This window comes from Hyperolius riggenbachi, chromosome 3, assembly GCF_040937935.1.
Source record: "Hyperolius riggenbachi isolate aHypRig1 chromosome 3, aHypRig1.pri, whole genome shotgun sequence".
Taxonomy (NCBI): domain Eukaryota; kingdom Metazoa; phylum Chordata; class Amphibia; order Anura; family Hyperoliidae; genus Hyperolius; species Hyperolius riggenbachi.
In genome coordinates, this window is record NC_090648.1 from 246,003,010 (window position 1) to 246,075,098 (window position 72,089).

The 72,089-nt window shown below is 43.5% G+C and overlaps 2 protein-coding genes across 7 annotated transcripts in view; both read left to right on the forward strand.

The window, feature by feature from the left end:
- The first annotated feature begins 1,607 nt into the window (after positions 1–1,607).
- LOC137563522 (oocyte zinc finger protein XlCOF7.1-like) lies at positions 1,608–56,261 on the forward strand. Of its 6 annotated transcripts, none has more exons than XM_068276094.1 (10): positions 6,874–7,085; positions 9,586–9,737; positions 18,984–19,136; positions 22,751–22,985; positions 30,229–30,399; positions 31,136–31,175; positions 32,327–32,466; positions 39,722–39,871; positions 47,221–47,335; positions 52,190–56,261. In XM_068276094.1, exons 4-10 carry the CDS (start codon positions 22,914–22,916, stop codon positions 53,332–53,334), a joined length of 1,833 nt encoding a protein of 610 aa, XP_068132195.1. In that variant the 5' UTR covers positions 6,874–7,085; positions 9,586–9,737; positions 18,984–19,136; positions 22,751–22,913; the 3' UTR covers positions 53,335–56,261. The 6 variants fall into 6 exon arrangements, with proteins under 6 accessions (XP_068132193.1, XP_068132194.1, XP_068132195.1 ...); XM_068276095.1 differs by lacking the exon at positions 22,751–22,985 and adding an exon at positions 29,113–29,212; XM_068276092.1 differs by lacking the exons at positions 6,874–7,085; positions 22,751–22,985 and adding an exon at positions 1,608–1,649 and having other exon boundaries at positions 9,594–9,737.
- A 12,914-nt stretch (positions 56,262–69,175) lies between these two features.
- The window catches only part of PROSER2 (proline and serine rich 2), a 57,703-nt gene continuing 54,789 nt past the window's right edge, over positions 69,176–72,089 (forward strand). The window contains exon 1 of the mRNA XM_068276097.1: positions 69,176–69,272. The gene's annotated coding sequence lies outside the window, so the exon portion shown is untranslated. The remainder of the gene's footprint in view (positions 69,273–72,089) is intronic.

Here is a 72,089-nt window from a genome sequence, read left to right on the forward strand (position 1 = left end):
GCCTAAGGCTCCTTTTCCACTTGCAATCGTAAATGCATTTGCAAGAGCTTTTATTCACTCAATGCGATTGCGATTTGAACTGTCAGGAGCGAAATGCGATCGCTACAATAATCACGCAACACTACAGTTGCGATTAGCAAAAAATCAAAATGCTTTACATGTAAATCACGGTGCACTAACAATCGGCAAAACGCCGGCGATCTGCTTGTTCAAGTGGACGGCGGCTATTGAAAAAGGGCCCTGAGGGTAGGAACACACTAGGCAGAATTGCATATGCATTCTCCATAGCATGTAGTGGAAAACGCATTTGTGATTCTGCCTAGTGTGTTCCTACCCTAATGGATGCTGAAAAGTGAATAATGAGAATGATGTGGAACAGAGAAGTTCACATCAAACTGTGTAAAAGGTGACACATACGGTAATTGAAGAGTTGTGGAAATGAATGATGGCTTGTAATACAGTACTGTAGATTCATGGCAATGTGTATGTGTTTATGCAGTGAAAGACTCTCTGAGAATTGGGTGTGTACATGGAGGTGGTAAAATTGGCCAGCGATTGGCAAATCAAATTTGGATGTGTATGCCAGGCTTAAAGGACTTACGAGCCCAAATAAAAAAAAAAAAGTTAAGTACCTGCCTGAAATTTGAATGCACGGAGGACGCCACCTGCACCGTTCCGCCGGATTCCCGCAGTTAAATTGTCCCCCCGGGCTGCTTCCGACCCCACAGCAAAATGGCAGCCTGAGCTGGCCGCGGCTGTGCAGTCCACACAGACGCGAGTGCGGCTGCACAGCTCTAGGGCCTCCCCCCGATCCACACTACAGGAAACAGGCCGGGGGGATGATTTTACTGCGGGGACCCGGCGGAACTGCACGGAGTGTGCAGATGGCGTCCTCCGTGCATTCAAATTTCAGGCAGGTACTTAACTTTTTTTTTTTTTTTTTATTTGGGCTCGTAAGTCCTTTAACATAGCAGAAGGAAAGGATGCATCTGAGCATGTACCGTATGTGTGAGGCCTCTTTTCCACGGGCAGTTCAACGGTGTAAAAAAAAGCTGCTCCCACTTAATAGTTTTCCTTTGGTGTATATGCAGAGCCTCTGTTTGGGTTTAAGGTGCGTTTGCAGTTTCTGGGGGGGCTCAGCGCATCTCTGAGCTGAGACCATTCAGGGGCGGCCTGGTGATGCGCTGATCCCACTTTTTTTGCGCAATTCTCAATTTTACTGGTAGCGCGCCCAGGCTATGCATATGCATAGGTAGAATTTAGTTAGTGTTAGGTCCCCTCCCATGGAGGAAAGACTTCTTCGACAGTGGGAGGGACAAGTACCTAACAAATTGCAAATTGTTAGTGAAACTAACATCCTCCAAGTGGTAGACAGGTCATGTGTATGCTCATTGTGTATTTGAATCCCATGAGTGGGGTGTGCACTTTTTTTGCAGGTAAGCACTCATCTGTTTTTAAGTAGCGCTGTTCATTTCTTTGCTAAGTTCAACGGTGTGCTCAGCAAGCAGTTACCAGACAGCAGTGAGCAGTTACCAGTCAGCAGCAAGCAGTTGTGAGAGTTTGAGAGGCATTTCACTGTCTATCAACTTCCCGTGAAAAAGAGGCCTGAACGAATTGCAGATCAAACAGTGGGGATAGAGAGAGGCAAGGTAAGGAGATGTGGCCACAATAATTAACAAGCAGGGGGGTGGTGAAGCATACATGGCCACATTAATTAACAAACAAGTGGTAGGGGCAGATAGGAAAAATAATGGCTACTCTAATTACCAAAAGGAATTGGGAGGGGAAACAAGAGGACTAATGGCTGCAAGTGGAGACCTGGAGGAGTTATTGGCTGCACTTGGGGGTCAGGGGGGTTAATGGCTGCAATACTTCAGGCAGTGCAGCCATTAACCGCTCCTGATCCGTAAGTGAAGCCATTAACGCCTTCTGGTCCCCAAGTGCAGCCATTAACTTTGCTGGGTAAAATTATACTTAAAGAGTAACTGTTAGCCCCCAAAGTGAAATTTAAATCTGTACAGCAATGTTTTATTTAGTATTAAACTGATCAAAAAAGCCAATGCAGAACTTAAAAATCTATATAATTTTGCTACTATGTAGCCTTTTTCCCAAGCTAACGACGCAAAGCCGCATATCAGATACTATTGACGAGCATGCAGAGCATGCCTATGTCTGCCCTCTCCCCCCCCCAGGACCAGGTGCCGATCTATTTGCACCACAAACAGCTGACCGCTCTGACAGGGAGACAGAGCGGCAGCACTTCCAGCCGGAGCACCGCAGAGCAGCCAGCGCCGAGTCACATGTGAGAGAATCACATGTGAGAGATGCACGGCGCTGGCTGCTCTGCGGTGCTCCGGCTGGAAGTGCTGCCGCTCTGTCTCCCTGTCAGAGCGGTCAGCTGTTTGTGGTGCAAATAGATCGGCACCTGGTCCTGGGGGGGGGAGAGGGCAGACATAGGCATGCTCTGCATGCTCGTCAATAGTATCTGATATGCGGCTTTGCGTCGTTAGCTTGGGAAAAAGGCTACATAGTAGCAAAATTATATAGATTTTTAAGTTCTGCATTGGCTTTTTTGATCAGTTTAATACTAAATAAAACATTGCTGTACAGATTTAAATTTCACTTTGGGGGCTAACAGTTACTCTTTAAGTAATTAAAAAAATTTCAGCATAAGCAGGTCAAATTTAGGGGTCGAGTTGGACTTATATTCAATGATATACAGTATATCTACTTTTTAAGTTTTTACTGCATTGTCTCTGCTCAATAACAAATTCATTGAAGTATGCCAGAGCTAAAATCTATGAACTGTTGACCCTTTTTATCTCTTTCCTGCTCTCAGAAGCCATTTTCTGTCAGAAAATTGTTTTATGTCTGTATTTCCTTATCAGTGAGGGTTATGTTATAGTCTGACCAGGTCCTGGCTGGACAGAAACTGTCACTTGCATTCCTGAGGTTTAACTCTTTCAGACAGAGAAAGGGAAAAAAAAGGAAAACAGCATTGTTATTTGTGTGCTTGGCACTGTATATACACTTCTATCTCATCATGTCACCTCGGTATTCCTTTCAGTTCAGCTGTCGCTATCCCTGCCCATCCTATGTGACTGTTACACTGCCATTTGCACTGGTACAATAGAAGACTGTAACAGCCCAAACAGCCTGCTGTTCATCTGTAATGGCTTGCATGGTGGGATCACATGGTAAAGAAGGAACTATTAGAGACCCAGAATAAATTGAGCAGTGGAGGTAATCAGTGAGGCCTCGCTCACAGTGGTATGTTGCAGTGTGGCATAACAGTCTCTGTAATGCTACGTTCTGCACAACAATGCACCAACTATAGTGATGTTCACAGTGCGGCAAATGCATTGAGGTACCACGGCATGCAATATGGTAACCCACACAAAACACGCACGTTAACAGTTACAGTGAAGCAAACTTTTAATTGACTGTATGCTTAATGGTAATGTGTTTAGTTGCATTGCATTACCGTTATACAGGGAACACCGCGCCTCATCCCGCTGTGAACATGGCCTTAGGGTACTATCACATGGTAATATAATGCAATTATATTGCAATGGTACATTCACATCTGCGCATTAGTGACACTGTGCAGCAGATACCCTTAGAATGAAGCACAGCATGCTCTGCGTTTACTGGACAATGGGCCTGATTACAGTTACAGTGAAGCATACGTCTATGTAGTGTATGCTTCAATGTATTAATCACAGTGCACTTGTAACGTGCAATCAAAACTTTCAACAACATTGCAATCTTTTTTTTCAGGATACGCAAAGCAATATGCACAATGTGCGCAAATTTCCAGTTTAAACCCTGTTATAGGACATCTTAACTGAGAGGAATATGGAGGCTGCCATATTTATTTCTTATTAAATATCAGTTGTCTGAAACAGGAGCGCGATTGACACAGTGCCGCGTATGCACAGTGGCTACTTACGAAAGGGAATAGTGGGGGAAAGGAGCAGCGCGGAATGATGGCCATAGACCAGGAGGACTTCAGGGGGCTGAAAAAAGCCACATGTAAGTAGCAGGCCACTTTTTCTTTTTTTACTTAACACTCCCTTTAAAAAGACACTGAAGTGAAAAAAAATATGATATTTGTATGTGTAGTACAGCTAAGAAATAAAGCATTAGGGGCAGAGACATAAGCCTAATGTTGTTTCCAGTACAGGAAGAGTTAAGAAACTCCAGTTGTTATCTATGCAAATTGCCATTGAGCTCCACAACTTTCAAAGTCGCAGAGAGCTCTGTGTTCTGAACCTTGTTATCTTAACTGTATTGTTTTTTCTTTTGCAGAGAACAGTTCAGGACAGGTCAAAAGTTCACTGCCTGTTCTGTAAAAAACATTTTGAATGCTGAGTAGTGTGTAAACTGCAAATATTAGAGAATGATGCAATGTTATAAAAAAAAAGCTGTATAACTGAAAATAAAAATGAGAAATTTTTTTTGCTACTTATGTTCTAGTAATTATCTGTACTACACAACCAATTCATTATATCATATTTTTTTTCCGCTTTAGTGTCTCTTTAAAGAGACTCCGTAACAAAAATTGCATCCTGTTTTTTATCATCCTACAAGTTCCAAAAGCTATTCTAATGTGTTCTGGCTTACTGCAGCACTTTCTACTATCACAGTCTCTGTAATAAATCAACTTATCTCTCTCTTGTCAGACTTGTCAGCCTGTGTCTGGAAGGCTGCCAAGTTCTTCAGTGTTGTGGTTCTGCTATGAACTCCCCCTTCCAGGCCCCTCTATGCACACTGCCTGTGTGTTATTTAGATTAGAGCAGCTTCTCTCTTCTCTCTTATCTTTTACAAGCTGGATAAATGTCCTCTGAGCTGGCTGGGCTTTCACATAGTGAGGAATTACAGACAAGGGCAAAGCTGTTTGCAGGAAGAAAAGAGCAGCCTGAAACTTCAGTGCATGAGAGATGCAGGGGGAAAGAAACATACAAATGATCTCTTGAGATTCAAAAGGAAGGCTGTATACAGCCTGCTTGTGTATGGATGTATTTTCTATGTGTGGACATACTGTACATCAACCTACTTCCTGTTTTGGTGGCCATTTTGTTTGTTTATAAACAAACTTTTTAAAACTGTTTTTAACCACTTTTAATGCGGCGGGGAGAGGCGAAATTGTGACAGAGGGTAATAGGAGATGTCCCCTAATGCACTGGTATGTTTACTTTTGTGTGATTTTAACAATACAGATTCTCTTTAAGCTCCTTGCCGGTTATCCCGAACTCAGTTCGGGGTAACCTGCGCAGGAGGAATTCTCAGGTCCCGCTGGGCCGATTTGCATAATTTTTTTTTTCCTACACGCAGCTAGCACTTTGCTAGCTGCGTGTAGTACGCGATCGCCACCGATCCGCCCACCCCCTCCCCTGCGCAGCCTGGCCAATCAGTGCCAGGCAGCGCTAAGGGGCGGATCGGGATTCCCTCTGACGTCACGCCGTCCATGACATCATCCCGCCCGGTCGCCATGGCGACCGGGGAAGCCCTGCAGGAAATCCCGTTCTGAACGGGTTTTCCTGCTTACTCTGATCGCCGAAGGCGATCGGAGTGGGTGGGGGGATGCCGCCGCTCAGCGGCTATCATGTAGCGAGCCCTGGGCTCGCTACATGATTTAAAAAAAAATAAAAATAAAAAGTGCTGCGCTGCCTCCTTGCCGGATTAATTAGACCGGCAAGGAGGTTAAGTGATCAGTATGTATCTACTGATTTTGTGCTTGTAGCTGTCACAGCTAGCTTGTCCACTTTCTTTACTTCAGTTCAGATTTAAAGGACTACTGTAGGGGAAAAAGAGTTGAACTTACCTGGGGCTTCTAATAGTCCCCCACAGACATCCTGTGCCCACGCAGTCACTCACTGATGCTCAAGTCCCACCTCCAGTTCACTTCTGGAATTTCCAACTTTAAAGTTGGAAAACCACTGGCCGCGTCCTCGCTCCCACTGACATACCCAGGAGTGTATTGCACAGGACCAGTACAGTCTGTGCTTGCGCAGTACACTTCTGGTGACATGAGCAGGAGTGAGGACACGGCCGCTCAGGCGCAGTGGTTTTATGACTTTAGGTTGCATTCACAGTGGGACGTTGCGGTTTGATGCAGCATTAAAGTCGCAACGTGTCTGCATTAAGAGGAAATGCACTGCAAGCAGTGAGTTACCACAACGCAACATTTTTAACGTGACTTTAACGTCGCACTGTGAATGGTAGATAGGATTAGCATTGCAGTGCGGTAAGCTGCTTTATAAGACTTTATAACGCGCGACCATAATGTCCCACTGTGAATGCGACCTTAAAGTCGGAAATTCCAGAAGTGAACCGGAGGCGAGGCCGGAGCATCTGTGAGTGGCTGTGTAGGCACAGGGTGTCTTCGGGAGACCATAAGAAGCAGGTAAGTTCAACTCTTTTTTTTTTTTTCCCCCACAGTAGACCTTTAATGCTAAAAATCCCCAGAAACATAACTATAAAATGAAATTGTAGTTCAGAGCTTTCAGTTCAGCTCTAGGAAAGAGGAAACATATTTTTTTTTTCACTTTACCAAATTGTGCTCCGCCATCAGTCATTAACAGACGAGGGAGCGATGTCTTCTGATAGAGCTATACTATTTTCTTACTTTATTACTGTACTTGCTAACCATAAAAATGATTTCACGTCTCCGATCAGTAAAGCTTCCACGAAACACGCCTACCATTACGCCGAGCGTAAAACAACCCCAACCAAAGCGCCTGCTCGTTGGTTGCATGATGCATGATCTCGCATTGCACTATGGGGGAGGAAGTTTGTTTCTTCTATACTCGCTTCATTGATAACATGAAAAAGACTACAACTCCCGTCTCATACGCAAACGTAAAGCGGACTGGCCTGATGACGTATAAATTATACGGCCAGAGGGGAGCTTTGTTAATGCAAATTATGACAAATACACTAGATATCAGATAATAGAAGATATGCCTAATGCCTTCTGTTTGTTTATAGTTATGATTCTAAAAAAAAAAAAAACTCTGACAATGAGCTGAGCCGGTGATCTACCCCAGTACGTTCACAGCAGCCTCTGTGTCTGCAGCGAGGTACAGTATATGGAGAGCTTTCTGCTACAGGGCGCATTCATTTCCCGTATTTGTACAGCTGGTTGCTGATGCAGGATTTACCGACTCGCTTATTCATCCATGGAGACAGCTAAACTTCCATTTACTGCATGCCAAATGTGCTTTTGCAGTTTGTCACCTCACCTTTGTACATTATTTGCTTTTGTGCATTTGGTTAACTATATATAGATAGATAGATAGAGATATAGATATATATTCTCCTTTACGCAGATGGTTTTGTAGAGCTAAAGTGCTGTTTTCCTGTTAACTGCTCCACAGCCAGCTATTTAATTTTCCAGAACTGCCTCCAAATGTTTGGGCTATGTTTAGAGCCCATTTACACTTGCTGATAGCAAAACGCTAGCGATTTTGCTAGCGTTTTGCTCTGGCTCTTTTTGGTGATTAACGGCAAAAAAAATCACCATTTACGCTTGGCGATTTTTTTTTTTCGATTGCGTTTTGTGCTGCTATAGCACTGAAACGCGATTGCCGGGAAATCGCCTGAAGATGGTGCAGGCTACGTGTTTGCGCGTAGTGTTTTTGGGCGATTTGCGGCGATTAGCGCAAATCGTCCAATTGAGAAGGGGCCCATAGACTTTTATTACCCTAGTGCTTTGAAAAGCGCTAGCGTTTGAGCGTTTTGCCGAAATTGCCGGCAAAACGCTCAAGTGTGAATGGGCCCTCATAGTGGTGCACTGCGGTGAGGCATAAGGGTCCTTTTACACTTAATTGGTTACTCTCACGCAATGCATGCCAACGCATTAAGTGTAAAAGGACCCTATCATGGGCACTTGGTAATTCGGCTTGCTGAATTGCCATGCACCACCTATGCGACATTCACAGTGCAGTGGGTGCAGTATAATTGCCTGCAGCATTGTAACATACTTGCATTTTAGCAGTAACAGTGAAGCATACTTTTCATTGACTGTATGCTTCACTGTATGTAATGCAATGCGCGGAAAACATGCAGCCCTGCTTTCCTGTTCCATTGTGTTGCATTCATGCTGTTACAAGGAATGCAACACAATGCTCGCTGTGGTCATAGCCTTTTCTGTGCAATGAAGGCAATGGCAGTTAGATGGCTGTGTCACATCCCACTAGCTCTGTAGGACTGGATTAGGTCAGTCAGTTTCTTTCTGCCATGAGGAAAAAAAACATAGTGCCCACAGAGGCTGTCCATCAAAATTTGCTTTAACAGTAGCATCATTCTGTCTACAGAGCTAAATCACTAAACTGTCTTGATGTGCTTACATTCCTAAACTAGAATATTAGAATTTTAAAATATTTTGATATTCGACTAAGCAATGTATACATTTGTTGATTATTTGCAAAATAAAGTTTGATGTTGACAAAAAATGTAATGCTGTATATGCATGATAGAGCAGCCTAGATATTTGTGCTCTGGGGGAGTTCTGACAAGTGACTGAAAGCCAAAATCGACAGCTCTGGATGTTAGCATTCAAGCAACCTAATCACTTCAAAAATTATGATATAACAAAGTCACCAAAAGATCACATTCAGAAATACATTCTGATTTTCAGCTTGCATGTTGGAGAGCTGCATGCTCTGAATATCCATACTTGTAGTTTTCAAACACCTGAAAAATGACAACCTCACTAGCAGAGTTACTCTAATATAACTGTTGCAGGAACAATCTTTGAGGAAGGAACTGATTCATATAGCAGTTTAGATGTAAAGCACTGCACAATTTGTTGTACATAGTGGTGACATCTTCTGGAGCACTTTACAGAATATGACCAGTCAAGTTACCAGTACTACCTGTCTGACAAAGGAGCACACTATTTAATCCTTACCGTAGTCAAAGTCTAACATCCCTGCCATGGCTCGGATTTTGTTTTGTTTTTTGGGAGGGGGGGGGGGGGGGAATCAATTAATTTACTAGTATGTTTTTGGATATGAGAAGAAAACTGTGTGAACACAGGTAAAGGATTCAAACCTTGAGCACAAGGCTGGACTTAAACTGTGGTAAATCATGACTGCTTTGCACTGTAGGTTAAAAGCAGAGAGCCACATATGAAACGTATTGTTATTGGTTGTTCGCAGTTCTGCTATTTATTTTGCATTTGTTAGCCTTGCGGGAAAGAAAATTGCCTGCATTCAGCTTTTGCTTCGCACTCGGCAAGCATTTTAAAAGCAATGTATTTTTGCACTATGCATTAACAGAACACAGAAACAAAATGTAAAAATCGTATGTGAAAATGTAACCGCTAGGAAACAAGTCCTGCAAAATGTTTGTGATTCGCTCTGCACCAGTATGCACCCAGCATTAACACTCCAAAGCCAGAGCGCCATCCAGTTGGAGTCCTGTATATCAAGGGCTCTGGTGACCTTTCCATTTTACTATGTGTGACTTTGTAGTAGAAAAACACTCTGAGTAAAAGCTGTTGAACATTTTATTGTTGTTGAGCATTATCACTATTACTATTGAGGTAGACCATGACCTTTGTACCTTTTTTTTTAGTTTTTTAGAAATAAAGAAGAAAATGGCATTGCTTGGTTTGCAGAGCAGGACACAGTGGCACTTTAAGGATCAACATGACAACTCCTAATAAGAGATGGTGGATGCAAGCCAGTATATAATATGTTTGTACAAAGCTGTTCCCGTTTTTAATGGTAGTATATTTTTTGCAGTATGTATTTACCAGCATTATTAAGAGTATGATTCAATTCAGAGAGCCTGGTACACACTTTCATTTTTCATTGTCCAATGATTGGCCAGTTTTACCATCGCCGTGTAGTATTAGAGCTTACCTACACTAATCTGTTTACAATATTCAGACTCTGTTGGCCCTCCTACTGCATAGAGGTGGTAAATTTCCAGACATTGGCCAATCAAAATTGCATGCGTGTACCAGGCTTCAAAAACAATAATAATGGCTATCATTCATAAAAGTGTTGTCGGTAACAAAAATCCGTGCGGGAAAATACCGATGTCGGTATTTCAGCCTTCTGGGTGGTCATTCATAAAAATGTTTCTAGTTGCGTTAGGAGTGCGGAGATATACCGCTGTAGGCTGGCGGTAGGCATGCGGAAACAGGAGAAGCTGGCCGAGTCCCTCCATGCGGTGTTCTCTCTGCTGCTGCTTGGGAGGCCTGTCCCATTCACTTACATGTACTCCGCATGCCTATCGCTACATCCAGGGGAGCGGTAATCCCCGTCCGCATACCGCTTGCGTTTAATTTTTATGAATTTACATTTTGTTACATTTCCACATAGAATCACCGCACAATGCGGTCATTTATCGCTCTGCTCGGGAAAGTCCGCTTCGCATGCGGAAATGGCCTTTATGAATACACATTTTGCTCAGTGCTCGGTAAAGTCGGCTGTTTTTAGCATTTCCGCATGCGGGAACGCTTTATGAATGATAGCTAATGTGTTTTATACCTTTCTTTCCTTTACTTGTTTAGAAGAAGATATATATTTGTTTTAATACTGTATATCTCATATACTCCTTGGCAGAAATGGTCAATGAGATGCAAATATTTGTATGCAGCTGGACGAAAGACAAGACATAGAACATTTGTATTGGGCTTTTCTCTTGGCAGAGCTTTCTCAGTAGGCAATAGCAGTGTTAGGGAGTGTTGCCCAAGGTCTCCTTACAGAATAGGTGCTGGCTAAGGCCTCCTTTCCACAAACTGTTGAGCTGTGTGCTGAACAAGCAGTTACTAGGCAGCAGAAAGCAGTTACCAGGCAGCAGTGAGCAGTTGTGAGAGTTTGAGAGGCATTTCACTGCCTATCAACAGTTCATGGAAAGGAGGCCTAACTGAACTTAGCAACTCCAGATCAACAGGAAGTTATTTTAACCACTTCCCGACCGCCTAACACACAGAGGCGGCCGGGAAGTGGACCCCGCAAGGACCAGCTCATGCCCAAAGGCGGCGGTCCTTGTAGGGGCATGGGCGGAGCGATCGCGTCATCCGTGACGCGATCCTCCGCCGGCGCCTGTCACCGCTCATCCGCCACAACATCCCGCCGGCCATACGGAAGCACCGGCGGAATGTTAACCCCGCGATCGCCGCATACAAAGTGTATAATACACTTTGTAATGTTTACAAAGTGTATTATACAGGCTGCCTCCTGCCCTGGTGGTCCCAATGTCCGAGGGACCACCAGGGCAGGCTGCAGCCACCCTATGTCGCACCCAAGCACACTGATTTCTCCCCCCCTGCCCCAGATCGCCCACAGCACCCCTCAGACCCCCCTGCCCACCCCCCAGACCCCTGTTTGCACCCAATCACCCCCCTAATCACCCATCAATCACTCCCTGTCACTATCTGTAAACGCTATTTTTTTTTATCCCCCCCCTGCCCCCTTCTGATCACCCCCCCCACCCCTCAGATTCTCCCCAGACCCCTCCCTCCCTGTGTACTGTATGCATCTATCCCCCTGATCACCTGTCAATCACCCGTCAATCACCCCCTGTCACTGCCACCCATCAATCAGCCCCTAACCTGCCCCTTGCGGGCAAACTGATCACCCACCCACACCAATAGATCGCCCGCAGATCCGACGTCAGATCACCTCCCAAGTGCAGTGTTTACATCTGTTATCTACCCTAAACACCCACTAATCACCCATCAATCACTCCCTATCACCACCTGTCACTGTTACCCATCAGATCAGACCCTAATCTGCCTCTTGCGGGCACCCAATCACCCGCCTACATGCTCAGATTGCCCTCAGACCCCCCCCCCCATATCAATTCGCCAATGCATTAGTTACATCTGTTCTTCCCTGTAATAACCCACTGATCACCTGTCAATCACCTGTCAATCACCCATCAATCACCCCCTGGCACTGCCACCCATCAATCACCCCCTGTCACTGCCACTCATCAATCAGCCCCTAACCTGCCCCTTGCGGGCAATCTGATCACCCACCCACACCAATAGTTTGCCCGCAGATCCGACGTCAGATCACCTCCCAAGTGCAGTGTTTATATCTGTTCTCTACCCTAAACACCCACTAATTACCCATCAATCACCCCCTGTCACTGCTACCTATCAGATTAGACCCCTATCTGCCCCTAGGGCACTCAATCACCCGCCCACACCCTCAGAATGCCCTCAGGCCCCAGCCCTGATCACCTCGCCAGTGCATTGCTTGCATCTATTCCCCCCTCTAATCACACCTTGAGACACCCATCAATCACCTCCTGTCACCCCCTAGCACATCTACCCATCAGATCAGGCCCTAATTTGCCCCGTGTGGGCTCCTGATCACTCGGCCAAACCCTCAGATCCCCCTCAGACCCCCTTCCGATCACCTCCCCAGTGCATTGATTGCATCTATTTTCCCCTCTAACCACCCCCTGAGACACCCATCAATCACCTCCTGTCACCCCCCCTAGCACTCCTATCCATCAGATCAGGCCCAATACAACCTGTCATCTAAAAGGCCACCCTGCATATGACCGGTTCCACAAAAGTCGCCCCCTCATAGACCACCTGTCATCAAAATTTGCAGATGCTTATACACCTGATCAGTCATTTTTAGACATTTGGTTTCCAGACTACTCACGGTTTTGGGCCCGTAAAATGCCAGGGCGGTATAGGAACCCCAGAAACGGACCCCATTTTAGAAAAAGACACCCCAATGTATTCTGTTAGGTGTATGACGAGTTCATAGAAGATTTTATTTTTTGTCAAAAGTTAGCGGAAATTGATTTTTGTTTTTTTTTCACAAAGTGTCATTTTTCACTAACTTGTGACAAAAAATAAAATCTTCTATGAACTCGCCATACACCTAATGGAATACCTTGGGGTGTCTTCTTTCTAAAATGGGGTCACTTGTGGGGTTCCTATACTGCCCTGGCATTTTAGGGGCCCTAAACCGTGAGGAGTAGTCTAGAAAACAAATGCCTCAAAATGACCTGTGATTAGGACGTTGGGCCCCTTAGCGCACCTAGGCTGCAAAAAAGTGTCACACATGTGGTATCGCCGTACTCAGGAGAAGTAGTATAATGTGTTTTGGGGTGTATTTTTACACATACCCATGCTGGGTGGGAGAAATCTCTCTGTAAATGGACAATTGTGTGTAAAAAAAATCAAAAGATTGTCATTTACAGAGATATTTCTCCCACCCAGCATGGGTATGTGTAAAAATACACCCCAAAACACATTATACTACTTCTCCTGAGTACGGCGGTACCACATATGTGGCACTTTTTTACACCCTAAGTACGCTAAGGGGCCCAAAGTCCAATGAGTACCTTTAGGATTTCACAGGTCATTTTGCGACATTTGGTTTCAAGACGGTTTAGGGCCCCTAAAATGCCAGGGCAGTATAGGAACCCCACAAATGACCCCATTCTAGAAAGAAGACACCCAAACGTATTCCGTTAGGAGTATGGTGAGTTCATAGAAGATTTTATTTTTTGTCACAAGTTAGCGGAAAATGACACTTTGTGAAAAAAAACAATTAAAATCAATTTCCGCTAACTTATGACAAAAAAATAAAAACTTCTATGAACTCACCATACTCCTAACGGAATACCTTGGGGTGTCTTCTTTCTAAAATGGGGTAATTAGTGGGGTTCCTATACTGCCCTGGCATTTTAGGGGCCCTAAACCATGAGGAGTAGTCTTGAAACAAAAATGACCTGTGAAATCCTAAAGGTACTCATTGGACTTTGGGCCCCTTAGCGCAGTTAGGCTGCAAAAAAGTGCCAATCATGTGGTATCGCCGTACTCAGGAGAAGTAGTATAATGTGTTTTGGGGTGTATTTTTACACATACCCATGCTGGGTGGGAGAAAAACCTCTGTAAATGACAATCTTTTGATTTTTTTTTTTACACACAATTTTCCATTTACAGAGTTATTTCTCCCACCCAGCATGGGTATGTGTAAAAATACACCCCAAAACACATTGTACTACTTCTCCCGAGTACGGCGATACCACATGTGTGGCACTTTTTTGCAGCCTAACTGCGCTAAGGGGCCCAAAGTCCAATGAGCACCTTTAGGCTTTACAGGGGTGCTTACAAATTAGCACCCCCCAAAATGCGAGGACAGTAAACACACCCCACAAATGACCCCATTTTGGAAAGTAGACACTTCAAGGTATTCAGAGAGGGGCATGGTGAGTCCGTGGCAGATTTCATTTTTTTTTTTTGTCGCAAGTTAGAAGAAATGGAAACTTTTTTTTTTTTTTTTTTTGGTCACAAAGTGTCATTTTCCGCTTACTTGTGACAAAAATTAATATCTTCTATGAACTCACTATGCCTCTCAGTGAATACTTTGGGATGTCTTCTTTCCAAAATGGGGTCATTTGGGGGGTATTTATACTATCCTGGAATTCTAGCCCCTCATGAAACATGTCAGGTGGTCAGAAAAGTCATAGATGCTTGAAAATGGGAAAATTCACTTTTTGCACCATAGTTTGTAAACGCTATAACTTTTACCCAAACCAATAAATATACACTGAATGGGTTTTTTTTAATCAAAAACATGTTTGTCCACATTTTTCGCACTGCATGTATACAGAAATTTTACTTTATTTGAAAAATGTCAGCACAGAAAGTTAAAAAAATCATTTTTTTGCCAAAATTCGTGTCTTTTTTGATGAATGTAATAAAAAGTAAAATTTGCAGGAGCAATCAAATAGCACCAAAAGAAAGCTTTATTAATGACAAGAAAAGGAGCCAAAATTCATTTAGGTGGTAGGTTGTATGAGCGAGCAATAAACCGTGAAAGCTGCAGTGGTCTGAATGGAAAAAAGTGGCCGGTCCTTAAGGGGGGTAAAGCCCACGGTCCTCAAGTGGTTAATTAGTGTCATTTCAAGCTGCATATATTTGCATGAAAGCTGGAATTATTTGCATCTCATTGACCATCGTTAGTACTAAGCAGTATGACTTGTAAAACACATTGGCGTCAATTCACCAGAGGTTACCAACCTATTTATCTCTTAGGAGGTAATTTACCTCCTGTGATATCTCCAAATAGCAATTCTCCAGAAGTATAGGGGAAAATATTGACAGAGAGAAATGCAAGAGATAAATGTGAGATAAGTATGAGATAAATAAGTGATAGTTAGTAGTTAGTTTTTCTCCAAATCACAATTTACCAGGGAAGAATGGGGGTGTGGCCATTCGTTATTTTTTCATCTCTTTATCCCCTGAATGAACCTGGAGATATCGTGGTTTTCACACAGCAGCTGCTGCTGTGGAAGATGGAACCTTTTGAGCTTACTCTGTTAGGCCTGGTGCACACCAAAAACCGCTAGCAGATCCGCAAAATGCTAGCAGATTTTGAACCGCTTTTTCTTATTTTTCTGTAGCGTTTCAGCTAGCATTTTGCGGTTTTGTGGAGCGTTTTTGGTGTAGTAGATTTCATGTATTGTTACAGTAAAGCTGTTACTGAACAGCCACTGTAACAAAAACCGCCTGGCAAACCGCTCTGAAGTGCCGTTTTTCAGAGCGGTTTGCGTTTTTCCTATACTTAACATTGAGGCAGAAACGCCTCCGCAATCCAAATTCTGCAGCAGCCCGGGAGTATGCGTTTCTGCAAAACGCCTCCCGCTCTGGTGTGCACCAGCCCATTGAAATACATTACCCAAGCGTATCCGCAGCCGCAAGCGGATCGCAAAACGCAGCCGAACCGCTCTGGTGTGCACTAGGCCTTAGAGCTTGCTTCTATTATGAGGAGACGAAGGCGCAGGAGGAGGGTCTGTTTAATCGCCCCTCGTATTTTTCGTGAGAGAACAGTTCTTGATAATTTTACTGAGACAGAGGTGGTGAAGAAGTTCAGACTCACTCGTGATATAATTTATGATATGATCCGGCAGTAAAAGGCGGGAATACTCTGGTCAGGTAGTGGTAAAACTCCGCCTCCTACCCACAATGCTTCACTTTCAAGCTTACAGAGAGGAAAAGTATCCCATGTAAATCATTAATACCGATTACCTAACTCTCTGCTTTCTCACACTTTCCTCATGCATATCTCTCCATTATCCCCTGCTATCGAACACTTTTCTCTCTGTCCTCTCACACTGCTGAATTGACTCCAGAGTGTTAAAATACCTCATGAGATAAACTACCTACCTTTTTTCTCTTAGCAAATCCTCTCTGGTGAATTGACGCCATTGGCATTTAGTTGATAAAAAAAAAAAAGTTTGTGTGTCTTGTGGGGTTGTATTAGAGGTCAACTGCTCCTACGCACGCACGCACGCACGCACGCACACACCTCCTTTAGGCCTCCTTTCCACAGACTGTTGATCGGCAGTGAAATGTCTCTCAAACTCTCTCTGCTGCCCAGTGACTGCTTGTTGCTGCCTTGTAACTGCTCACTGCTGCCTTATAACTGCTTGCTGAGCTCACAGCTCAACAGTCCATGGAAAGGAGGCCTTTCAAAGACACTTTTACCAAATCATAGCCATCAGCCATACTGTGGAGAGGTTCATCCCAATGTAAGTATTGATATTTTCAAAGCTTGCTAGCAGCTCAATAGACTTTTCTTCCTATCCAGGAGCGTGTGCCTGTTCTTATCACTGTACTTGCTTCACACTTCTTCATGCACGAATAACTACGGTATACTGTATATACCATAAATAGGGCCACTTGTGACTGTAATGAATCACAGTCCCTAATATGAAATATAGCCCTATTATGGCATATTCAGCAGTGATGCATTGTGGGACATCTCATATGTTCACTCCTGAATGATTGCAAATAACTTCTGTTTTTAGAAGGCAAAATTCTGTTTTACATAGCATTTTTAGTTATAGGGCCTTTTGATTCTTTTTAGCTCCTTACACACTCCTAGGAGTTCTGGCTCACCATGAGCTTGCTGGGCAATCTGTAACTCTGGGTGTTTTAAGTGCTACCCCATATAGCCATATTAATCCATGCCATGCACTGATAAGGACCAACCAATCTGTGTGGCTCTGTAATATTAAAGGTCTGACATGTTGCATTCCAGCAATTCTGGAGATGTTTAGCTTGGCTGGATAGTGTATAGTGGCTGGATAGTATGATGGTTAAGGGCTCTGCCTCTGACACAGGAGACCTGGGTTTAAATCTTGGCTCATCCTGTTTAATAAGCCAGCGCCTATTCAGTATGGCTCAGTACTTTGGCTAGACTCCCTAACACTGCTACTGCCTACTGAGCGCACCCTAGTGGTTGCAGCTCAAGCACTTTCAGTCCCCCAGGAGAAAAGCACAATATAAATGTTGTCTTTACTTTTAGGGACAACAAAGGGATGATTTGCATATTCAGCAGTGGTGCACCTCATGTGCTCACTCCAACCTGAATAACCACAAATACCTTCTGTATTAAAAAGGCAAAATAATCTGATCCATACATCCACCTTTTCCTGGTGTAAGTTCAAGGACTACTTAAAAAAAAGTTTTGCTTTCCAGGGGCATTGCTCCACTGTCACATTTATATCGCGTGTGAGACTCATCCATGTGAGGCCACAGATTTGTGGTTAAAACTCATTAGAAAGGCCCAAGAACATACAAAGGCAGTGGATCTTTGCAGCAGTCCTGGATCCCTTTAGGGGTGGTCAATGAGATATAAATTTAAGTTGATGCAAGATTATGGAAAACAAAAGTTTGCTTTCTTAAAACAAAAAGTATTTGCGAAAAGCTCTGAGAAGTGAGCTTCGAGATGTCTCCCTGAATATATGCAAATTAACCATTGTCGTCCTTAGAAGCTAAACACACCTCCAGATCCACTGGAATGCAATGATGTGTCAGCTTGTAATTAGTGCAAAATTATGCAAACTTACTTAAAAATGGACCTGTCAAATGAAAGCGATCATTTTGGCTGATCATCAGACTTTTAAATATGGAGGACTGAAAAATTGTGTTATTTCCTCAAAATAATTCTATTTTTCTGACAATCAACTGATTGCATTCTTTATAAATTGGCTACATACTGATGCTGTTTAATTTTGTTGATTGCCCCCTTTTACATAAGCCCCGGTTCACATTAGTATAAACATTTCTGCTTAGTGGATGCGAATGGATCCTATGTAAAACAATGGGGTCTGTTCACATCAGTCCGTTCATAACAGATCCATTTGTTCTGTTCTGACGAGTGGAATGCAAGGATGTGTGGTCCGCGATTTTTCCAGATTGAGCTGACAAAGTGAAAGCTGAGGGAATCGGTGGTAGCCTATGAGAATGGACAGTGTCCATTCTCACTAGCCTGGTCACCATGTCACCCTGATTCGAGGGAGGATTCCTGTTGGCCGGTTGCAACCCAGCGAGAAGCCTCAATGCTTTTGCTGGGCCTCCGATCTGTAAACCGATAGTGGCAGCGGAGGAACAGGAATGTGACGACGACAGGTATACAAAGCAAAGCAGGTGACGGACCGGGGACAATGGATGAAAAACGAATGCCAACAAAACAAACTGATCCGTTTGAGATGGAAAACCGATTCTTTCTTACTATAGGGTTAGTTTTTCTTCCTGCATAGTGTGGACCAGTCTCAGTTCACATTCACTAATTTTAGTGTTTTTTTGTTTTTTTTTTTTGAACATTCATGTCATTACGTTTTTTTGATTAGTGGATCATATGCTAACTTCTAGGATTATATTTAGGTTTGTTGTTTTACTTGTCTGCACGCTTTTTTTTTTTTTTTTTTTTTTTTTTGCTATGTTTAGGTACATCTGATGGACTGAAACATGCAGATGTTTTATGAAACTTTGGGATTAAATATCTGTGTGTTCTCCCTGGAATCCTGGCTTCAGCTATATTTACATGGATTGGTGTCTTCTGCCAAGCATCCAATGTGACGTCTGTTGTCCTAGGCAGCTTTGCTTCTGAGTTGATGATTGTATAACTTGCCAATGTTCATAAATAGTATACCTTTTTATGCTAGAAGTGAATGTAACTGTAAGCTTTCTTTTTCAGACAGTAAGGTAACTTTTTATTAGGAACAGATCACATTCTCATTATGTCTGGATGCTAAACTGCTTGGAAAGCAAAATGAATGAAGAGAAACACACAGTCATGGATGAGATTCTGAGGCTCAGTCTCCAGATTATGTGCCTTCTGACTGGAGAGGTAAGGTACAGGAAGTTGTGGTACTGTAAAGGTACATAACATGAAATATTTCAGCTAGGTTTGCACTTTATATTCTTGTGCCCTCAAATGGTTGCTAGAGATCATTGCAGGTGGCAGTTTGTGTATGAGTACTGTACGGACTTGCTGCTCAGCCCTGAGCTCTGTGGTTAAAGGGAACCTGTACTGAGTAAAAATATTTAAAATAAACACATGAGGTAACTTCAAATGATCATTGCATAGTTACCTTGCCATCAGTTCCTCTCAGAAGCTCACCATTTTGTTCTGACAATAATCCCTTCCAGTTCTGACAATATTTTGTCAGATCTGAAATATATCAGTTGCTGTCAGTTATAGCTGAGAGGAAAACTGATGTACCAGGTAATGTCCATGTTTCCCTATGGCTCAAGTGGGCGATGTTACAGTTTAACTGTGTGCTGACCAGAAAGCTGTTATGGGTAATGGCCATTTTCAAAATGGAGGACGGAAAATTCCCTTGATCACAGTGAACAAACAGGACGCGGAACAGGAGAAAGACACTGAGGAGTAGACTACATAGAAGGTAAGTATGACTTGTGTAGGCTTATTTTGACTTTTAATTTTCAGTTCAGGTTTTCTTTAAGGAAGGACAAGTGAAGGGTACCGTGGTGCAGGACATATGAATAGACATCAGGCATGAGCAATACATTGACCAGAATTACCTGCAGCGTGCCACCATCCACTCGCATAAGAATTTAAAGAGCGGTTCCGCTCAAACAGCTGGTCCCCTTTATTGGAATAGTCAAAGGTATTACATGAAATTGGGTTTCCGTTATTAAATATCTCACCGCTGTAGTTTAAAGGATATAGACGGTTTGATTTATGATCATTTTGCATAACTTAGGGCATCCGGCACTGCGGTTAAGTTGCTTTTCACAAGGAGTGCACAGCATGTTTACCATTACTAACACTGGGGGTGCACCATACATTAACCCGTTAAAGCTCCCCTTTGCTGTGGTAATGTCCGGCGTTAGAAACAGTAAAATTGCTGTGCGCTCCCTGCGGCAAGCCCTAAATCCAGTACAAATGTGTTGTTTGCTATCTACCAAGCAACCTATTTATTTATTGTTTTTATAAAGCGCCAACATATTACGCAGCGCTGGACATTAGTTTAGGTTACAGACAATATTTAGGGGTGACATACAGCAATATGACAATACAGGAATACATGAAAAACCACATCACGCAGCACAGTATGAGTACAAGGCCCTAATGGGTGGAGGTAGGGAGTCCCATAGTGTTGGAGCAGCTCTTGAGAAGTCCTGGAGGTGTGCTTGGGACTGGGTGATGCGGGGGGGCGGTCAGGCGAAGTTCATTGGAGGAGCGGAGTGAGCGGCTAGGTGTTTACCGCTGAGTAAGATCGGAAATGTAGCTTGGACAGGTTTTGTGGACAAATTTGTAGGTCAGACACAGTATCTTGAATCTGATTCTGGACTGGATAGGAAGCCAGTGGAGGGATTCACGGAGGGTACTGCCGTGGTGGAGCGATGGGAGGAGTGGATAATTCTGGCTGCCGCATTCATGATGGACTGCAGAGGGCTATTCGAGTTATAGGGAGACCAGACAGAAGGGCATTGCAGTAGTCAAGGCGGGAAATTGAGGGCATGGATGAGGAGTTTGGTGGTGGCAGAGGTCAGAAAAGGGCGGATCTTGCAGATGTTACGAAGGTGGAAGTTACAGGACTTTGTGAGGTTTTGGATGTGAGAAGTGAAGGACAGTGCGGAGTCCAGGGTGACTCCCAGACAGTGGGTTTGAGAGGTAGGGCGAATGGTAGTGTGGTTAACAGTGACATGCACATCTGGGAGGTTCAGGGATGGCCGGGGTGGGAAGATCATAAATTCTGTTTTTGTCTAGATTTAGTTTCAGGAACCTAGCGGACATCCAGGAGGAGATAGCTGATAGACAGGATGAGACCTTGTCCATGGAAGTGGAGGTAGATCTGGGTGTCATTTGCATACAGATGATGGTTTAAAACCCATGGAGGAGATAACCTTGCCAATGGAGGATGTGTATAGGGAGAACAGTAGGGGCCAAGGACAGAGCCTTGGGGGACTCCCACCGAGAGGTGGTTGGGGGTGGATGAGGACTCATTGAAGGAGCGGTTGGAGAGGTAGGATGAACGCCAGATCAGGGTGAGGTTGTGAATGCCCATGGACTGGAGGGACTGGAGGAGAAGGGGATGATCTACTGTGTCAAAAGCTGCTGAAAGGTCAAGGAGGAGAATGGAGGTTTTACCTTCAGCTTTATCTAAGGTCATTGACCACTTTAATTAGAGCAGTTTCAGTTGAGTGGGCAGGCTGAAATCCAGATTGCAGTGTGTCTAACAGTGAGTTGGCACTGTGAGGTACTGGGTCAGGTATTTGTGAGCCGGACGCTCAAGGAGTTTTGAGGCAAAGGGGAGGAAGGAGATACGGCGGTATTTGGAGGGTAGTGAGGGCAGGGCCGGATTTGTACTTTCCAGCGCCCTAGGCCGGCTGTCACCAACCGCCCCCCGCCTATTCTGTCCAACTCTGACTGGTATTCACTGGGTTACATGGGCTCCTGTCTGTTTTGCTGCTTTGCCCCCCCCCCCCTGTTCAAAGAAGCAGTGCATGCACTGTCCACTCCATGTAATTTTGCACTCCAGCCTGGATGCACAGCAGGCAATAGTGTTCAAGGCTTGCATAATTCAGAAATAATGCTCATATATGAGCAGCACTTGTCAAGTACACATACCCATAACACTCCCAGCCTCGGCTGCTGTGCACATGCATACAGGACAGGAGTGCATAATAACAAGAAGCCCGAGAGGACAGAGCATGCACTGCTTCTTTGTCCTTTGTGCGACTTGCTTCAGTCAGAGTCACAAACAGGTGATGGTGCAGCGCAAAGGAGAGAAACCCATCCAAAACAGAACAGGTAAGTAGAAGGATCCAACACTACACACGCTGGCATAGATGTCGTGTAATGCTAGGTACACACGATGCAATTCTGACAGATTTACTGTCAGATCGATTATTTCCAATGTCTGATTTCCGATCAATTTTTCAATCGATTTTCCGTTCATTTCTATGAAAAAAATAATTCAGAAAATTGATTGGAAAGCAGATCGGACATGTTGGAAATAGTCGATCTGACAATAAATCTGTCAGAAAATTGCATCATGTGTACCTAGCATAAGCTTTGGTGTACTTTACACAGTGACAATTTAGCACTTGGGGCAAGTGAAGACAGATCTTAATCAGTCAGCAGGAAGTTTTTAAGTTTTGTAATAGAATGATAATATTTATTGGCTAACCAAAAGAAAATAGTGAGCCTTTGGCTAATGAGCCATCTTCAGACTTTGTTTCTGTATACAAGATGTTAGGACATACAGTTATATATACAGTCAGCAGGAGATGTATACATTGTTTTGTAAATATAAATAAATGTAATACAGTTGTCATTCTGTTTCAAAACATCCTGCTTTCACTGATGGCTAACACAGAACAATGTTTTGCTGCTTGTAAAACATGTCAGGAAAGAGTTAAACTGTACTAGCACAGAGAGAATGTTGCTGTCATTCCTTAGATTTATGGTTTGTTTTTATTTCCTAACAGGTCTCAGGTCTTTAACAGCTCTGACCAAGTAATAAAACATCAGTCTGGGGGAGAGGAGAGCTGATAATTCCTATCCTTAAATGCGTGCATAAAGAAACTAATCTGAACTCAAAAGTTCTACTACTTGAGCCCATATATTTTTTTTTTTCTCACAGCAGCTTGTATGTCCCCACTCATCATACTAAGGACAATATCCTCAGATGACAACAGATGCTGTCATCACACACACTCTGCGGTGAGAGAGATGCAGGGATCTCTGGAATTCAGGCAGAACAGAGCAAAGCAGAAGTGATTTACTTTGACATGTGACCTCTTATCTCTCCAAGTCCTGCGCCCTGCTGAATTTTATCGCCCTAGGCCTTGACCTTTGTGGCCTTTCCAGAAATCCGGCCCTGAGTGAGGGGTCGAGGGAGGGTTTCTTGAGCAGGGGTAGTACAGTGGCCTGCTTGAAGTCTGAGGGGAAGGTGCCTGTGGATAGGAAGAGGTTAAATGGGGTAGTGAGGACTGGGCCCAAATCCGTGAAGTGAGGCTGGAGTAAATCAGAAGGGATGGGATCCAGGGGAGAGGTAGTGGTATGGGAAGTCTGCAGTAGGTGGTTGACTTCCTCAATGGTAGTAAGAGTGAAGGAGGTGAGAGGAGGATAGGGTGGAGGAGGAGCTGGTTGGGAAGGGGTGGGAGGTGAAGATTGAAGATTAGATATTTCCTGATGGATGGAGACAATTTTGTTGGTGAAGTGGGTGGCTAAATCTGTGGCAGAGAGGTAAGAAACGGAGGGTGGGGTGAGTGGGTTTAAGCCGGGAGTTGAAAGTGGCAAATAAGATGCCGGGGGTTGGAAGCTTGTGCTCCAATGAGCTTGGTAAAGTATTCCTGCTTCGCATTAGCAAAGGCAGTGTGGAACTACGGCAGGTTAGCCTTGAACTATGGGAAATCCTGGTTAAGTCGAGTTTTTTTTCCTCCATTTCCATTCAGTGGCACGTGTTACCCTCTGGAGGTTGCGAGTATGGATAATGCGCCAGGGCTGGGGGTTAGGTGGGCGGTTGCGGCGCAATGTTGGGGGAGCAGCTTTCTCTAGGGCTGATGAGAGAGTTTGACTATACTGAGCTGCAGCAAGATTAGGACAGGTTAGGGTGGGGAGAGTGGAGGAGAGGGCATGAAGGGGGTCAGCAAGGACACTAGGGTTGAGCTTGCGTAGGTCTCTCTGCTATCGACCGGGTGGGTGGGTAGTTTGGAGGTGCCTTCTGTGAGGAGGTTGAAGGTGAGAAGGTGATGGTCTGAGGGTGGGAAGGGTGCAATGTCAAGATCTGTAATGGTGGTGGATTTTGTGAATATAAGGTCGAGAGTGTGACCTGCAGTGTGGGTGTGGGTGTTGTACTAGGCCAAGTGAGTTGGCTATGGTGAGTAGCCAAGTGGCAACAGAGTTGTTTAGTTCATCGATGGGAATATTGAAGCCTATTCAGTGTTTGCTTTTTGGAGAGGGGATTGGTTTTGGCCAGTTTGCAGTCATTCAGGGACATCTGTATACACGAAAAAGGTAACCAAAATGAATGATTCCTTTGATTGACCAAAGTTGTGGTTGTATACAAGTCCTTACATTTAGGTGAAGTAGCTATGTGTATTTTACATTATCACACATAATGACATAATGATGTAGATTAGTGGAAAAAAAAATTGTATTTATTTATTTTCTATTTTTTTTTTTTTTTGCTTAGCTTTCCAGAAATCATAATGTCAGATAGGTGGGGTTCACACTAACTGGGGCATCACAGCAGATCTGATGTATGATCTGCTATGTTTCTTCCATTCATTTCCACACAGTGTTGCCATCCATTGTAACAGACTTGTATCTTTGTCATATCTGACTTCTGTCCGGTGTCCAGAAAACTTGTGCAATACAGTACTTTGTATTCCTTCTCCTCTATGGATACAACGGACAGATAGGACTTAACTGCACATGCTTGAATGGATCCTATATTTAACATAGAATCAGTCAATGTGGTCTATTCTAGGAAACAGTACATTTACCCTTGTAGTGTGAACCTAGCCTTATTTGGCTTTCGCTCAGATACAGGAACTTGTGTATAAGTATTCATAGATGTTTATGACCATGTGGACCTGTTATACTTCCCTTTTTTTATGTTTTTCTTCTTCCTCTGCAGTAGCATGAACACACAACCTTCAGATACTGCTGCACTGGCTGCAGTTGCATAAGGCATTGGCATTGTACGTGTCCTCCACTATCTTCTTGCTTACACGTTTAAAATTGTAACTCAATTGCACTACAGGGAGTGTATTCCTGCACTCCCCATAGTCTGTCCACTGGCCCCCCTGGGAACTCTCAGTGCAATCTACAGAAGGAGAAGGACTGTGGGCCAGAGAGCTGCAGACTTTCAGTCTAGGGCAAGGAGGAGGCCCAGGCTACTGATGGGCAGAGATTATTCTTTGCTTGGATGGAGTAAGCTGAATCTTCTAAAGGAATTGCTAGCCATGTCCCATAGGGGCAGACTAATAGAAACACAGGAGCACACCCCCAGAAGTTGAACTGACGATCAGTTTGAAGCAGAGAGGAGTGGTACAAACCTATGGTGCCAATACCATTTTCATCTGTGTGCTGAAACATAAGGTGTACATTTACAAGCTGAAACAGATCCTGTCCTAACTTCTTATGAAGCTAGAGCAAAGGAAATAAGCATGGAAGCATGAAGCTAGCCACACACTAGTAGATTACCAACCAATGTGGCAAAAGACCTCTGATCAGATGAATGATCGATTCCTACCACACACTGCACATACAGTAGATTTTCAATAGATTTTAGTATTAAAGGGATACTGTAGGGGGGTCAAGGGAAAATGAGTTGAACTTACCCAGGGCTTCTAATGGCCCCCCGCAGACATCCTGTACCCACGCAGCCACTCACCGATGCTCCGGCCCCGCCTCCGGTTCACTTCTGGAATTTCAGACTTTAAAGTCTGAAAACCACTGCGCCTGCGCAGCTGCATCCTCGCTCCCGCTGATGTCACCAGGAGTGTATTGCACAAGTCCAGTATGGTCTTTGGTCTGCGCAGTATGCTCCTAGTGCCATCAGCGGGAGCGAGGACACGGCAATGCAGGTGCAGTGGTTTTCTGACTTTAAAGTCTGAAATTCCAGAAGTTAACTGGAGGCGGGGCCGGAGCATCGGTGAGTGGCTGCGCGGGCACAGGATGTCTGTGGGGGCCATTAGAAGCCCCGGGTAACTTCAACTCATTTTCCCCCGACCCAATTCACCACTGCTCCTCCTTGATCAAGAGTTTCCATCTTCCTCATGGATAGTTTCATTAAATTTTTGCTAAAAATCTATTGAAACTTCGATCAAACTGACATGTTACAGCACAGATTTCTGCTAGATTCAATCAGTGATGGAATCTGCCAGAAATCAAACTGCAACATCGATAACTGTGTGGCTACATTTAGGGACATAAACAGGCCTGGACTTTGTTCACATGGTGTAGTCAGTTGCAGCTTTCCCCTCTTTCTCAGCAAGGAGCCAAAAACCTGTATATGGGGCACATTAGCAATCACAAATTTACAGTAGCAAGAAAAAGTATGTGAGCCCTTTAGAATTACATGGATTTCTGCACAAATTGGCCTTGAAATGTGATCTGAACTTCATCTAAATCACAACAATAGACAATTACTGTCTGCTTAACCCCCTCCCGACCGCCTAACGCCCATTAGTGGTGGGAGAGTGGCAGCTACAGGACCGCCTAACGCCGATTGGCATCAGGTCCTATAGGCGGGGATCACGCATCTCCACTGAGTTACGGAACTCTGCTCAGTAAACAGCTTTCCAGCCGCAATCGGAGCTGGCAGGCTGTTAGGGGGCAAAACACTCTTTTTTTTTTTTTTTTTCTAAGCCATTTTCATCAATAAGATTAATAAAAAAAATTTTTTTAAAAACGCAGCAACAATCAGATGCCACCAACAGACAGCTCTGTTGGTGGCAAGAAAAGAGGGCAAGATTAATTTGTGTGCTAAGTTGTATGGCCGTGCAGGCAGCAAACTGTTATAGCGGCAGTGTGCTGAATTGTAAAAATAGCCTGGTCACTAGGGGGGTGTAAGCCTGTGGTCCTCAAGTGGTTAAACTAATACCACACAAATCATTACATGTTTCCATGTTTTTATTGAACATACCATGTAAACATTCACAGTGCACGTGGAAAAAGTATGTGAACTGGTATGTTCTCCCTGTGTCTGGGTGGGTTTCCTCCCACATTCCAAAAACATACAGATAAGTCAGTTGGCTTCCCCCTAAAAATTGGCCCTAGACTATGATACATATACTACACAATACATACATAGACCTATGACTATAGTAGGGACTAGATTGTGAGCCCCTCTGAGGGACAGTTAGTAACAAAACAATATACTTTGTACAGTGCTGCGCTATATAAATACTTAACCTATTTTGGTTCCTGGACGTAGTTTCTACGTCCAGGAACCATGCGCACTACCACGCGCTCCCGTGGCTCATCGTGCGCGTGCACGCGCACTCCCGGCCGCAGATTCGGTAGCCACGTAATCAATGTACCGGGCTATGGTGCCCGATCACTGATTCCTTTCCCCCGCTGAAAAAGCGACAGCTTCTTTCGGAAGCTGTGCTTTTTCTGGCTGTTCCCTCCCCGATGCGTCACTCTAAGCGTGTGCTACGCTTAGAGTGACGTCATGTAAACAAACTCATGGCCGCCATCTTGTGGCCAAAAAGTAATACTACACCTGGAAAAAAAATAATTAACACACATTTACATTATAAATCTATTGTTTACCTCCCACCCTCCCAAAACTACCCAAATAAAATGTTTACTATAAAAAAAAAAAACCATTACAATTAAAAAAAAACAAAAACATGTGAATATTTACCCAAGGGTCTAAACTTTTTAAATATCAATGTAAAGATGAAATATTTCTATTTTTTTTTTTTTTTTTTTTTTTAAACTTGTAAATAGTGATAGATGCAAAATGGAAAAAAATGCACCTTTATTTCCAAATAAAATATTGTTGCCATACATTGTGATAGGGACATAATTTTAACGGTGTAATAACCGGGACATATGGGCAAATACAATACGTGAGTTTTAATTATGGAGGCATGTATTATTTTAAAACTATAATGGCTGAAAACTGAGAAATAATGAATTTTTCCATTTTTTTCTTATTCTTCCTGTTAAAATGCATTTACAGTAAAGTGGCTCTTAGCAAAATGTACCCCCCAAAGAAAGCCTAATTGGTGGCGGAAAAAACAAGATATAGATCAGTGCATTGTGATAAGTAGTGATAAAGTTATAGGCTAATGAATGGGAGGTGAACATTTCTCACGTGAAAACGACGGAACGCGAATGGGTTAAATACATAAATAAAATGTGTCTTACCGTGGACTGATGAACTGCAAGGCTTTTAGAGATACTTTTATAACCATTTCCAACTTCATGCAAGTCAACAATTCTTAATTGTAGGTCTTCTGAGAGCTCTTTTGTGCGGGGCATCATTCACATCATGCAATGCTTCTTGGGAAAAGCAAACCCAAAACTGTTGTTTTTTTTTTATTTATTTATTTTTTTATAGGACAGGGCAGCTGTAACCAACACCTCCAATCTCATCTCATTGAACTCCAGCTGGCAGACACCTTCACTCCACTTAGCTCTTGGGGATGTCATTAGGCTAGGGGTTCACATACTTTTTCCACCTGCACTGTGAGGCCTCATTCACACTTAAAATCGAAAATGCGTTTTTATGTGCTTTTTTCCTTCCTCCTGGTGCTCCACTGCGTGCTGCGTTTCTGGTAAAAGTGCTTTTCTAATCATTTTTCCAGAGCGGTTTTGTAATTCACTCTCTGACGCAAGTCAGGAAATGAACTCTTTGACCCAGAAAAGAATACAATGTATGTATTCTTAAAAACGCAAAAGCAATCGCTGCACAAAGCGATTGTGAGCGTTTGTGTTTTTCCTATACTTTAGATTGAGGCAAAATCGCCCCAAAAATTGTACAGGCACCGCTTTGCTGAACGCACAGTGCACAAACCGCGCTGATATGAACCTTCTCATAGAGATTAATTGCACAAGCATATTGTGGGAGATTTCAAAAATCGCCTGCGCTTGAAAAAAGGCCAAAAACGCCCCTAGTGTGAACGAGCCCTGAATGTTTACATGGTGTGTGCAACAAAAACATGGAAACCTTTAATTATTTGTGTGGAATTAGTTTAAGCAGACTGTGATTGTTAATTGTTGTGATAGATGAAGACCAGATCACATTTTATGACCAATTTGTGCAGAAATCCATATAATTCCAAAGGGTTCACATACTTTTTCTTGCTACTGTATATATTGTTAGATTTCTGGACACCAGTATCAAGTTGCACAGCTGTGGAGGGCTTTTTCCATTTCCATTTTACAAACCGACTTCTATTTCCAGAGAAATACAGGATTGACATGTAAGTGCAAGCAACTAAACCCGTATCTGTGGTTTCACAAATTTAAAGTCTAATTCTGTTTATCGAAGAAACCCTAAAAGCTTTTATTCATTTTTTTTCTTTTTTTTTTTTTCTTTACTGCATAACTAATGATAAATTGCAGTTATGGATATCACACCAACAAACATTGATTCCAGTGATACCTTTAATGACTGACTGTACATGGTTTATTGCAAGCTTTCAAAACGTTGTTTCTTTTTCAGGTATTATACAGAACTACATCAGAACCGTATAATGCCTGAAGTAGAACCTTAATGTTTCGAAAAGATTGCAATAAACCATGTACAGTTAGTCATTAAAAGTATCACTGGAAATAATGTTTGTTGGTTTGAGGTCTGCATTTCTGCTCCTCGACTAACACCGGACCACACTTCCCATGCTTAACCACAGAAGATACCACAACCTACCAAGTATGAATGGAATTGAAGAACAGGACAAATAAATTGGCATGAGTGTACAGTTCTGATACAGTTCTGTATAATGCCTGAAAAATAAACTTAGTTTCGAAAGCTTGTGATAAACCATGTACAGTTAGTCATTAAAGGAATCTCCGGAATCAACATTTGTTGTTTTGATATCTGCAATTATGGATAGTGTTACTATTCTTTATAAAGGAAGAAACAGCTTTGTCTCCTGTGATGATTATATTAACTCTTTTGCTCCCAGAGGGGCTAATTTATCAACACGTGTGAAAAAATAACTGGAGCAAAAGTGGAGTATCTTCCAAGAGCAAACGACTACAATTCATGTTTTATTCAACCTGACCTGATGATACTGACCGGTAATGTTCATTGCCATTTACTTTAATCCACCCAATAGATGAATGTAACCATTCATGGCTTGAGATTACCTGACGCATGCTCGCAGCCGACCACTGGTCCTACCAGCACAGTTTAAGGACCACAAATGTTAATATTTTGATGTAAATGTCAGGTTTTAGTTTTTGAGACGTGTTCTGTTTTTCCCTATTGATTTAGGATTATAAAGTTGTGAAGAAATGTGGGGAGCCTGTCAAAGGAAGTGCCAAGTCCTCTATGATGGAAGATAATTCTACTAGCATGGAAATATCGGACTTAAAACTTGAAAACAGGTTTATGTTGGAGAAGTTGCTGGAGCTAGCTTACAAAATAAGTGATGAGCTTGATGAGGTGAGCATACTGCTATTTCATACAAAGACGGGGCATAACAATAGACCCTGCAAGGGATGCAGCCGCAGGGGGCCCTGTGGGGGGAGAAGTTTCTTGTCCCTGTAATGAGAGACTGACAGCTAAGTACACGGAGAGAGAAAAAGCTCTCTGCACAATTGTTGTAATGACTGCATCTTCTCAGCCACTGATAAGGAACCATACAAAGATTTGTAGACAGTCCCTATTTAGTGTGCAGCAGGCTCTTGTGCACAGCGCCCAACCTCTCCACCCCTCCCTCAAGTGCTCTGTACTATAGTGATGCTGGAGAAGTCTGCAGAGCAGGATGGACAGAGTGAGTGTAATAAGCTGAGGCTGGGAGCACACTCGTCTGTCGGGTTTTCTGTGGTCGTTTTTCTGTATGCGTTTTCTTGTCTGTATGTGTAAAAATGTACGTTTTATCACAGAAGCTAATGTAATTGATAGGGAAAATGTGTGCAGTGCTTCAATGCTGTCAGTTTTTATTTGCATGGGGAAAACGCATTCAAGTGTGCACTAGCCAATTGAATAACATTGGTTCTCAGTTTACCTGTGCAGAAAGTGAGGGAGAGGGGGCCCCATCCAAAGTTTTTTGCAGGAGGGCCTAGTGATTTCTAGCTACACCCCCGTATGCCAACTACCTATTAAACAAAACCTTATTTCACTAGCTTATGTTGTGATGTAAGATAGCCTGTTCATTTTCTGTGTTTCTTCTTAAAAGTTTTCCGAAAAATCTGGTTTCCTGGAAGAATCATGTGAGGGTAAGTCAAGACGGAACTCTAGAATTGTGAGGCCTAAAATCAATAGTATTATTGTTATTCCTATTGCCTGACAGGTGAGGTCTGGTTGCACACTGGGAGGTAGCGTGCTGATTTGCCCCGCTATGATTAAGAGCTGAGGTAGCTCGAAACATGTTAGCTTATTGATGCATGTGTGTATTGCTATACTGGATACGTCCTAAATAAAGACTTTGAATCCTGGACAAGTGTGGACCTTCTTTCTGTGTACTGTGGGCCTTGCTGACCTGGTCGTGCACGGTCCAGCGATTTGGTGGGTCGAGCGGTGTTCACACAGACTTCATCTGATTTGCCCCGCCATGCAGTGCTCACAGGGGTGAAGCAAGGCAGACTTTCCTTTTAGGCAGGGCTCATGCTTGATTCACAAAGCCGTGCCAACGCATCGCACAACCGTGCTATGCGTGTAGCATGCAATGTGACGTGCGTGCAGGTTTATGCGTGTAAAGATTTAAGTGCGTGCGGTAACGCGGCAAAGTGCGCGCATTAACGCGCGAACACCTTCGGTAGCGCACGCACGTAACTGTTTACACACACAAACCTTCATGCGCATCACATTGAGTGCTAAACGCATGGCACGGCTTTGTGAATCAAGCCCTTACAGTGGAATTCAATGAAGATTGGTACTTCTGTTTAAAAAATTGTGACAATGCGTTTGTTTTCGAATGCGCAAAAAAAGCAATACATCTTGCAGCATGAACTTGCAAACCGCATGCTAATTCTAATTGACTTTCTTTAGCTACTCTGAAAGAATGCATGTGAAAAACTCAAACTATCAAGCATGGTGTACGAATCAAATATGGGGAAAAAAACTTTTCATGTGGGCAAGTGTGAACCTCGCCGAAAGGTCCGTCCTGTTATGGCTATTCACGTAGATGTATTCCTTTCTTTAATTTTATAGAGGCATTTACGTTGCAAGTCTATCCTAACCCCCCCCCCCCCTTGTCAGTTGTTCTTCGTAACTTGTGCATGTTGTATGTGCAGACTGATGCTGCAATGCATGTAAATACTAAAGAACTGTGCTTACCAAGCAAGACATTCACTATGAATTGTGACCAGACACTAATTTATTGTACCTTTTCTTTTTTTTTTCTTTTTTCTTTTTTTTTTTGCTGCAGGCAGTACACAGCCAAAGGATATATCTGAGCATTTAACCAACTTATTTAATTTGGTGAAGAAAATGACCAAGGACAAAAACCAAATGATTGGTAATATTGTCACACACACCTTGGAACTCATCTACCTTCTAATTGGAGAGGTGAGCAGATAGTGAAGCATGGTATCTTCTGAAAAATATGCTGATAGCAGGTAAAGACAAATACACACCTTTGGCATTTGAACTGCAAACATGCTTAGATGTTTATGTATGTGTCACCACAGTTTAACAAGCTTAAAGTGAACCCGAGCCGACGCTTGGGTCAAAAAAAAAAAAAGTAAGAAGAGGGAGTCCCCTGGATCCTATATAGAGGCTTTCCGAGCCATGCCACACCTGCATAGTAGCATGGACCCGGTGCGGCTCCAGCTTACTACGCAGGCACGGCTGTACTCATGCAGACATCCTCAGCAATTAATGATTACACGGCATGTACTAACGCCAACTTGTGTTCATTATCTCCTAAGTCCTAAGCTCAATCAGTGACTATTCAGAGAAGCCCCCTCTCATGTTTATTTCCCGGCCCATCCTGATCCTCTCCTGCAGGGATCAGTACTCAGAAGTGAGGCTGAGGTAATTCATGTCTTTCATCTCTTAGCATTCCTGTGTCCCGCACTCTAGTCAGACTTCTCCAGCCTCAATACTGGATCCTGGCCTGATGAGATCATCAAGCTGGGACCTGGTACACACGGAAGAGGAGGCTGGCTAGAGTGCAGCTACAGGAGCACCTGTGCTGAGAAGTTGCCATCTGTATCTTTCACTGGAGTTGAGCATAGTACACACAAGACTATACTCTCTTTCATTGTTTGAAACCGAAGATTGAATTTTAGAAGACAGTTTGGGGCAGAAGCTAGCGATGTGTTCTGCTTGCAATGCAGATAGGTGGAGAGCAGACACCATGGTTCATGATTAAACTGCACAGAGCAGGTGGGGTGAGTGGTAAAAACGACCGCTAGACAGATCAGTTTGTCACTCGGGGGTTGGGGGCAACTGTACATAAGCTAGATTCACAGCAGAGGCGGCACACAGTAGAACGGCACAGAACGGGTGGTGTGAGCGAGGAAAACTATAATCGCCAGACTAATTGCTCGCTGACGCATCAGTGGGGTCCGGGGGCAGCTGTACATGAGCTAGATGTTCGGCACAGGTGGCCTCAACCATTATTACAGTTGAAATATCGATGTAATATGGTTTGGTCATGTCAATATCTGGAAGATATTGATCGTTCACCTGATCTATCAGAAATTGTAGCGTATGGCTAGCAGTAGTCTGCTATCCTTACAGCAAAACAATAACTTCATGGTACATAAATCAACGGTCAGAAAAAATCTTATGGGGCTCTATCACTATCCCAGCATTTTGTTTCTGCTGTACTTTGAAAGGGATTCTCAGAGAATTGGCCACATTTTTGAGCACTTTATTTACAAAAGCAATTTTCTAAGCATATTTTTAAAGGCATTCTGCCTGCATGAGAAATTCATTTCAGAGTTCTACTGGAAACAGTCAGCAGCTTCATAGGTATGGCCCAATGGGAGAAAGATGCAAGACTTGTTGAGCAGGGAGTTGTGCCCCGTTTCATATATGCTCAGGGGTGATGCAGAGGCTCCTGAGTAGTTGTACAGGAAATGTCAGTTACATTCTTTCATCTGTGAAATTCATTCATCTTTTATCTAAAAACCCTTTGTTGGGATGTTGTTATACATTATTGGCATCAATAGTGGTATATGTTTTTCCAGATCTAAGCCGAGCTATGTTTTCCTTTTCAGTTTACTGGCCTCTGTCCAATGATCCTCTCATGGGTTACTGCTAGATATCATGCATATTGATTTCATAATTTATTACAGAATCTTGTTTATAGATATTTGTATTAGAAATGTACATCTGTGGATCTGTCTCATACTATGTATATGATTAATCATTACATCTTCCAGAGAATCTTCTAGTTCTTTAGGTGGGCTCTGAAATGTATTAAATAAGTCCTATTGTTTTAGAAAATAAATCAGAACTTGTACCTGAGATGGGGCAAAAGGAAAAATGTATACACACCTGGGCCACCACCTGGATCCTCAGCAATTGGCCCCGAAAAATCCTCCAGTCAGCGCAGGCGCAGTCCGGCCATGCACGCGCCCCTTTCATGCGCCCATGGCCGGGAGCGTTCTGCGCAAAAGAACTTTCTGGGGCAAATTATGGACGATCCAGGCGGTGTAGAAGGACGGCAAGGAACCAAATCAGGCTGGAGGAAGCCCCAGGTATGTATAAATATTTCCTTTTGCCCCATCTCAGGTCTACTTTAAGTTAAACTTCTCAGTGCATGGAACTAATAAAAATAATGTTCAGCAGACTGAGATTCCTCTGTGCAGTGGTTGTCTCTGAAATACGTGAAATCTTTAACCACTTCCTGCAAAAAAGCATGTCCAAAAACCGTTCTTTTTATGCAACTTTAGTGCAAATAGGACGTTCATAAAAGTCCTGCTATTCTGCTAAAGTGCACATGGCAACCCGACCTGAAATTTTGGGTTAAGAAACACATACTTTTCGAAAAAGAGGGAAGCTTCTGGGTCCTGTTGAGGCTTCCCATCTTCGCTTCTGCTTGCCAGGGCCCTCCTCCTTAATATCGGGGCGGCGATCCTCTTTTGGCACAGGCATGGCCATACTCCTGCAGTTGCCAGAAGAGGAACATGGCCTCAATATTCATTCCGACAAGCTTGCCTGAATTCTTGGGGGGGGGGGGGAATCAGCACAGGACAGAGGATGGCATGGGAATCCTCTATAGAATCCAGAGGCTTCCTTCTTCTTAGGCAAGTATGTGACTTAGGAAAGTATGTGTTTTCGTACGAAAGGTTCGCCATGGGTACACCTTGAAATACAATATGCAACTCATCAGTCTAGTTTCACTTTAGGTTTGCTTCAACTAAATAATGCTATAAATGCAGTGGGATGCGGAAGTTTTGGTAACCTTGTTAATCGTTATAAATTTACTGTATAAATCGTTGGTTGTTATGATAAAATGTCAGTTAAATATATCATTAAATTACAGAGAGTGTGCAATAATTGTTTAAACAAAATTAGGCAGGTGCATAAATTTGGTCGCAAATACAAATTAGAACTGTGCTACACTTGTGACAGTAGTCCTACAGCAACTAAAGACCGCCAAAAGAGTCCATACAGTGCAAGTAGCACTAATAGGCCTTATATAGCTTCAAGCTTCACAGATAATACTTGGCATATGCTTCAGTGTATCTACACCTCCACCACAAACAGACTGGGCACTCACCCTTATCCTATGACCCTCAACCAGATGGGTCACACAGCACTTGTGGGATACTCCCAGGGGATCCCCAGCCTTTAATGATCCACTGCTCACTCAATGCTGTATACTCTTCACAAAGAATGCCTGGCGGGGTCACCAATGAGGAACCAGTACAGCGTGCCGCGTGGAGGCCGAGGCGAGCGGGGATCCAGACACACGGTGCCTGTGGGCGCATAAGCCCAGCCAGATGGCCACCGTATGGGGGAGAGCCCACTAAAACTCTATGCCTTACTATACGCTGAGGAATATGTGAGTGTGTGCATTTTTAACCTTTTAATACATTTCCGGATGGATTTACGCTATGGGAGCCTTGTGCTTTTATTTTGAGGTGCATTCTTTGTGAAGAGTATACAGCATTAAGTGAGCAGTGGATCGTTAAAGGCTGGGGATCCCCTGGGAGTATCCCACAAGTGCTTTGTGACCCATCGGGTTGAGGGTCATAGGATAAGGGTGAGTGCCTAGTCTGTTGGGTGTGGTGTAGGTGTAGATACACTTTGTGTATTGAACGTGCACCACCTGGTTTTATATACGTAGAGTATATTAATTTTACATACCAGTGCAGTGTACTGTATACAAGTTTGCATAAATTTGGGAACCACAAAAAAGAAATGAAATGAAATCAATATTTAGTAGATCCTCCTTTTGCAGAAATTACAGCCTCTAAATGCTTCCTGTAGGTTCCAATGAGAGTCTGGATTCTGCTTGAAGGTATTTTGGACCATTCCTCTTTACAAAACATATCTAGTTCATTCAGGTTTGATGGCTTCCGAGCATAGACAGCTCTCTTTAACTCACACCACAGATTTTCAATTATATTCAGGTTTAGGGACTGAGATGGCCATTCCAGAACGTTGTACTTGTTCCTCTGCATGAATGCCTTAGTGGATTTTGAGCAGTGTTTAGGGTCGTTGATCTGAAAGATCCAGCCCCGGCGCAGCTTCAGCTTTGTCACTGATTCCTGGACATTCATCTCCAGAATCTGCTGATACTGAGTGGGATCCATGCGTCCCTCAACTATGACAAGATTCCCAGTCCCTGCACTGGCCCCACAGCCCCACAACATGATGGAACCACCATATTTTGCTGTAGGTAGCAGGTGTTTTTCTTGGAATGCTATGTTCTTTTTCCTCCATGCATAATGCCCTTTGTTATACCCAAATAACTCAATTTTAGTTTCATCCGTCCACAGCACCTTACTCCAAAATGAAGCTGGCTTGTCCAAATGTGCTTTATCTTACCTCAAGCAGCTCTGTTTGTGCTGTAGGCAGAGAAAAGGCTTCCTCTGCATCACTCTCACATATAGCATCTCCTTGTGTAAAGTGCGCTGAATGGTTGAACGATGCACAGTGACTCCATCTGCAGCAAGATGATGTTGTAGGTCTTTGGTGCTGGTCTGTGGGTTGACTCTGACTGTTCTCACCATTCGTCGCTTCTGTTAATCTGAGATTTTTCTTGGTCTGCCACTTCGAGCCTTAACTTGAACTGAGCCTGTGGTCTTCCATTTCCTTAATATGTTCCTAACTGTGGAAACCGACATTTGAAATCTCTGAGACGGCTTTCTGTATCCTTCCCCCTAAACCATGATGGTGAACAATCTTTGTCTTCAGGATATTTGAGAGTTGTTTTGAGACCCATATCTTGCTTCTCTTCAGAGAAAATTAAGAGGAGGGAAACTTACAACTGACCCCTTGAAATACTTCTTTCTCATAATTGGATTCACCTGTGTATGTAGGTCAGGGGTCACTGAGCTTACCAAGCCAATTTGAGTTCCAATAATTAGTTCTAAAGGTTTTGGAATCCAATAAAATAACTGCCCAAATGTATGCACCTGCCTAATTTTATTTAAACCATTATTGCGCACGTTCTGTAAAGCCAATAAACTTAATTTCACTTCTCAAATATCACTGTGTGTGTGTCTCCTATATGATATATTGACTTTTTTTATCGTAACAACCAACAACTTATACAGTAAGATCATGACGATTAACAAGGTTGCCCAAACTTTCGCATCCCACTGTATATATTGATCTTCCACAATGCTTTTTGTTTTACTTTGTACTTGTTAAAGGATCTTTCTATTTCAGCTTATAGCCAGTTAAAAATTTCCGAAACTGACTGAAGCTGAAATCGCACTTCTTTACAAGCCTGGAATCTGTACTCTATTTATAGTGTACAGACAGCCTGGAAACCTCTCATCTTGCTTTATGAGTAATTAGCAGCGTAGACTAGGAGCTTGTTACTCATTTTAAAATCATGGACTAATCCAGTCACTGGCTGCAGTGGACACTCCCTTTCACAATCTCTGTTAGGAACAATGTAGAACAGTTGTGTTTTGCATTGTTGCTAATCTGAAATAAAACGTGGCATTAATACTTGCAATATAACCAGCCCAACTGCAGAGACTGCTGTTTCCTCAGCAGTAGTGGCATTTCAATACTTTCCATTCCATTTAGAATGGAATTTCCATTTAGAAAAACTCCTTCCCTATCTGTCCCCATCTGGAATAGCTGTGACAAATGCTAACTTCACTTGCTCCAGTACTATCACTAGGGGATATACTGAGATGGTGGGAGGAGGTGCACCAGGGTACATAGAAATCTTATGTACTAGTAAAAAGTAAATGGTCTTACCTCAGATGAAGAATGAATTGTACAAAATAATACATTTTTATTGGACACCAATAACAAAGCGTTTCATTACCAAAAATATATACATATTCTTTTTAAAAATTCATTCTTCATCTGAGGAAAGACAGTTTACTTTTTAGTAGTTTATAAGATGTCTATTTACCCTGGGGTGCCTCCTCCCACCCCTCTCCTAGTATAATGTTCTGTTCCTTACCAAGCTGTCTCCAGACCCAAACATACTCATGTGGAAAGCCTGAGGTATCAGGACTTGCATAATGCCATCAGGAAGATGTCTCTTTACCCTGGGGTGAATTGTCGCTACTGTAGTACACGCCGCACACCTCAGGCCACCCACTCTTCCGTCTCTATGACGGCAGAGCTCTGTGAGCCGGTAAGGAGCCACTTCCATTGGCTCCTGACCGTGTGATCAAGGTAAGCCAATGGGATTTGCTCACATTGATGACAGGGTCAAGAGCCAACAAAATCTGCTCCTGACCGGCTCACAGAGCTCTGCCATCTTAGAGACCACAGGGCAAGTGAGCTGAGGCGGGGGACAGCGACGAGATTGGCCGGATCGGTGAGAACGCGCAGTTGTGAGGTGAAAACTACACCCTGGCAGGAATAACGGCCTTAAAACAGGGTGTAGATTTCAATCACTGTGGTTAATAATGTAACAGCGACAGCTTAGAAACTTTTTTTTCTTCAGTCCTTCAGATTCTGGTGCTGTATACATCAGGCATGAAGCAAGGAGACCTCTCTGCAACTGGAAAAACACCTTTGCTCATAGTTCTATGTAAATATAAAAACAAATGTTATTTAATGGTAGGAATTCCACTTAACGGGACCGTTATTACTAATTAAAAATGAAATAGTGACTTACCTGGGGCTTCCTCAAGCCCACCATAGGCCGCAAGGTCCCCCGGCGTCGTCCTGGCTCCTCTCCCAGTCCCCTCTGGCGGCTCCGCTACGGTACGACTTTGGCCTGAAGTCGTCAGGGCTGCTTTCCACTTTGCCAATATGCGTAATCGCGTCACCTGGCTACACGCCCTTCGCATGTACTGCGCATGCACAGAACTCTCATGCCGGCCGGCGTGATGACGCATAGCCGGCTGACGTGATTACGCATATCGGCCAGGCAGGAAGCAGCCCTAACGACTTCAGGCCGAAGCCGTCAGCCAGGATTGGGAGAGGAGCCAGGAGGATGCCGGGGGAACTTGCGGCCTACGGTGGGCTGGAGGAAGCCCCAGGTAAGTCAATTATTCGTGCTCAGGATCCCTTTTAAAATGGTTAAATAAGTGGCACCAAGAACATAGCACCTTTCTGAATGACAAAAACATAATTATTGCATTTGTTTTTTTGTGGCTGTGTGTTTTTAAATAATTTACAGTCTAATTTAGCTTTGTTGTTGTCCAATCTGTCTCAGGATTATATTATTGTTAAGAAATGTAGCAAGACCACAGTCTGCAACTCTTTTACGCTTGAAGAAGATGCTAGTCCTGTGGTACGTGAACCAACCAAAGTAAACAAGATCTTGGAATTTAATAATAAGATAATCAAACTACTTACTGAAAAGGTGAGCAGCTCTAGTGAAATTACTTCTTAAAGCGGAATATAACCCTGCATTTCAACTTTGCTCTAAAACATTATTTACAGTATATTATATTATACCAGCATTTTTTTTAACTAGACCAGCATTGGAAGGGTTACACAGTGCTTTAAAGTTCCTGGAAAATTCTGCAGACGCATCTGAAGCTGACATAGATACATTTTGTTTATATAAATGTATCTAAGTGTTGAATGTGACTCATCTCTCTGACTGAGAAGGAGTTGGAGGACAGCCAAAGAGTGTGTAACATTTCTCAATAGATACATATAACTAAATAGAATGTAACAATCTGAACTTCTGCATATCTCTCCACGGAACTTTAAACCTCTGTGTTTAAAGAGACTCTGAAGCGAGAATAAATCTCGCTTCAGAGCTCATAGTTAGCAGGGGCATGTGTGCCCCTGCTAAACCGCCACTATAGCGCGGCTTAACGGGGGTCCCTTCACCCCCAAAGCGACCACTGCAACACTTGGTCGCAGATTTGGTCGTGATTTTTGGCTTCCTGGAGGCAGGGCTAACGGCTGCAGCCCTGCCTCCAGTCGCGTCTGTCAGCGGCGCATCGCCGCCTTTTCCCCGCCCCTCTCAGTGAAGGAAGACTGAGAGGGGCGGGGGAGAGGCGGAGATACGCGCTGACAGACGCGCGTGGGGCAGGGCTGCGGCGGTTAGCCCTGCCCCAACCAGGAAGCGCTCCCCCGCTGTACGGAGCGGATTTGGGGGGGTCAGGGACCCCCGTTAAGCCGCGGGATAGCGGCGTTTTAGCAGGGGCACACGTGCCCCTTCTATCTATGAGGTCTGAAGCGAGATTTATTCTCGCTTCAGACTCTTTAACTCTTCCAATGCTGGTCTAGTAAAAAAAAAATGCTTTTTGCATATAATATGCTGTAAATAATGTTTTAGAGCAAAGTTGAAATGCAGGGTTATATTCCGCTTTAAAATGTAGCATTTCTTTTATGCAGTTGGGAAAAGATGAGTTGGCTAATTGGTGCAAATTGTATAGAAATATGCTCCAGTATATGTAAAAATAGGAAATCCTTTTTTTAAATCACTGCTGGTTTTAAAAATTATATTTGCATCACAGGTAAGAGCCACTGGCAATAAGTTATATCATATTGCACCCATCAGTGCCCCTTAGCATTACAATCAGTGGAACCAGGTTTGCCAGTGTTTATCATCTAGAGTTCTATCTAGAGTTCTATGTGATTATTACAAGGAATTAGGCCATAAACAGATTGATTTCCCAGTTTGCACACCCACTAGACCATTTTTGTTCCCCAATTGCTTTTGGTGGCCGAGTACACATTTGGGTTTTTCCTGTAAAACAGACATTTTAAAACCACTTAGTTTGCATGAGACACAATCACAATACACCCGCGGGTGCTGTGGGTGGGTGGGGGTGGTCTTTGGGATGACGCACGTACATATGTGTGTGGCCACTTTCTGCCCCCCATGGATGTTCAGGAATTGGTTAATGTATTATTCCCTAGAAATTGAGTGGTCCAAATTTTTCCTATTTATTGACAGTATCTTCTTAACCTCTGCTAGACTACTGGAGGCCATGATCTCACCATTTAAGGGTGCATACACACATCAGACTATAGTCTTTGGAAACTTAAAGATCACAGACCAATCTTACCACCCTTCATGTAGTATGAGAGCCATACTATCAGGGCCGGATTACCAACCAGGCAACAAAAGCAGTCGCTTGGGGCCCCATTCAGAGTCAAAGGGGCCCCATCAGCACCTAAACCAGCCCTCGCCATCCTGTCAGCGGTGGCTTGATGGTATAATGGTTAAAGGGACTCTGAGCAGTGCAGTAACTATGGAAAGATGCATATCATTTTAAAGCTCTCTTTCTCCTCTTTCCAATGATATATAAACGGTCACCCTATGCCTTTTAGTTTTCACTATTTTCGTGATTGAAATCGCGGCCACAGGACGACTTTTCTCCAAAGTCGGCAGCTCGATTCAGCACAATGCAATGAAATATAATGAACCCAGGGGGATATAATTACAAACATCATGCTGGTAGGTGTGAGGATGTAATTAATTAGTTGTGGGTATGCTTAAAGACATACCCACAGGCACTGCTCAGAGTCCCTTTAAGGGCTCTGCCTCTGACACAGGAGACCTGGGTTTGAATCTCGGCTCTGCCTGTTCAGTAAGCCAGCACCTATTCAGTAGGAGACCTTAGACAAGTCTCTCTATCACTGCTACTGCCTATAGGGCGCGTCCTAGTGGCTGCAGCTCTGGCGCTTTGAGTCCGCCAGGAGAAAAGCGCGATATAAATGTTATTTGTCTTGTCTTGTCAAATGATGCTGTGCACTGCTGATTGTCTTCAGAGCCAGTCTCTCCTCCTAGGTCCCCCTCCTGCTACTGTGCGCTCTGCCGCTGCCCACTCCTCCCTCCCTTCCCACAGAGATCCACAGCTGCAGCAAGAATGATAGCAACAGATGGCAAATGCTCATTCACCGATCCATGATCCAAGCGATAGAGATCCCGTCATCTGAAACCCATCTGTCTCTTCTACAGTGCAGCCGCTCGTGCTGAACTTCCTGATTCTCAGATCAGACAGGAAGTAGGAAGTAGTAATAGTAGTAGTAACAGAGCGGCAGCACTCTAGAGGAGACAGATGGGCTCCGGATGACGGGACCTCTATTGCTTGGATCGCAATAGGTGAATGTGAGTCATCTGGTGCTGTCCTTCTCCCCCGCTGCGGCTGCCTTCTCTGCTGGACTATCGTCATGGCCGTTTCTAGCCCCGTGCGGGGCGTGCCACCGCCCGGGGCGCTGTTGGGAGGGGGGCGCTGTAATGGAGGGGGGAACTTAGCACCGTAGCCGCGGGGAGGGCAGCCCGACCTCTCCCTTCCTCTCCCGGGCCGCCCTCCGTGCTCCCCCCTCAGATGTAGAGCGCAGCAGCAGCCAGGGAGGGAGCGCTGTATACAACATACCTCCCTGGCTCCAAGCACTGCTCTCTCGCCGCCGGTCTTCTTCTCTCTGCAATGCATACACGCTTATACACACGCTGCTTCCTGTTTAGCCGGAAGCAGCGTATGTATACGCGTGTAGGCAGATGGGAGAAGACCGGCGACGAGAGAACAGCGCTTGGAGCCAGGGAGGTATGTTGTATACAGCGCTCCCTCCCTGGCTGCTGCTGCTGCTCAATATACATCTGAGGGGGGAGCATGGAGGGCGGCCCGGGAGAGGGAGGGAGAGGTCGGGCTGCCCTCCCCGCGGCTACGGTGCTTCCCCCCTCCATTATGGAGGACAGCTACCTATCTAACCTATCCTGGGGGGTACCTACCTAATCTAACCTACGCTGGGGGGCAGCTACCTATCTAACCTATCCTGGGGGGCAGCTACCTATCTAACCTATCCTGGGGGGCACCTACCTAATCTAACCTACGCTGGGGGGCAGCTACCTATCTAACCTATCCTGGGGGGCACCTACCTAATCTAACCTACGCTGGGGGGCAGCTACCTATCTAACCTATCCTGGGGAGCAGCTACCTATCTAACCTATCCTGGGGGGCACCTACCTAATCTAACCTACGCTGGGGGGCAGCTACCTATCTAACCTATCCTGGGGGGCACCTACCTAATCTAACCTACGCTGGGGGGCAGCTACCTAATCTAACCTACACTGGGGTGCAGCTACCTATCTAACCTATACTGGGGGGCACCTACCTAATCTAACCTACACTGGGGGGCAGCTACCTATCTAACCAACACTGGGGGGCAGCTACCTATCCTGGGGGGCACCTACCTAATCTAACCTACGCTGGGGGGCAGCTACCTAATCTAACCTATACTGGGGGGCAACTACCTATCTAACCTATACTGGGGGGCACCTACCTAATCTAACCTACACTGGGGGGCAGCTACCTATCTAACCTACACTGGGGGGCAGCTACCTATCTAACCTATACTGGGGGGCACCTACCTATCTAACGTATACTGAGGGGAACCTACCTATCTAACCTATACTGGGGGGCAGCTACCTATCTAACCTATACTGGGGGGGCAGCTACTTATCTAACCTATACTGGGGGCACTTATCTAACCTGTATTGGGGCACCTACCTACCTAGCTAGCCTATACAGGTGACAACTATACTGGCTACCTATATTGGAGACACCTACCTAAATGACTTATACTGGGGGCACCTACCTATCTAACCTATGCTGGGGGCAACTATTCTGGCTACCTATATTAGAGGCACCCACCTAGCTAACCTGTACTGGGGCACCTACCTATCTAACTTATACCGGGGGCGCCTGCCTATCTAACCTATACTGGGGGCAACTATACTGGCTACCTATACTGGAGGCACCTACCTGGCTAACCTATAGCGGGGGCAACTATACTGGCTCACCTATGCCTGGCTACCTATACTGGGGTACCTATTCTTGGCTTCCTATACTGGGGGGACCTATACTAAGTGAAACTAGACCTGGCTAACCTATACTGCGGGCACCCATACCTTGCTCCCGGGGGGGGGGGGGGGCGCAATTTTTACACCCTCGTCCTGGGTGCATTTTAGCCTAGAAACTGCACTGACTATCGTATTTACTGGGATGGAGGCTGCATGGTGGCTGTCTAGTTTGGGAGGAAATCGGTTGTCCGGTGGTGGGGGTGGTTATGTAATTCTGTCTGGGGAACGGCTTCCGGTTTGGCGGTGTCCAGAGCTTTCTGCTATTGCTAGGTTTGAGATGCAGGGGGAAAGTGCAGCTTCTGTGATATCTAGCGCCCTCTTCACAGGGGTGCCCCAGTCCCTGAGTGCAAATGTCCCAGCCATTCATCTCTCACTCTGCATTTTGCCGCTGCTATTCCCTGCATTGTGCACCCACAGAGGAAAGCGGGCTGTTGCCCATAGCAACCAGTAGCTCGGCTGCCCTGGTGTGTGCAGCATGTTGCTGTGCAGCTGCATCTTCTGATTCTATTACGACATGATGGGGGGCCCAAATCAGTTACTTTGCTTAGGGCCCCATTTAGCCTTAATCCGGCTCTGCATACTATACACTGTCTTTTCTATGGAGCTGAACTCCACATCAGAAAAAAATCTTTGCAAGATGCTGCACACACAGATGCTGTACAGACACAAAAGATCAGTATCTGCAAAAGATCTGTTCCTGCCAAAAATCCATTCCTGCAAATTGCAATGATAGTCTATGAGATCTGCAGATCATCATACACACATGATTTAACTGACATTCATCTGCAGATCAAGCAATCATCCACAGATCTGAAAATCCATCCTGGTGGATCTGATCTGCAGATGAATGTCAGTTAAATCATGTGTGTATGATGATCTGCAGATCTCATAGACTATCATTGCAATTTGCAGGGATGGATTTTTGGCAGGAACAGATCTTTTGCAGATACTGATCTTTTGTGTCTGTACAGCATCTGTGTGTGCAGCATCTTGCAAAGATTTTTTTCTGATGTGGAGTTCAGCTCCATAGAAAAGACTGTGTAGAGTATGGCTCTCATACTACATGAAGGGTGGTAAGATTGGTCTGTGATCTTTCAGTTTCCAAAGACTATAGTCTGATGTGTGTATGCATCTTTAGTCAGGGCCCGTTTCCACTAGCACGGAAATCGGGATGAATCCTCATAGTTTCCCCACAGGCAAATTGCGTGGGGAAACTGCCGTAGGGAAAAATGGGACGAATCGCTTGCCATAGTTATTCGGCCAACATTGCAGCATTTTTCCATGCAGGGGGCAGAGAATCCCATAGCTGTGCATGGCACATCTTCCGGGATTCGGCTGCACAACAAGGAAGTGCCATCCAGCGTCTCTCAGGACGCATGCTGGCTAGTGGAAACAGGATTGTAACCAAGAATCAAACTTTATCCCAATCAGCAGCGGATACCCCATTTCCCTTGAGAAATCTTTACTGGCACTGAAAAAAAAAAACTCCAGTGCCCTTTTCACCACCTTATAGCTGCGATTTGCGTCAAATAAGATTGAAGTCTAGGGTGGCACCCTTTTTACACAGATGGCTCAGGAGCCCTTTTCAACTGATACCCTTACAGTCCACTAGGCATGGTCGGAAAATTCTGCGGAATTATTAATTCCGTGATTCCGGCCGGAATTAGCTAATTCCGATTCCGGTGGTCGGAACGGAATTCCTATACCTCTTAAACGGAATTCCACGGAAATTTTATAATTCCGACGAAGTTTTCCGGAATGACACCCAAAAAATCTCTCTCCTCCTCCTCCTCCTCCTCCTCCTCCTTAAATCCTTAATCATGCTACTTTTTCTATTGAATTGATCATAATGGTAGTATGGTTTATGCTAGACCAGCTTTAGCATGTAGTGTGGTTCATGGTCTAGAGGGTAAGACAGATACCTACTACACACTGAGTCCTGGATTCAAATCCCAGCTACGGTATATAAGCATGCTTTTCAAAAAGTACAAATCCTTAATCATGCTACTTTTTCTATTGAATTGATCATAATGGTAGTATGGTTTATGCTAGACAAGCTTTAGCATGTAGTGTGATTCATGGTCTAGAGGGTAAGACAGATACCTAATTTTTCCGACGGAATTCCGGATACGTCGGAATTCCGCGGAACAGCTCCGGAATACCGTCGGAATGAAACGGTAGCGGAATTTCGGTATGACGGTATGCGGAATTGTCCCGGAAACAGAAATGGGCTCTTCCGACCATGCCTGCAGTCCACCACCTCACCCCACAGCCATCAGCAACAGGGTAGGCAAAACGGTCATTTATGACAACTGCATGTCTTTATGTGTATCAGCCGGAGTAAATAAAGCTGTTTTATTGCTTTGGAACCTGCATGTGCCAGCCTGCTTTCTCTTCAACTGTGACAGTCCATATTCTATCATTATCATGAGACCTACAGTAAATCCAGGAAACAAATCTTTGCTGTTTAAACGCATTGTTTAAACTATTTTAATGTTTTAACTACAATTTCTGTCTGTTAAAATGGACCTGAACTCTTGCACAGGACAAAAGGAAAACAGAGAAATGCACTCTGTGTGTATTTAGAGAGTTTAGCCTGTCTAATTCCCCCTCATTTGTGTGTAATCACAAGTTGTAGTTTGAGCTCTCCCCGTGTCACCTGACTGCCATGGCAGATAAGCTCAATTGAAAGCACAGGATGTTAACAATATGTCTGACTCCATGAAAGCAGGAAGTAAATACACTGCAGATTTATTTCAGGATTTGTATCATCTGTAACCAAGATTTTTTTTTTTCTTTAAAAGTTAATATGCTGTTGTTCATCTATTAGAGCTGAGGTGAAGTTCTGGTCCGCTTTAAGTTCATTTTTTTATTTCGTATTTTAGATTACTTTAAAGACTGAAGATGCTGAAGTATACTCCACCATGAGGGAATATTTAAAAGGCTATCGGGAGTTTTTTAAGGATGTCACAATGGACCATGAGCAGAATCAAAGTATTGGTAGGAACATTTTTATATTAGACACTTGTCTTAAAAAAAAAAAAAAATTCTGTATGGTCTAAGCTACAAATATTAACCCTCAAAACCATGCCTAATACTAACTTTAACCTCCTACTCTTAAAGGACAATTGACTTTAGAGGGATATGAAGGCTTGTCATACTGAATTTAATTCCTTTTTAAACAATACCAGTTGCCTGGCATCCTGCTGATCTTTCATGCATCAGTGTCTGAATCACATCTGAGTGAGGCCCCTTTCAGAGTTACCTTGTGTTGCTGCAGGGTAAAGGTCCGTACACACGCCTGACTGCAGGCAACGACAGGTCCGTCGTCACCTCCCGCTGGGCGGGTTTTCAGCAGACAGTCCGGCATGTGTACAGTCTGTCGGCGGACTGATAAGGCTGTTTCTGAGCGATCCGCCAAACAGCCGTATCAGTCTGCAGACAGACTGTACACACTCCGGACTGTCGCTGGAACGCCCGCCCGTCGTTGCCTGCACTCAGGTGTGTGTACTGACCTTAACGCAACAACAAGGCAATTGAGCCTAGCATACTTAGTGCGCCGTAATGCGTTGGAATTTCCCGATCGGCTGCCACAAAGTCAACAGCGTGTTGTTATTGTCTGACTTCCGCTGCAATGTAGATTAATGGGTGACGCAGGGATTTTAAATTTGTTGGTGATGGTGTGGTGCAAATGCACAGAAAGATGCGAATAGGACTGGGAATCCCAGTGACATACTTCATGTCCAGCAAGGAGTGGTGAAAGAAGGGGGTTGGCACTGTACATAAGACCCTATCAGCACACTCTGTCCCAGGGTCAATTCTTTTACTAGACTTTAACTTGGTGTTTAACACCATCAGCCCCCAAATCAGGGGAACCTTGCTGCGCTCGATGTTAACCCCACTCTATGCCTGTGGATCACTGACTTCCTCAAAAACAGATCCCAGGCGGTCAAGCTAGTCACTATCCGCTGACAACCAAGAACCACCAATACAGGGGCCCTTCAAGGATGTGTTTTGTCGCTGTTCCTTTTTTTCCTATATACAAACAACTGTACATGCATGGCAGACTCTGTCAAAGTAATCAAGTTCGTCGACGACCGCACCATAATTGGCTTCATCACCAGAAATGATGAGCAAGAGTACCGCCACCATGTTGACAGAATCTCCCACTGGTGTAGGGAGAATGGCTTGGTCCTCAACACAGCAAAAAACATTGAGCTGATTGTTGACTTTAGGAAGAACGCCTCCGTCCCACCGCCAATGCATATTGACGGCACAGATGTGAAAAGCGTTCCCAGTGCACGCCTCCTGGGAACTACCATCTGCAAAAACATGACTTGGAAGGTCAACACCACCTCGACCCAGAGGAAAGCCCAGCAGAGGCTATTCTTCCTCCTCCAACTGAAGAAGTTTGGTATGCCCCAAAAACTTCCCGCAAGCTTTTACTTCGCACTATTGAATCTGTCCTCTGCTCCTCCTTCCAGGTCTGGTGTGCCGGCTCCTCCGCCAGCAACAGACATAAACTACAGATCAGCGGAGAAGGGTCATTGGTAAACCCCTCCCCCTCTGGACCTCCTCTACAACTCCAGACTGCTCCAGGGCACTAAGTATTGCCAGTCGGTCCATCTTCACCAAGACCACAAGACACAGGAACAGTTTCTTCCCCTCAGCCATCAATCTACTGAACCCTCTTAATTAACTTCCCTCCCCCCCCCCCCCAGCAGATCATTCTTATCTTAAGTGCTGTAAGTGATAAAACCTGAATGCACTGCTTGATATTGTTTATAATCGTGGTCAAACTCCATGCTTATTGCTGTGTGTAAATTGTTTCGTGCTTGGCAAAATAAAATCTGATTCTGAATGTCATTTTCTACATTGGGATGCAATTGGGGTGTTGCATTGCACCACAAATGCAACAACCTGGTGTAAAACCAGCCATAAACAAGCATGCAGCAAATGCAGTCAAACGTAACCTCCTTAGCGGTATGCCCGACACTGTGTCGGGCATACTGCTCTCTGGCCTCAGGAGTCCCCATGAAAAATGTTTTTGATCCAATGGCTTTAAAACCTAGCTAGCACTAGGCTAGTTAGTATATGTGCCGGCACCCTCTGATCGCCGCCAATCCCCTAATCCAGCTAGTTAATACATTACCCAGCCTGGCTCCAGCGATCGGCACAGCCTCTCCACACAGCTCTGGTCTCTCTATGGAGAGGATGGGGTCTGCTCATGTCGTCGGTGATGTCCTGTACGATGGAGGCTCTGCTGATCGCTGGATCCAGGCTGGGTAATGTATTAACTGGCTGGATCGGGAGATCGGCAGCAATCGGGGGTGCCGGCCACATATACTAGCTAGCCTAGTGCTAGCTAAAGGTATTACAGCCATTGGATCAGAAATTATTCATTGGGGACCATAAAACTGTAAAACCTCCTGAGCGGCATAACGCTCAAGAGGTTATGTTAAACATCTTATCTGCATGCTTGTTCAGGGTCTATGGCTTAAAGTTTTAGAGGCAGAGGATTAGCAGGATAGTCAATCAATGTGCATTGTTTAAAAGGCAATAAATATGGCATCCTCCATATCAGTATAAGGTCAGTTGTCCTTTATTTTACGTTCATTTTAATGTTTATTACTAAGTGCATAAAAAAGTAAAATTTAAATTGGTGCAAAATTTCGCTAAAGAATGAAACCTTCTTGCGTAGTGCATCACAGGTTTCCAAGTCCTCACCACTGACACCTCCTCTCCTACTCCTTCTCCCCGGAAGTTCAAACTCTGCCCACTGGAGGTCATATAGTAACCACAGTGACATTATCCATGTGACTTGGGGGTATGTCCAATTTTGATCCCCACCACAGCGCCTCTAGTGACTGACAGACCTAAAAATGACTGGTAGATTTGGAGTGCTTTTGCAAGGAAGGGTAAGGCCCCGTTTACACTTAATCAGTTGCTCTCAGTTATAACTGATAGGTCAACTGATTTTCAAAGTAATGCCCATGTTTTCTTATGGCACCTTTCACACGTAATCTTTTTCACAATGCACTTCTATGGAGAAGGAAAAAAAAATGCGAACTAAGTGTAAACGGGGCCTTAGCAAATATTCCCAAGTGAAGATGTGCCATGATGACTTTTTTTTTTTCTTCCATTTATCCAAATTTTATTGATTTTGCAAAGTAAAAAATATAATGTTGTAACAATCAATAACAGCTGATCATCAAATACAACCTGAGAATATAAAATCATACAATAACGTACAATGCCGTAATAACTTTGACTAATATTATATGTAATAGGATAGGACTATTGAAGAGGTAAGCCAATCTAGTCTGTATATTACTAAGCATTAACTCTATTACAAGAACAAATTTCATACCAATCACTGTCACTCATAACCTAATCAAGGCTTACCGCAAAAGTGGTAAGAAAAAGATTAACCTAAGCTGTCCTACTGGTTGGTCCTAGGAGAGGACCCTGGACAGCGAATACTGCATTCTAATTACTGAGCATCAAAAAGAGGTTGGGAGGAGGATGGAGAATCTTGATACCTCACGTATATCTTTCCTCTTGAAAAGCTTCATCTAATAGAAACATATTTACGGCCACTATGAACATACATTAAAATTGAACCACCTAAGCTAAGAGAAAAATGAACATTATCCAAACAAGATAAGTATGACTAAACAACAAAAATACTATTGTGATATGTACACAGGTGTCAAGGCATGCTAGTAGAGACCCACACGTTTTCAATTTTTGAAGTTAGGTTGAATAGGCGGAGGTCCAATTCTCCGGTACAACAAACTATTTGCAGTTCCTGTTTAGTCTTCGTGCCATGCTGACTTCTAACCAAGAAGACTTAATGCTGTTATTAAATCAAAGGGTGATTCAATAAAGTATTATTTTAAGGAAATGCATATTTATGCAGCCAGTTTATTGTACTTTCTATGTATTTCATTTGCAATGTACAGATTATAGATCACATTATGGCTACGTGCCAATTGTCCGTTGTGATCCCTGTAACAGCAGGAACGCAAAGAATTGTGAAAGCTTCGCTGCATGTTACCTGAAGCATACAGTCAATGAAATGTATGCTTCATTTTACTGTTAATGCACAAATTTTGCAGTAACGCACCGCATGCAGTACGTTAGGATGCCGCATACCGATATATCACAACACAGCTGCCCCACTGTTAAGGTGGGAGACGTTTTAAAATGTTTTCTTGTTTGAAATCACAGAATCCTGGCTTTTTAACTTGGTGTGTATATTTTTCATATCCACTGTATGGGCTGGTGCACACCAAAACCCGCTAGCAGATCCGCAAAACGCTAGCAGATTTTTAAACCCTTTTTTTTATTTTTATGAGGCGTTTTGCTAGCGTTTTGCGGATTGCTGCTGCGGTTTTCAGTATAGTAGATTTCATATATTGTTACAGTAAAGCTGTTACTGAACAGCTTCTGTAACAAAAACGCCTGCAAAACCGCTCTGAAGTGCCGTTTTTCAGAGCGGTTTGCGTTTTTCCTATACTTAACATTGAGGCAGAAACGCATCCGCAATCCAAAAAATGCCTCACCCAGGCATTTTTCGTTTCTGCAAAACGCCTGCCGCTCTGGTGTGCACCACCCCATTGAGATACATTGACCAAGCAGATCCGCAGCCGCAAGCGGATCTGAAAACGCCCAAAAAGCCGCTCGGTGTGCACCAGCCCTAAATGTGATAATGTATTCTTACAACACTTCTGAAGAAGTATTTGATATAAAATGAAGCACAAGATCATACTTTGTTTAGTAACACAGCACCTGAATTATTTTTTTGTTGCATTGTCCTTTTACAAATAAAGTTATGCTTTCTTTTTATAGGCAGATCTGCTGTCCATAGTAGTATGAATGAGTCAAGCAGCAGTAAAACCAGTATGGATTCTGTCAAACACGAAGGAGTGACTGAACAGTCTGACGTAAATCTTCTACTGCAAAGTAAAACAAGCAAGAGAAAGAGTAAGCCTACACGGATTGTATTTGGTGAGTTTCCTGCACGTAAAAAGAAGAATCGCACAGACACCACTGTTTTGTCTCTAAAAAAGAAAGACCCTGCAAAAGACCCAGCTTTGGCCAGGGACAGCCGACAGATAACCAAGCATTTACCCAAAGATGATCTTGATGTAGCAGCAGAAGATTGCACATTTGGGAAGCCAGATAAAGATCTGAACGGGATTTTGGACAATGTGGGTATAATCCAGACCATAGTGAAAGATGACCATAAACCACCATCTTCTGAAGACTGTCAGTCAGAACTACCTCTACATTCACTAAGTGAAAAGCTGTATGAATGCACTGTGTGCGGTAAAAATTTTACCAAAAAGTCTCACCTTCAATCCCACAGGAGAGTTCACTCTGGAATAAGACCATTTGCTTGTCTGGACTGTGGAAAACGCTTCACTAGTAATTCTACTCTCGTGGATCATCAGAGAATCCATACTGGAGAAAAACCTTTTGTTTGTTCAGAATGTGGGAGGTGCTTTACCAAGAACTCCAATCTAATAGATCATCAGAGGACTCACACAGGGGAAAAGCCCTTTGCATGTACTGCTTGTGGTAAATGCTTTGCCAGGAGCTCCAATCTAGTGGAACACCAGAAGACACACACTGGTGAAAAGTCTTTTGTCTGCTCTGAATGTGGCAAAGGTTTCTCCAGAAGCTCCACCCTTGCAGAGCACCAGAAGACTCACACGAGAGGAGAAACTTATATCTGTTCAGAATGTGGACAATGTTTTACTAAGAACTCCAGTCTGGTCAGGCACCAGAGTATTCATACTGGACAGAAGCCATATATATGTACTGTGTGTGGGAAAGGCTTTTCTAGCAGCTCCAATCTGGTGAGGCATCATATCACCCACACAGGAGAAAAACCATTTACATGCCCTCTATGTGGCAGGACTTTCAATCAGAACTCCAATCTTATTTCACATCAGAAAACTCATAAAGTCAAGACTGTAGAAGTGAAATAAATGTTTGACATTTAACTAACACATGGGCCCATATGCAATTAACTTTCACCTGAGTTTTCTCCTAGATGATATTTTCACAACCTGTAACCACCAGCGAGCAAGAAAACACTCCGAATATTTTGTCCGTACCTTTTCACCAACTTTTTGATCTTTTTTTCAATTGCAGAGTGCTAAAAAGTTATTTTAAATTGAAAATCATCTCCTAGGAGAAAACTGAGCAGAATAAGTTAATTGCAAATGGGCCACAGACTCCAAAGTCTGTTCTCTCTCAGTAAAAACTTTTTCCAAAGTCCAACACTTGCAAAAACACTTATTTTGTGTTTTTGTTGTAGAGATTCCACTCTCTTTCATTCACTGGTGGCTCACATTTAGTGAGGGTGTTCCTAGGAGAACACATATACCATAAAAGCCTGACCGAGGCTCTCCACCTTCCCTGTACTTCCCTAAGCAAAATTAAGTTTGGCTGCAGCTGGGTTTTAAGAAGTGGAAAAGGCAGATCTCAAAGCTAACCCTTTTACCTGATGTAACTCCCGAACAATATTTTATGGACAATCATTACTTAACCTACAGAGTGGTAAACCCGACTGTATCAGGGTAAAAAAAAAAGATCCATGAAGCAGTTACCCTGAGACATAGTCAGTCTGACCACAGAATCTGCTTACTGTTGCTCCATCACTGCATCTCCCCCCCCCCCCCCCCCTCCCCCACCTGGGCACTTTCTCCTGTCTCCAGTCATGCACTAGGATTAATGCCACAGGTAAAGGCTGATTAGTGTGCGCACCTCATCTTTGGGTGTACACTTGACACAGAAATCTAGGTAGACATGAAACACCCAAGAGGTTAAAAAAAGAAAATTCCCAAAGAAATAGTGATTCTGTACTTTCAGTATCTGGATTGAAAGGCACTAGGGGCCTTATGCACTAACCAGCGATAATATTGCTGTGCAGAGAAAGTGCACAGCAATCTTTCCGAAACTACTGCCAGCAGTGTACCGTGAGTTACACTATTAGCACGACTCTAGGTGCTCTAGTAATGCAAGTGTTGCTACAGTAATGCGTATTGGTAATGCGTATTAATGTAGCGGTTTTCACTGTACTCGAGTACCACTAATCGCGCTTATAACATAACTTTCTGTACACTGCTGACTGTAGTACCAGTAATATTGCTGTTGGCTGTCTCCGCACGGTAATACGGTATTGTTATGGTTATGCTATTTTACATCTGAGGGCTTGGAATTAAGCGATGTTCCTTGCATCAGTCCAGTGACTACTGTTTTCTTAAGTTTTTTTGTGGCCAAAGAAGATACTTGGAGCAGTGGTGATGTGACTGCAATGTGTCCTGAACAATTAAGGGATTATTGCACTTTAAAAGAAATGAGGCACTTTTAACGTCTAATAACTTTCAATGCTGTGTAATGAATATAGTTTATATTTTTTACTTGTCAAGATTTTATCTGGCATCCATACAGCACCTTGCTTTCATGCATAGGAGGCAGTTACATGTAAAGGAAGTCATTAGAGTGGTATTAGTACAAGAACTTGGTCATATGGAATGATGATGCATGCACTGCCCCCACACAAATGTTAAAGAGAACAAGAAGCTGGACAGGTAACTTGCTGTTAGCAGGAGATTCAAATATTACAGTTTGCCAAGTAATAGGTATGGATTGTTGCCATCACATCTCAGGAGAATTGATTGAGACGTTTGTGGCTTTTAATTTACATGTATACCAATTGCACATTAAGGCCTCTGTGTTTTTAAGGACTTATATCAGTTAGGTAGTCGGTGTAGGATGTTCGTGTCTTCTAGGAAGGCAACAAAGATTTTCCGAAAATTCAGATGTAAAGGTCCAAAAAGCTAAACAAATAAATGTTTTTGAAACATTCTACCTGCCGCCACTTTTCAGATTTATTTTTTTTTGTTTTGTTGTAATCCCCTTGCGGAAATCCCATTTCTTCCCGCTCTGAAAGATTTATTAAGCTGCAAAACAATGGTGACACCCACTCAGGATCATCATCCTCATAGATGTTTCTGGGATGAAAGGATTCAATACAAAAACACATTTCAATAATTGCACTGGATATGCTAAAATATATAAATGGTTTGTGAATATATATGTGTACAAAAGGGTGGTTTTATATATATGTTCTGGCCAGAACCCAAAGTTGGCTACTTCGGGATCTGGCCAACCACATTGGTGAAGTGGCCAACTGAATCACTTTACATTTTTTAACTTTGGCCAGCCAGAACACAAAATGACAGTACCTAGCTGGCCAAGTCCAGAAGAAGGCTTTCCTGTAGCTGCAATAAGTAAAGTTTAGCGACAGCAAATGGGTGCAGAGGACACATTTACGATGGCTAATGTTGGTGTTAAGAACCTCTGTCCTCCCCTCTGCTCTGTTCCTTTACCTGTGTTACCTTCTGGTTTCCGTTCTGCACCAGTGCTTTATGTCCTCTGTTTCCCTCCATTGTCCACTCACCTGCCTCCTCCCCTGTCAATATCTCCTCCAAATTTCACCTATCTACTTGCTACCAATCCTTTGGGACTTTTGTTCTCTGCTCTCCACCTCCATCCTTTGGTCATCTCTGAGCTGACTCTTGCCGCCATTCTAGATAAGGCTTTGAGACTTTGCCAGCCAAGTCATTTTGCATTCTTGTTGGCCAAATTCCAGAAATGTAAATAAACAGAATCTGTTGTCATATTGGCCGCATTACTCGACCACTTCTCACATTGGCTGGCAAGATGCAGGAGTGGCCAGACTGTTTATAACTGTTCTGTTCGCAACATGTATGTTATCCTTGAGTTATTTGTCTTACAGCAAAGAAAATGGAATACTGTCCTTGCAGCCAGTTTGAATTTAGCATGTGTATTCTAAATTAGTTTTAGAATTTGAAACCTGCAGTATAACTGACCCCAATTTTTGCTTTCCTCCATTTTTTTTTTAACTATGCTTATTTGCAAATATAGTAATATTCTGAGTGATTTTGTATAATTGTTTACTCTTCACTTGAAAGATGTAAAAAAATGGTGTATCAGTTAATTGCTCAAATTGATTTGTTTTTTTTTCAACTAACTGCCCAACTAACTGTAGGACAAGATTTCATCTACGGTTAGTTGAGCAGTCCTCTACCAACAATTCTAAAATATACAGTGGCTTGCAGAAGTATTCGGCCCCCTTGAAGTTTTCCACATTTTGTCACATTACTGCCACAAACATGAATCAATTTTATTGGAATTCCATGTGAAAGACCAATACAAAGTGCTGTACACATGAGAAGTGGAACGAAAATCATACATGATTCCAAACATTTTTTACAAATCAATAACTGCAAAGTGGGGTGTGCGTAATTATTCAGCCCCCTGAGTCAATACGTTGTAGAACCACCTTTTGCTGCAATTACAGCTGCCAGTCATTTAGGGTATGTCTCTACCAGCTTTGCACATCTAGAGACTGAAATCCTTGCCCATTCTTCTTTGCAAAACCGCTCCAGCTCAGTCAGATTAGATGGACAGCGTTTGTGAACAGCAGTTTTCAGATCTTGCCACAGATTCTCAATTGGATTTAGATCTGGACTTTGACTGGGCCATTCTAACACATGGATATGTTTTGTTTTAAACCATTCCATTGCTGCCCTGGCTTTATGTTTAGTATCGTTGTCCTGCTGGAAGGTGAACCTCTGCCCCAGTCTCAAGTCTTTTGCAGTCTCCAAGAGGTTTTCTTCCAAGTTTGCCCTGTATTTGGCTCCATACATTTTCCCATCAACTCTGACCAATTTCCCTGTCCTTGCTGAAGAGAAGCACCCCCAGAGCATGATGCTGCCACCACCATATTTGACAGTGGGGATGGTGTGTTCAGAGTGATGTGCAGTGTTAGTTTACCGTCACACATAGAGTTTTGCATTTTGGCCAAAAATCTGGTCTCATCTGACAGAGCACCTTCTTCCACATGTTTACTGTGTTCCCCACATGGCTTGTGGCAAACTGCAAACGGGACTTCTTATGCTTTTCTGTTAACAATGGCTTTCTTCTTGCCACTCTTCCATAAAGGCCAACTTTGTGCAGTGCACGACTAATAGTTGTCCTATGGACAGATTCCCCCACCTGAGCTGTAGATCTCTGCAGCTCGTCCAGAGTCACCATGGGCCTCTTGACTGCATTTCTGATCAGCGCTCTTCTTGTTTGGCCTGTGAGTTTAGGTGGACGCCCTTGTCTTGGTAGGTTTACAGTTGTGCCATAATCCTTCCATTTCTGAATGATCGCTTGAACAGTGTTCCGTGGGATGCTCAAGGGTTTGGAAATCTTTTTGTAGCCTAAGTCTGCTTTAAATTTCTCAATAACTTTATCCCTGACCTGTCTGGTGTGTTCTTTGGACTTCATGGTGTTGTTGCTCCCAATATTCTCTTAGACAACCTCTGAGGCCGTCACAGAGCAGCTGTATTTGTACTGACATTAGATTACACACAGGTGCACTCTATTTAGTCATTAGCACTCATCAGACAATGTCTATGGGCAACTCACTGCACTCAGACCAAAGGAGGCTGAATAATTACGTACACCTCACTTTGCAGTTATTGATTTTTAAAAAATCTTTGGAATCATGTATGATTTTTGTTCCACTTCTCACATGTACACAACTTTGTATTGGTCTTTCACGTGGAATTCATATAAAATTGATTCATGTTTGTGGCAGTAATGTGACAAAATGTGGAAAACTTCAAGGGGGCCGAATACTTTTGCAAGCCACTGTATCTGACCCAAAACCTAGCTAATGTAAACACAGAGGTATGTTCATTGCTGGATCTTCATACCTCTGCATTGTTCGCATCCCTCAGGTCCCTATAATCACTCCTTGAAAAATTTTACTTTTGGCTATAGTCAGGTTTTCAGACAGGAAGAAGCAGACTTACCAGTGTTCCTTCCCTCATATCACCCTACCATTCCCTCTTCTTCTCCGCCCATTCAGTCCCCTGTTTCAGCAGTTGTCTCCTCCCATTTGCCTCATTCTTTCTTTGCTCATGCCAACACAGCCTTATTTCAGTGCCACCCTGCACTACAGTGACACCACATCAGTGCTTGACCGGTAGCTGTATGGATGCATGGAGGACTGCTGTGCACTGTGATTGGCTAAATAAAACTGGTGTCTGTCAGTGCTTCCAGGTGTGACTTGAGAGGGAGGCCCGAAATAAGATGTGGCTTTTCTCATATACTGTATATACCACTGTTGGAAAATGTGCTTCTTTAGCTATCATGTCATTACATACCATTAAAAGGACCTGAGTACCTGTACATTAAAAATCTAAAATGAACCTCCCCATAAGAAAGGTTTGTGATACAGTGTACCATTGGGGTCATGGGCATTACTCACCCACAGAGTGCTGCTTCTCTATCGCCCTTGTTTGTATGGGGTTCTCCATCTTCCACAAGGAGTGACCAGAGCTTCAAGCTTCGATGGTACTGCACGCTCCCAGCCACCACAATGCATTCCTGGAAATGAAATCCATGGATGTGAGTACATCTGGGAAATGTACTGACATTGATGGACTACATCTCCTGGCATGCACTGGGGTAGTCGGCGGCTCGAGACTCCACTGTGGGAGCTTCAAACTGTTGCAGTAGTGGTTGCTCTCTTGGGAAGATGGTGAACCCCATGCAGACAGGGTGATGGAGAAACAGCCCCTGTAGGGAAGTAATGCCTATCGCCCCAATCCCGGCCTCCCCAAGGGCACACTCCAGCACAAACCTTCCTTATGGGGATGTTCATTTTATATTTTTTAATGTACAGGTAGATCGGTCCTGAACACCTGTACATGTAAATGATGTAAGCAGTATGGCCTCTGGTAAAATGTTTTTTTTTTTTTCATTGACTTTGCTAACAACAACTTGGCCTCTTCAAAATGACAACGAATATCTCCCACATCTGATTTTCTCTGCTGGGATAGGCATGCTTGATTTTAAAGGGATTCCTTTATATCTAACAGTTATATGTATTTGTATCGCTGTTTTTCTAGTCCAGGCCTACTCTGATGGCTCTATCGCATCTCTCTTCCACAAGCTGTATGGTTTATCAGTTTTAGTAAGTATTAAATCATGATATATTTGGGGTAGTGCTTAAGGATCCATGCTCTGATTTTTTTCTCTGTTACAGAGGACATGTAAAAGATTCAGAGGAGAACTGTGATTGGAATGCATGCCTCAACTGAATAAAGTGAAACATTTACTTTTACTGTCCTGTGGGTTTTTTAAAGTGCTTTAGTTTGTTACTCTATATCTTTATTGGGCTATCCAAATGTTCTGGTATGGTAGATTAAGGAATTGCTTTAATCTAGATTTATGTTATAAGACAATGCACAAAACATTGTGCTTTTCTCCTGGCGGTCTCAAAGCTGTGTATCTGGAGAACATTAATCCTTTGGTGCTGCATTTTATGTACGTTTTTCCTATACTTTAGTAGTAAAGCTCCTAAGCGGGTAATTGTTTTAGGTCCTTGAATGGTTGACTTGCAAATGCAAGTGGGAAGCCTACTAAAGTATAACATAAGGCAAAACGCTGGTTGCTCATAGAATTTGTAACTAAACTTTATTGGGAATGATAAAAACATTAAAATCTCAAGATATCCCCTGTAGATAGTGCTCACCTCTAACAAGAGCTGACTATCGCACTCACATCATGCATTAAAATTGCATCCATACAGGGCCGAGCACAGGTACATCACTGCCAATATAAAGCGTGGTAACAGGATATGTTACCGATGACTGAAGAAAAACTTCAATTCCAATGTCTGCAGTTTTATGATCAGAAAAGCTATGGTATGAAAGTACCATGTATAAAAGAGCACTGAACGTCAAATCCTTTCATCTAACAATGCGTATAAACAGTTTGCCGGTCGAATCTTCCTACTTCCAGTGACAAACGTATAGCAGGAGGGTTAAGGGTTGGGGAGGGGACAGTAAAGTCTATGGGATGTAGGTTAGCTCGATGGTGTAGGTTAATTAATTGGAGCACCGGCCCAGGCCGAGGCTCACCAATCCCGTGTTATCATCAGACTAGAATCTAGTGAATGTACCACCTCCTCAACTGTCGCCAAAATGTCTTGAGTGCTGGATTGACTCAGCGAAGAGCATTGTTCTCCTTTCCCCACCCACTGGAAGCCACTCCATCGTATGCTACGCTGGCATCACTTCTCCTTCCATAAAAACAGAGCGCTGCTATGTTCTGTTTCTTTTTTGAATTTTCTTTTTTTACATTCCCTTTGGTGACCCTGACAAACGTAACAAGTTTGGTGATTATTTGGGGGCTGTGCAATTAACTTTGAAAGTTGTTCTCTAAGGGCCTGTTCAGACTATGCGCGTTCCTAGACGTTTTCAGGGAACGTGTCTGGGTACCAAAAACGCATAGGAACGGCTCCTAATGCTTTTGAATGGGCTAGTTCACATGTATGCGTATGAGACGCATACGTTTCTCATCCGCATTGCTGCACGCAGTTCTGTGCGTTACGCATAGAAACGGACGCAATGAAAGTCTATGGACGCGTATCAAAAACGCGTACTATTGCGTTTTTAGCGTCCGTTTTCCTCTGCGGTTCCCATAATTCTTTTTTTTCCCCTGGGTCACGTGTGTGTGCAAAACGCAATAGAATACGCATTAGAATGCAAGAAAAACGCATGCGTTTTTCAACTTGCGTTTCTTTGATTTTAAACGCATTCTTCATACGCAGATAGTCTGAACAGGCCCTAACTTCAATGTAAAAATACCAGATATTTTCACTGCATTTGCCGACATTCAGGTTCCGGTCTGAAACTGCAAAATCTGTCCAAATTCCGCATTGACAGGTGCCATGTAACTTCTGACATATTCTATATTCTATTCTTCCTACAATGAACGCCAACTAAAAACAGCAAGACAAATATTCATTAATTTGATTCCAATTGAATTTTTGATCTAACGGTACTTTTGCATTGGTAACGTAACCAGCAATGCTGATAATTTCAGACATCATACAGCACTGGAGTCATTATCTTCAGTACAACAGGAGCAAGAGAACAAAAATCTATAGGACAGAACAGTGTTGGCAACTTAGCTGACAGTAAAAATGTGCTGTATTTAGATATTGTGGATGCTTGAGTTTGGTCAGGTAGGGACATAAGGCAGGCAACATATGTATTAAGCAGTGGTAATTAGCATCAAACGTTGCCTGAACGATTTCTTGCCCATTGCTGGTATGTAGATTATAAAGCTAATGGACTTGTCAATTGCCAAGAGCTGGAGGGTTCATGTTATGCAAACTTATACCTGTTCTACTGGAAACACTGATGTGACTATGGGGAAAAAAAAAACCTGTTTCCATAAATCAATCAATGCCACTTTGCACATCGAGCAGGTTTCACAACAAGCTGTAGATAACACAATAAGAGGTTTCTTGCAAGGTGACTTGCTTTGAGAAACTTGAGTTTTAATGCAAGAATTTAAGTTAAACATGTGTTTTCTTTATAGTTTAATTTAGCTAGTTGTGGCTTTCCTGTTAAATCTATATAACTAAGGAAACTGTAAAAAGACAGACATGATCCCACTTTGCAATTCTGTTAGAATATATTGGGTTTGTTTTTTTGGTCAGATTCCACTCCTGTTGCAGTTATATCTAACATACAGCATGCAGGATTAGATGATTGACCGTAAATAGTTTCAAAGTTTATAGGAGAAAACCATTTTCTGCTCAAAATCTGGAAGACAGTTTAAGGACACACTGGATGGATGAATGAATGATCCTGTAAAATGTATCAGTTTTCAGTTTTAAGCTGATTAGCTTATGTTGGATATCCATTTTTCTTGATTTTTTTTTTCCATTTTGCCTTGCCACCTGCTCAGTATACCTGTCACGGTTACATTGTCGTTTGTACGCCAATGCCTGCACAGCCACTGTCGGCTACACGGGAGAAATGCCAGTATACAGATTGGAGCCCTGGCAGAAATATTTAGGCTCCCCATTAGATTGCAACAGACCAATGGGAATCCTCCCTCAAACCAGGGAGCATTCTCATTGGTCTGTTTCAATTCAGTGGCAGCCTGTTAAGGTTTGGATCTGTATACTGGCACTTCTTCCTTGCAGTGGACTCGAGCAGCATCGCCAGCAGCAATGGAGGACCCACATGTGATGGAGGGCAATTATTAAAAAGTTAATAAAAAATGCCAAAAAACATATGCAGAGACCAGACTAGTATGAATGAACAATGTCTGTTCTCATAGGCTTTCATTAATTCTGTAGGCATCCACTTCCTCTGGCTGATTTGCAAAAGTCGTGCATGGGCATCACGACACTGGGGCACTGGCCCCCCTGGGAATCACTAGCCCCCCAAAGTTTCTTCCCTGTTCAGTAACATACAGTTAATTGTTTCCAGGGTCCTGCAGCATACCGTGAACAGGATTGGGTCTGTATAAAATAAACTTAGCATGCCAGCCTGAGTCTATGCAGGTGCTAAAGAGAGTCTGAAGTGACTTAAAAAACAAAACCAAACAGACTCACCTAAGGAGATGGTAGTCTCTGGGTCCTATAAAGCCTTCCCGTTCCTCTTACAGTCCCCGCGTTCCAGCGCTGGATCACCCGTTAGCAGTCTCCGACCGATGGGTCATTGGTGAACTGGGATAATGTACTACAAGGGGAGGACACTGAAGGGAAATGGCAAGCTTCTAAAACGTATTCTCAATCAATATTGTAGTATGTATATCCCATATGGAAACAAAATGTCTAGGAATAAAAAAAGGCCTCTATGGATGAATAGAAAGGTTAGGGATAAAATGAAGAGGAAAAAGAATGCCTATAAGGTCCTAAAACAGGAGGGGACCGAGGCTGCACTCAGCAATTATAAGGAGTGCAATAAAAATTGTAAAAAAGAAATTAGGCTGGCAAAGATCGAAGCTGAAAATCAAATCGCTAGGGATATCAAATCTAACCCAAAAAAGTTTTACAAGTACATCAACTCTAAAAAAAAGAAAGGTTGACTGTATAGGACTCCTAAAGGATGAGGGTGGGAACTCAGTGGTGGATGACCAAGGTAAGGCAGAGTTATTAAATGCTTTCTTTGCGTCTGTCTTCACAAAGGAAACAGCACTGTTGCAAATTACAGAGGCAGAAGAGTCTCAATCTTCTAACTGTAATATTAAATACTTAACGCAGGAAGAAGTAAAGGCAAGACTAAATAAATTAAAAATAGACAAGGCACCTGGCCCGGATGGCATGCATCCTCGGGTCCTAAGGGAATTAAGTTCAGTTATAGATAAACCCCTTTATCTTATCTTTTGTGACTCTCTTGCAACTGGCAGAGTCCCAGTGGATTGGCGTACAGCCCACGTTTTTTCCATTATTTAAGAAGGGCAAAAAATCAGATCCAGAAAATTATAGACCTGTAAGCTTAACATCACTTGTATGCAAACTATTTGAGGGGTTACTAAGACATACTATACATGACATCATAGTAGACAATAATCTTATTTCTCAGCATCAACATGGGTTTACTAAAGACAGGTCCTGTTTGACTAACATGCTCAGCTTTTATGAGGTAGTGAATGCTAATATGGATATTGGGAATGCTGTAGATGTGATATACTTGGACTTTGCAAAGGCCTTCGACACTGTTCCCCACATAAGTCTGGTGCAAAAGTTGAGGATGCAAGGACTGGGGAAGAGTCTGTGTGCTTGGATAGGGAACTGGCTAATGGACAGAAAACAAAGAGTTGTGGTCAATGGATAATACTCAAAATGGGAGACTGTTAGCAGTGGGGTCCCACAGGGGTCTGTACTGGGTCCAGTGCTCTTCAATTTATTTATTAATGACCTAGTGGATGCAGTAGTGAGCAATGTTGCTATTTTTGCAGATGATACAAAATTGTGCAGAATAATCAACTCTCAGGAAGATAGTGTCATATTGCAACAGGATCTGGATAGGATGGCTATATGGGCACATAAATGGCAGATGAAATTCAATGTTGAAAAATGTAAAGTCATGCATTTTGGTCGTACCAATGGTCTAGCACCATACAAAATAAATGGGAGACAGTTGGGGACATCAAACTTGGAGAAGGACTTAGGAGTACTCATCGACAACAAGTTAAATAATCGTACTCAATGCCAAGCCGCTGCAGCTAAAGCTAACAAAATTTTGGGATGCATTAAAAGGGAAATAAAAACTCGAGATGCGAACATAATATTTCCCCTGTTTAACTCTCTAGTAAGGCCACATCTGGAATATGGAATTCAGTTCTGGGCACCACATTACAAAAAAGATATTGCAGTTTTAGAGCAGGTGCAGAGACGAGCAACAAAATTGATACGTGGGATGGAAGGTCTCACTTACCAAGAAAGGTTAGATAAACTGGGTTTATTTAGTCTAGAGAAAAGACGCCTTAGAGGAGATCTAATTAACATGCATAAATACATCAGAGGGCAATATAATAGCTTGGCGGATGAGCTTTTTGTCCCTAGGCCTTCTCAAAGGACTAGAGGACACGATCTGCGCATGGAGGAAAAACGGTTTAGCCATTTATTTAGGAAAGGGTTCTTTACAGTAAGAGTGATTAAGATGTGGAATGCATTGCCACAGGAAGTCATTATGGCAAACTCTATACCTGCATTTAAAGGGGGCTTAGATGCTTTCCTTGCGTTGAAAGACATCCATGGCTACAATTACTAGGTAATGCCTAATGATGTTGATCCAGGGATTTTATCTGATTGCCATCTGGAGTCGGGAAGGAGTTTTTCCCTTTTTGGGGCTAATTGGACCATGCCTTGTAAGGGTTTTTTCGCCTTCCTCTGGATCAACAGGGGTATGTGGGGGACGGGCTGGAGTTGTACTTTGTACTGGTTGAACTCGATGGACGTATGTCTTTTTTCAACCAAAATAACTATGTAACTATATGTAACTATGTAAGACTGCTCACTTCCACCAGCAGCAGTGGAAGTGAGCATTCTCCCTACAAGAAGAAGATTTTTGCAATTGTTTATACAAGCTTGAAAATAGGAAAATTAAATAAAACTGAGGTGGGTTTTGATCAGGGCTGTGGAGTTGGTACAAAAATTATCTGAGTCAGACTCCTCAGTTTATGAAACCACCGACTCCAGGTACCCAAAATGACTCGAACTCCGACTTAGTTTAATACTTACCAGGGCTATGAATTTGGTACAAAAATCATCCAACTTCCGACTCCGACTCCTCAGTTTATGAGTCCACTGACTCCTACTCCAGGGACCCAAAATTGCTTCGACACCTCGAACCCTGGTTTTGATGAGTCAATTTGTATAAAAAAAATTAGAAACTTCTGGATGAACTTGAAATGATTTACATCTCTTTGACCATCCCTATGGTGATGGTGGGATAAGGGGAGGAGTTTAGACAGCTAGTAGAACGCTGTTCATTCCAGACAAAATCTGATGTAGAGATAGTAAATTATATAATAACTACTTGACCTAAGCCCATTTAGAAATGGGCTCTAGGTCTCTGTCACGCCACCGCTGCATGTCAGTGGGCATGCACGCACCCTCCCCCCGCGCACGTGCGTGCAGCTGTCCGCCCGCGCACACCCTTGTCCCAACGGCTATTCGTGCTGTGCACATGTGCAGTAGCGCAAACGCACGGACACAGGGACAGGATGATGCATGGACACTTAGGTTTTATTACATAGGATTGAATGCACTTTCTTACAACCGTAATTTGCCTAATGCCAAGTGGCATACAATTTGCATTATACAGTAAAGTCCCCAGTATCTGGCACAGCTAGGAATTGCCTGATGCCAGGCCTAAAGCAACCTGGCTTAAAAGGATACCCGATGTGACATGAGATAGTCATGGGTATGTACAGTGCCTAGCACACAAATAACTGTGCTGTGTTCCTTTTTTTCTTTCTCTGCCTGAAAGAGTTAAATATCATGTATGTAAGTGGCTGACTCAGACAGGAAGTGACTACAGTGTGACCCTCGCTGATAAGTAATTCCAACTATAAAACACTTTCCTAGCAGAAAATGGCTTCTGAGAGCCGGAAAAAGATACAAAGGGTCAAAAGTTCATACATTTTAGCTCTGGCATACTTCAATGGATGTGTTATGGAGCAAAAACAATAAAACAGTTAAAACTTAAAAAAGTAGATTTAAACATAAAATAAAACCCGGGAATATCTTAAGTCATTTTTTGGAGAAGGAAGATGGATACAATTGTTTATTTCATTAGTTTATTTTTTGCCTCTGGTGCCCTTTAAGTTTAACTCTGCGTGGTACACACAATGCAATTTCCCATCAGATTAATGGTCATACTGATCATTTCCAACAGGTCCGATCTGATTTCTGATTGTTTTACTGATCGATTTTGTATAGAAGTGATCAGAAAAATTATCAGATCTGACCTGTCGGAAATAATTGATTCGAATGTCAATCCAACGGGAAATTGCATTGTGTGTACCAGGCATTACCTGCCACCACAGATCTAATGCAGAGCAGTGAGTAACAGAAACAACTTACAAAACCTCCAAGCGCTGTCTTCACATCCTGCAGCTCCCAGCTGCTTTGCTGCATCCACACTGTATGGCTCCTGATGTGTGCAAGGTGACACGATGCAGTCAGGTGACACGCCAGGAACCGTATGAGGTTGCAGCAGAGCAGTTGGCAGCAAGTGAAGAAGACCGCACTGCTCTGCATTATATGGAAGAACCAAGGCCATAGCTCCCAGTCAACATCCGGTTAGTTGAGGGCTATTTCACACTAGGAGCTGTTCCGTCCGTTTTGATGGAACACACATAGGATGCAATTAGAAAGGTAATATGAAAGTATTGTTTCATGTTACCTATCATATTAGACAAAGCGTTCCATATAATTACATTGTAACACATCTGGGAGCTTTTAATCGTCTGGTGCTAGTGTTTTCCTATCAGGTGGATTAGAACTAGCGCCGTTTATATACATCGAAATGCAGCATAGGGGGCGATATACAGGCTGGGAACGCGAAGAATCACTCGCGTTCTCATGCCTGTCGGCCGGTGACGGCCAAACAGGAAGTGTTCGGCGGCTGGTCCTGGACCATCGGAGTGGGGCTGCGAGGGCACCGATCGGCTGCAGGGGGCTGAGGGAAGCCCCAGGTGAGTAAATCTTATTTTTTTTTGCCTGGCTTTAGGTTCACTTTAATTCATAACGCTTGCATGAAATCATGCATGCATTAGCTGGTGTGAAAGAGCCCTGAGACTTCTGAATAGTCGAGTTCCGAACCACTTAAGGACCAGCTAACGCCCATAGGCGTCAGCAGGTCTTAAGTGGGTTACCATGGAAACGGCCGTTCGATCGAGCGGCCTTTCCATGTCAGTTCACGGAGGGTGTCTCCGTGAACAGCCGGAGAGCCGCCGATCGCGGCTCGCCGCCAAAATGTAAACACGCGGGGGGAAAAAAACCCGCTGTTTACATCATACGCCGCTGCTGTAGAGCAGATCGGTGATCCCCGGCCTCTGATTGGCCGGGGATCGCCGTCATTTGATAGGCTGAAGCCTATCCTACATATCCATCCTGCGCTGCTCACAGAGGGACGGAGAGGGAGAGAGCGCCGAAAACGCTGCGGAGGGGGGCTTTGAAGAGCCCCCCACAAAGCGCAGCAAGCCGGCGGTGATCAGACCCCCCCAGGAGGACATCCCCCTAGTGGGGAAAAAAGGGGGTAAGTCTGATCGCCCTGGCTATTTCCTGATCGGTGCTGCGGGCTGGAGAGTCCACGCAGCACCGATCAGAAGAAAATCCCCTGGTCCTTAAGTGGTTTTAACCAGAAACTTAAAGAAAAACCGTAACCAAGAATTGAACTTCATCCCAATTAGTAGCTAATATCCCCTTTCCCAGGAAAAATCTTTTACTTTTCACCAACTGATCATCGGGGAGCTTTGTATGGCTGATATTGTGGTGAAACCCCTCCCATAATGTGATGTCGGGACCATGGTTTTGACATCACAGTGTGGGAGCCTTGTTGCATTGAGGGAAATACCAGCTGTTTACAGCTGTTTCCAACTGCCAAAACAGCAAGCAACATCTCCTTTCCTCTGACATCACCTGCCAGCTGTAAAATGTCACCATGTGATAAATGTCAGAATGTAAATCCAGGAGAGGAAAGATTTTACTATAGGTAAACACTGACTAAATCATTTATACATATTTAAAAATGAAGCACTTTTTTATTACACTATTTTCACTGGAGTTCCTCTTTAACTGTATTTAAATAGCATTATTGGCAGTAGTCAATAGCAGGAAAGCAGGACCAATGGTTGATTCCTGCTCAGGTCAAATTGTCTGTGTCCACTAATTTGTAAAAAATAGGGGATTCTGGAAGAAACATAAACGCTAAAAATGCACACCAGGACTCTCGTCCGCGGCCTTCTGCAATTTTACTAAACCTAATTTGCTTGGTGGCGTGAACAGTGAAATAAGTGGTCAGTGGAAGCGCCCATGGCTACTCTCAACCAGACTAGTGCTGAATTTATAGCTTCTTAATAACTATCTCTACTGTAAATCAATGGGAATGTAACTTTCCAGCTTTGTTGCAAATTTTACACAACATGGCAGCAATTGCTTTTGAATGACTGAATTCCAATCTGCATGAAATCTGCAACGAAAGTCATAAATTAGCGTCTTATTAACAATCTCTATAGCTAATGTGGTTTCACTCTGCTTCTAGGGATGATTCATACAGCTGCTGTATCTGAAAGCAACCACTAGGTGGAATGCATACTCTTATTTGCTCTGCATAAGATGTATTCAGGTTAATGTTATTAGAGCCACTCCCGTGCAATGCCAATCTCCGCCTTGTCAGTGCTTTCTACACACCTCACCCTGTTACACCTGCTTCATTCACCGCCCGGATTTCTGATCAGCTGCACGCTTTGACTTCAGCTTGTGATTCTGGGACTATTCAGATCATCTCAGGAGCTGCTGGTGAGTTCACTAGTTTGTTCGTCATTTTGGCATTGTGTGGTTTAGATAGCAAGGTCACCTGTGGCCGGACAGGTGTGTTGCTGGCATGGGGTGGCTTAAAGTACAAAAGTTGTTTGTTCCATCCAAGTCACAGTAGCTGCTTTAGTGTAAAAAGTAGTCTGAAGATGGGGTATTTTATCATAATAAAGCATCCAAGCTGAACTTCATTGCTACTAATTAATCTATATTCAACTAGCAATTCTTGATTTGTATATCGTGGACTGATAAAAAAAAAATCAACATTGAAGCTATATCTTTTTCTCTTCTGCTATGAAACTTTTTATGCAACTTTTGAAGAAGTTAGTCGCCACTTCTATAGGAACAGATACTTTAGAACAACTAAGAAAATACATGTAATAGACTTCATATTGTCTTATGTAAGATTTTGTTACTTGATTGCTTATGTTATTAACCACAACAAAAAGGTAACACACCTTCTGTCACAATGTTTCATTATTATTATTTTTTTTGTTGTTGTTTCCTCTACAGTGAGCTTGGATTCCATTGGGCTGAAATAATACCTTTCAGCTTAATTTACTCATCTTTAAACTATGGAAGGTACTACAAAAAACGTTTAAACTAATTATTTATAAATTCATAAGTTGCGCAGGTCCTAGAAAGGACAGCATATGGCAGTAAAGGTTTTATTTAGCACTAACTCAACTGGTTTTTAAGGGGGCAGCTCTTGTCTTCAGGCAGGGGTGTAGCAATAGGGGGTGCAGAGGTAGCGACCGCATCAGGGCCCTTGGGCCAGAGGGGCCCCGAAGTGCCCACCCTATATCATAGTATCAGCTCTTTATTGGTCCTGTACTGGTGATGATCACTTCTATAGATACTTTGAATAGTGGTAATCATTAACCTCCCTGGCGTTCTATTAAAATCGCCAGGGAGGCTGCGGGAGGGTTTTTTTTAAATAAAAAAAAAAAGTATTTCATGCAGCCAACTGAAAGTTGGCTGCATGAAAGCCCACTAGAGGGCGCTCCGGAAGCGTACTTTCGATCGCCTCCGGCAATCGAAAGTAACAAGATAGGCCGCAATGAGCGGCCTATCTTGTTTCGCTTTCCTCGTCGCCATGGCGACGAGCGGAGTGACGTCATGGACGTCCTGACGTCAGAGCCGCCCGATCCAGCCCCTAGCGCCGGCCGGAACTGTTTGTTCCGGCTGCGCTGGGCTCGGGCGGCTGGGGGGACCCTTTTTCGCCGCTGCACGCGGCGGATCGCCGCGGAGCGGCGGCGATCGGGCAGCACACGCGGCTGGCAAAGTGCCGGCTGCGTGTGCTGCTTTTTTCAGACTGCAAATCGGCCCAGCAGGGCCTGAGCGGCGACCTCCGGCGGCATACCCCGAGCTCAGCTCGGGATTACCGCCAAGGAGGTTAACAAACTGTTTCCCATCCCCTTCTTGCACCTCTGACACTGTAGTTGTCCTTAGCAGGGTTTGGTGCGCCATATCAATTATGTATAGAGTGCTTGGGGGGGCATGTAAAACTTGCATCGGGGCCCACAGCTCCTTAGCTACGCCACTGTCTTCACTGTGAAGGAGCATGCTGGCAAATTCAGGACATGGGGGATCGGAGACTGCTGTACACACACTACTTTTCAGCAAGTTTAAACTTGCATGTGTTCAAGGCTTTATTCTGCTGCTCCTGACAAAATATTCCTGAAGTTGAATTTTCACCTTACCCCCCCCCCCCCCCCCCCCCCCACCCATCACATGTCTGGATCTGAAATGGAATCCATCCATACTCTAATTAGACAAAACACAGGATCCAATACAGCATGGGCACCACAACACCTCAGAAGGTCTGTTGAAGTATTTAGGACCAGGATGTTAGCAGTACGTCCTGTGAGATACAATATAGGGTCTCCATAGATTGTACTTGTTTTACCAGTACATCCCACATGATCTTCTTTAGGGCTCAAACCCACAAGCAGCCTTTTCTAAGCGCTAGTGATTTGAAAAGCTCTTGCTAATGTAATGCTATGGGGGATTTTTATAAAATCACATCCCTCTAGCGGGATCACACCCATAGCATTACATTAGCAAGAGCTTTACAAATCACCAGCACTTAGTAATGTACTGCTAGTGGGCTCCAGGCCTTACTGATTCATGGCCCACTCCTGACAGTAACATGCCTCTTGTTTTTACCTTGTCAGTATTGCTCAGAGCCTTGCCCTTGACCCCCTTATACCCCCCTGCCCCCCCCCCCTTTTTTTTTTCTTTTGCTTCCAAATAGGGAGTCTGTGAGATGCAAATTAAGTTGATGCAGATTTTATGATAGTAGTTATTCAAACTTATGTAGCTTAAATATACATTTATATTTTCTGTATAATATACTATTTGCATAAAAATTTGAATTCGTTTGGAATTATTTTTATCCCATTGACCATCCCTACTTCTAAATCATCACATTCAAGAAGTGACTAATCACATGATGTTTAATAGATCTCACTCCTTGATAAGTAGCATTGTAATGTGATGTTATTCAGTATTCACTGCACCTGTTTTAGCTTGCTTAATGTTCTTGGGACCTGTGTGTATGTAATCTCTCTTACTACGGGGGAGCAGGGGGGCCTTGCCCTGACCATCTCTTTGGCTGCAATTTAAAACTAGGTTTAAATTGATTGGTCCATTTTTAAGCTGCATCAACTTTGCATCAACTCTGAAAAATGTTATATCATTGATCATCCCGATCACAGTGTATGTGCCGTGTCTAGCTTGTGTCACTCTGGGGTCACCGTGTACGTTCCAGGACCAGCTTGTGCACACTCTGGGGTCACA

What these genes read in the sequence shown, in the direction of transcription:
- LOC137563522 (XM_068276092.1), top strand. Translation starts at nt 19,035, where the DNA reads ATGCTAAACTGCTTGGAAAGCAAAATGAATGAAGAGAAACACACAGTC. An exon ending in CCTGGAAGAATCATGTGAGG is followed by an intron (nt 31,176 to 32,326) that starts GTAAGTCAAGAC and finishes TTTTTGCTGCAG; the next exon opens with GCAGTACACAGCCAAAGGAT. An exon ending in TCAAACTACTTACTGAAAAG is followed by an intron (nt 39,872 to 47,220) that starts GTGAGCAGCTCT and finishes TTCGTATTTTAG; the next exon opens with ATTACTTTAAAGACTGAAGA.